The sequence below is a fragment of the Hydractinia symbiolongicarpus genome, chromosome 5, assembly GCF_029227915.1.
Source record: "Hydractinia symbiolongicarpus strain clone_291-10 chromosome 5, HSymV2.1, whole genome shotgun sequence".
Classification (NCBI taxonomy): domain Eukaryota; kingdom Metazoa; phylum Cnidaria; class Hydrozoa; order Anthoathecata; family Hydractiniidae; genus Hydractinia; species Hydractinia symbiolongicarpus.
Genome location: NC_079879.1, coordinates 6,411,637 through 6,483,725, shown reverse-complemented (window position 1 = coordinate 6,483,725; position 72,089 = coordinate 6,411,637). Strand labels below are relative to the sequence as shown.

At 35.1% G+C, this 72,089-nt stretch overlaps 2 protein-coding genes and 1 long non-coding RNA gene across 4 annotated transcripts in view; 1 reads left to right on the top strand and 2 right to left on the bottom strand.

The window, feature by feature from the left end:
* The window catches only part of LOC130644439 (uncharacterized), a 12,264-nt gene extending 9,237 nt beyond the window's left edge, over positions 1–3,027 (bottom strand). For both annotated transcript variants that reach the window (XR_008982604.1, XR_008982605.1), the window contains exon 1: positions 1–3,027. This exon is cut by the window's left edge. This is a non-coding gene — a long non-coding RNA (uncharacterized LOC130644439).
* A 26,817-nt stretch (positions 3,028–29,844) lies between these two features.
* On the top strand, positions 29,845–57,100 carry LOC130644437 (adenylate kinase 9-like). Its single transcript, XM_057450050.1, has 31 exons — positions 29,845–29,943; positions 30,040–30,096; positions 30,254–30,317; positions 30,431–30,483; positions 30,955–31,051; positions 31,153–31,265; positions 35,047–35,247; positions 35,424–35,561; positions 37,703–37,777; positions 37,868–38,112; positions 38,585–38,765; positions 39,156–39,318; positions 40,187–40,287; positions 40,696–40,820; positions 41,146–41,300; positions 42,260–42,442; positions 43,304–43,614; positions 43,810–44,023; positions 44,352–44,520; positions 46,552–46,771; positions 47,482–47,550; positions 48,622–48,849; positions 49,495–49,713; positions 50,116–50,329; positions 50,555–50,756; positions 51,528–51,674; positions 52,194–52,411; positions 53,887–54,247; positions 54,675–54,773; positions 56,243–56,460; positions 56,826–57,100. The coding sequence occupies exons 1-31, from the start codon at positions 29,914–29,916 to the stop codon at positions 57,017–57,019; spliced, it is 5,064 nt and encodes a 1,687-aa protein (XP_057306033.1). The 5' UTR covers positions 29,845–29,913; the 3' UTR covers positions 57,020–57,100.
* A 341-nt stretch (positions 57,101–57,441) lies between these two features.
* On the bottom strand, positions 57,442–65,539 carry LOC130644438 (biotin--protein ligase-like). The gene is made up of 5 exons (XM_057450051.1): positions 65,381–65,539; positions 60,951–61,291; positions 59,473–59,675; positions 58,562–59,379; positions 57,442–57,804 (listed from the first exon to the last, which is right to left on the bottom strand). Exons 2-5 carry the CDS (start codon positions 61,270–61,272, stop codon positions 57,633–57,635), a joined length of 1,515 nt encoding a protein of 504 aa, XP_057306034.1. The 5' UTR covers positions 61,273–61,291; positions 65,381–65,539; the 3' UTR covers positions 57,442–57,632.
* Between the last annotated feature and the right edge of the window lie 6,550 nt (positions 65,540–72,089).

Genomic DNA, 72,089 nt, shown 5'->3' with positions numbered 1-72,089 from the left:
TCTTTTTGTCTATTTGTTAAGCCTGTTATGGCATGTTGAATTATCTCTTCGTAGTTCTCGTCAAAAATATTGCCTCATAGATAATGAATTTTCATTTGGGGAATTGGGGGTGCTGGGCTGTAGAGATGTGCGTGTACCCCTGGAAGAGTATGGTGAATTAAGTACAGGTGCGAGGAGATGAACGACGGTGCACCACGCGAGCAGGACAGATGACTGGGGAAATAACAGCAGAGGGATGCGGCGCTGACAGTCAGAGGTGGTGCACCAAGAGGTTAATAAAAGAGTAGGTTCTTGTGAGGTATGATAGAGGAAATGGAATCACAGGAGAGGAGCTCCGGATGTGATTGAGAGATTAGTTAAGCTAGAAAACACTACTAGGAGAAGAGCTCCGGATGTAGTGGAGAAGAGCGAACACTACTAGGAGAAGAGCTCCGGATGTAGTGGAGAAGAGCGAATTTATTGGGAACACGCACGTGAGCTTGAGACAATATCTTCTCTTCAGCCTAGCATCCTCACCCGATTCCGCCAAATTATCCTCAGTTTATTCTTGCCACAAACAATTGATAGTGCTATTACTGCTATAACTCTAAATTAAAGTACAATTCTTATTCATTGATTTTGTATTATTGACAGCAATTGTAGTTATTATTTGTCAATTTAAAGTTGTGTATTATCAGATTTTGAAAGTTAGATAATAACATGATGGATCGCAAAATAGTCTCCTTTAAAAAATCCAGTTTGGGGTAAATTTGGGATGTCGGGCTTCCTTCGTCAGCCAAATGGGATGAAGATGCGTTTGTTTTCCTAACAAATGAGGTGCGTTTCCACGAGATACGCCATAGCAGGTAGAGGCAATTTCCAAGCGAGTTGCTGAGGTGTAGGCGATTTCCAAGTGAGTCGCGGAGATGTAGGCAATTTCCAAGCGAGTTGCTGAGTTAGCGTTTCCACGAGATACGCAGACGTTTCCACGAGATACGTCTTACTAAGGGTAAGGATGGAAACACACGCATCTGGTTTGGGCCCCCCTGATACCAAACCTGACATCCCCCCCTTTCCCCAAACTCAAGTGTAGTTATGACATGAAACAAGAGAAATATACTTCTAACATTATCTGTCATTGTTGTTGTTTGCTTTCGTGTTGTTGCTTCAGAACCATAGCAATTAATGAATTTTGTTTAATCTGACCTACATACTAACTATGAGTATAGCCTAAATCAACTATGACATCATAACCATTGAAACTTTAAATTGCTTCTAGTCAACATTAGAGTAAAAATAAATAATAAAAACATGTCTGTCATGTCACATCATACCTCATTTTAAGTGAAAAAGGTAAAAAAAATAAAAAAATTGACCTTTGTTTCCCATTACCGCGAACGTTTGTTATTTATAATAATAATGTTTTGAGTAAAAAATTTTGGAATGAATTTCTCTACAAATTGTCATTTTGCTCGATATTCAGCAAATTATGAAGTGTAACCTTTCTAGAGTATGGCATTGAAAAATAGGTGCAACTTACACTCGTTTTTCCGTAGTATATTTCGTGCACATTAACCAATCACAGAAAAACTTAACCACATAAGAATATAAAAACCATTTCCGTTAAGGTGGATTTCCACTAAAAATCAAACAAATCGGAAAAAAGCAATAAAAATACTGAAATTTGATTAAATATCTGCTAATTATTTTGTTTTTAAAATTTTTTGTTCCTGAAAGTTGACTGGCTTTAAACCCTTCTGCTTTCTTAGCATTGAAATAAGCCACTTCGCCGCTATTCCTTTGCAGGCTTAATTTTGTTTTAAAAAGATTTAATCTTTGACGTCAGTTAACTAGAGAATTGATATTAAAACTGGCTGAACTGACTTGAACAACGCTCAATCAATAGTCATGACCAGGGGCGGATCCAGCCTTTTTTTTAGACTTAGTCAAAATATTGCTGCTGCGCAGCAATATTTGGACAAAGTCTTGAATTTAGCAGCTGGGGGTCCTGGGGGCGCTGTAAGCCCCCCCTCCCAGGTGGGGTCAGAATCTTTCACTAATTTAAGCTTTGCGGGTACAAAAATCGCCGAAAATTGTCTACCGATTTATCTAGTTATTAATAAAATTGACGAAAAGAAACGGTAAGCTATAAGAAAATCTCCAAGAACATTTTTTGTAACAATCAACTCTCCGTCCTACACGTCTTATTTAAGATAGATAAAGGCACTAAAATTAACAGGGATTAACTACAATAAAGTGAGACAATTGTGAATATATTTCAATATTTATAAACTCTTGCTGTTTCTGCCAATATCAGGCTTCATCAGCATGACTAGGTGATCACACCAGCCATGGACAGCAAAATAAAACACAATCATAACAAAAACAATAAGAATATGGAAAGATCAGGATAATGAAGATGAAATGTACATACACGTGATATGATACAAACACACCTCAACCCATGTATTTATTCAGATATATTTGTTTACTCATAGGGCTAAACTCAAGTTTCGTTTGAACTTTAAGAAGAATTAAGAATGGCAATTTTCTGCTTTTTTGCATGCTGAAATAGGAAAATGCGACTTTCTCTTAAGAAGGTTGCAACCTGGAACAAGGCTTGAAGTCTACACCAATACCTTCATAACAAAATAAAATTTTTAACTGATCTCCATCAGGTAAAATAGATGGGCGTGGCAATATACACTGTGTAAAGAGAGTTCGAAACCGTAACAAGCCGAACTGTGGGTAAAACGTATTAATTTTTCTCTTTATTACTGTTGACAAGGCAAGTATTGATAGAAAAGGAAGCCACGTCTGGGGGTACAGATGTTGATTGCTTCGGTTTTACCTGCCTCCTCAGGAGAAAGACTCATATCACAAACAATATGGGAAAGGGAAAATCTGAATAAACTTTTTTCAGATATAAAAATATTTGCCTTTTGGTTTTTAAAAGCAATTGAAAACAAGGATGCTTGGAATAAAAAGAAGGATGCAAGAAAAGTTCTATGGATGTCAAGGTTCTCAAAATATCAACAAGAGAATTATCACCTACCAATACCAACGATGCTGAGCTGATAATACATTTTACCATGACCTTTCACTCAACAAACTTTGTTTTTTAATAGCCATTCGAAGAGTTGTTTATTTTCTTCACCAACCTTACTTATCCAGATGTCAAGTTCTTGCATCTAATACCAACACAAATATTAATTGAGAAAGAACTCCTCCACAATGCTGAAAATTCTGTTCAAAGCTCATATTACAAAAACAATTAGCCAGCTGGCTAGCTATAGCTAATTAGCTAAATCTTTTTGTATTTGTTCTGGATAGTCTGTTGTAAAAAGCTCTCCCACAACTACCTTTTCGTAGCGAATATACTGAAAACCCTTAAATACATGCAAGGTGAGTTGGAGAGTAAAAACATACTTCTCACCTTAGGTAATAATTCCTTTATCTTCACACCTCGCCTCAGATGGAATGTAGCTATATATACCTGAATTCCGATGAAGACTTTTACCAACCAAGGGATAAATATCCCCAGACAACAAAAATGTCCGAGAATAAACACTTTCTAAAAGTTCTTTTTGCGAAGCAATTTAGCTTTGCGAGCGAAGCGAAATTGTGGAGCACGTTTGCTACACGCGAGGTATACCAAGAGAATTATTGAGATTCTCAAAATTTCGATAGAAAAAAAATCATATAAAATCAGCGTAAAGAAATAGGACTGATATTTTTGCACATAAAGCTAGGGTATTTTTTTTCTAATAAAACAAATAAGTTTGGACCGAGGGGTTAAAGTATAAGTTTAGTAACACTTGATATTCGTTATTTTCTCCCAATGGTACTGGTTGGCGATATCTCCAATCTGTAGGGTTTGTTCCAAATTTAGATAGCAAATCATGAAGCAATTCATGGGAGGTGACATTCAAAACGACGGGCTGAACAACCACAATAATGTGTGCAAGAAACAAGAATTTTAATATTTCCATGTTTTCAGAACCTAAAAAAGAGAGTTTAAAATGAAGGCAAACAGAAGTTGGAAAAGCTATATACAGGTGATGTGATTTATAAGGGCTAAAAAAAGGGATTGTAACAGCTTTACAAAAGTTTTATAAAAAACTTGTGACCCTTAGATTTGTAACAAAATAAAAAAACAAGAACGGATTCAGGCTGGAATCATTGTTTATAAAATTAATGGTTACATCACGCAAAAATCAAGTTAAATTCTTTGAAAGTTCTCTAGAAATCTTTCATTTTTTTGAAAAATCTTTTATTTTTTTGAAAAATCTTTCTTTTTTGAGATATTTGTCTTAAAAGTTGGGCTGATTATGCGAAATTATGACATGAACTAGTTCTAAAACATGTATTTTTCTATTGAGCATAATTATGGTAACTTAATATTGAAATTTATGTAAAATGTTTAAAATGTCAAAGTGAACAGCCAGAAAACATTTCTAACTACATACAGCCTGTCAAAAATGTTAAATATAACACCCTTGCAGAGCTAGTTCATGACATGCATAATTAGTAAATCTTCTTAGTCCAAATTCTAAAGAACCAATCAAGAAAATTTCTAGACATCTTTTAAGCTCTTTCATATGAAATTAACTTCATTTTCCAAAAGATAACCTTTAAGAAAAACCAAGGACATAAGTTCTCTTGCTCTTCACTGTCAAGTTAATGATTGCTTGCGACTGTTCTTTTTCTCTCGTTCAATTTTTCGTGAACATAATTATAGAGTTCCATTATCAACATTTTTCACATATATATAAACACATTAATTTTGGAGAAACTTGATAGGAAAAAAATCATGAATAAACACGAAACAGGTAAATTCTGAAGACATGTTCTTAATATTAAGAACAAAATAAGAACCAATTTGGCTAAAAAGGCTTTGAAAATAAGAACAGCTTAGTTTACATTTCACCGGTTCTTATATATAAAAAATAGGAACGAGACCCGGGCATAATTTTCTTACTATCAGAAAATCTGAATTGCTAGGGTGGGAAAAATTACACTGCTAATAACAGTGACAGCTTATTTCAACTTTCCATGATTGCAGTGCTTGCCTGTAGTTGGCAGCTAGCTAATGCAAACATGGTCAAATAAAATGACCTAAAAAATGAACATACTGTTTATTTATTTAGGTCATAAAAGAATTTTTATTTAGGTCAAAAAAGAATTTCCTCCTAATAATTTTGTAGAACACAAAATATTAGTGGCTAGCTAGCTAACGCAAACATGGTCAAATAAAATGACCTAAAAAATGAACATCCAGAACCATCAAGGGGAAGCAAAAATTCAAGTATTCGCCCTAAAAAACCTGCATTGACCCAAACAATGCTCGAAAATCATCATCATCATCATTCTCGGCTTAACGTCCGTTTTCCATGCTAGCATGGGTTGTATGGGGTATATTAATGACCCTCTTCCAATCTGATCTAGACTGTGTTAGATCTAAACTCAACTTGCTCTCTATCAAGTCTGTCCTTATAACCTCCTGCCAAGTCTTTCTCGGTCTGCCTCTGGGCTTTGCCCCAGGAACTATGAAGTCTCTACACTTTCTTACCCAATTATCCTCCTCCATTCTTTCCAAGTGCCCCACCCAATTCAATCTTCTTATCTGGATAACATCTTTAATTCTACGGAGACTTAGCCTGCTTCTTAGCTCATTTGAACTCTTTCTGTCTCTCAGACTGGCATTACACATCCATCTAACCATTCTCATATCATTCCTTTCTAAACGGTCAAGATCTTCCTGCTTCACTGCCCATGTCTCACTACTGTACAACATAACACTTCTTACACAGGCCTCATACAACCTACCTTTTACCTCAATTGACAGGACTCTGCTAGTCAATAAAGGAAGTAACTCTCTAAACTTTTTCCAAGCAGAACCTATCCTGCAAGTAACACTTCTTCCAACACCCCCTTCACTGCCCAACATATCACCTAAGTAACAGAAGTTCTTAACTATCTCTAACGAGCCACTGTTGTACCTCATTAAAGCTGGAAATACTTCATTCTCTATAATCTCACCTTTGCAACGCTTGCATACAAACTGTATGCCAGCTCTTAACCTTCCACTAATACTACTGCACTTCTTTTGTACCCAATGCTTGCAAGTCTAACAAAAAATTGAGTTACTACCAACCCTTTTCCTGTAAACTCCACAAGACCACTTTCCAACTACAAGGTCACACTTGGCTGCAATGCTACTTATCATGTCTTTAGACTTTGCTGTGTTTACCTTTGGCCCTTTCTCTTCTAGTCCTTTCTTCCACTTCTCAAACTTTTCAACTAATTCTTCCATCGACTCTGCTATGAGAACCAAATCATCTGCATACAATAACTCCCATGGACAACCTGTTCTGAACTCCATCGACAGCGCTTCTAAGACTAGAATAAACAACAAAGGACTAAGTACAGAACCCTGATGTACACCAACATTTACACTAAATTCATCACTAAGTGAATCGTTAATCCTGACACGACTTCTAGCATTGCTGTACATAGACTGAACCATCGTAACTAGCCACTCATTCACACCTAATTTTCTCATAGCCCACCAAATAACTTTACGTGGCACTCTATCAAAAGCTTTCTCTAAATCTACAAAGGCAAAATAGGGATTCTTTCTCTTTTCTAAATACTTTTCCTGAAGCTGTCTGAGTAAAAATATTGCATCTGTAGTGCCACGCCCTGGAACAAAACCAAATTGCATCTATCTATATCAATTCTTTCTCTAAGTAACTTATCAATCACTCTTTCAATAACTTTCATTACTTGATAAGCCAACTTCAAACCTCTATAGTTCCTCTTTCTAATGCATCACCCTTGCCCTTGAAACAATTTACTATTACACTCGACTGCCACTCACTCGGAATAGCACCAGTCTTTATAATCTGATTAGCAAGACTTGTAATAAGCTCAACTCCAATATATTCAGCTGCTTTTACCATCTCTGCAGCCTTGCCAATCTTTAACTTCCTAATAGCCTCCACTACCCATTTTGTCTTGATCTGCATAGCTGGCCCTTTTACAACATCATCATCAGACAAATTATCATCATCCCAATCAAACTCACTGTTAAGCAACCTCTGATAATAATTCTTCCAAGCTACCCTTTTCTTCTCCTCTGTGCTAGCTAAAACACCTTCATCATTACGTATACACTTCTCACCTACAACATCTTGATTAGTCTTCTTCATTTGCTTTGCTATCTTAAATACCTCATTGCGCTGGTCTTCCCTTCTTAACACATCTGCAAATCTGTTTCTCTCTGTTTCTAATTTTGCCTTATACACTGCTGTACGAGCACAACACTTAGCTTCTAAGTAAATATTTTTACTACCACCTGACTTCCACTCTTTTCAAAGATTCCTTTTTTTCTTTATACACTGGTCAACCTCATTATTCCACCACCAGGTCTGTCTATGTCTAGCTGGTCCTTTTGTCTACCCAAAGGTATCGTCAGAAGCATCTAGAAGACAATTCTTCAAAGTAGTCCAAGTACTTTTAACATTGTCACTATCACATTGACCATTGTGGGCTAACTGCTGAACTTTGCACTTAATTGTTTTGCTACAATCTCTTGCTTCAGCTTCCAGACTTTAAGACTGGGCCTGTACTTTCCCTTCGCTTCTTTAACACTCTTCAAGATAATATCACAAACCAAGCGGCCTATGCTGGGAAACACACTCTTCCCCCGATACAACTTTCACGTCCTTCACCACTTTCTTGTCTGACTTTCTAACCAGGAAGTAATCTATCTGTGTCTTACAACCACCTGACTCATATGTTATCAGCCTACTCTGTCTCTTACTGAATGATGTGTTGCAAACCACCATGTCCGTTGCCATTCCAAACTGAAGCAATCTCTCCCCTTCCTTATTTCTGCTTCCAAATCCATAGCCTCCATGTACACCTCTATAACCTTCAGATGACTTCCCAACATGACCATTAAAGTCACCACCCACCATGACAAGTTCAGTGTCTCCAAACTTTGATGTGACTGCTATTAACTCATCATAAAACTTATCTTTATCTTCCTCACTGAGTCCACACTGTGGAGCATAAACTGACAGAAAAGTGACAATCCTATTAGCTATCAAAAACTTTATCACTATAATACGACTATTAACACGCATAACATCTATTACTTTTTCTACCCACTTCTCTGCATTGAATATGCCAACTCCTCCATATCCATCACTATTACCAATCCAAAAAAGCTTATACCTTGCCCTCCTACCTTCCACAAATCTCATTGAAGCTCCTCTCCACCTAACTTCCTGAACACAACACATATCAACAGATCTACGTTCTAACATTTCAACTACCTCACCTGCTCTACCTCTCAGAGTACCAACATTTACACTAGCAATCCTCAACCTAGTGTTATCTACCTTGTGATGTGATAGCTGGGTAACGGTCTGACGATGCTCATATCTGACATCTGTCCTACCGTGCGCGACACCTTGACTCCTTAGAGTTCCAGCCCCGTTTAAGCAGTTTGTCTGATTAACTATTCTTACGGCCATTAAAACAAACTAAATTATTAAAATTAAAATTATTAAAAATTATTAAAACAAATTAAAACAAAACAAAAAAAAAAAACAGGCACTAAAAGCTACCGGACTCAAAAAATTGTAGTAGGCCGAACTTTTCCTTTTAAAAGAAATTATTTTTCGACAAGTTGCTAGCCAAAGCCCATTTTCAAAAGAGAGATTTTGTTAACTAAGGGGCACTGGAAAAAAATATTTGAAAAAAATGTTATTTTGATAAGACAATACATAAATGTCAAATTAACCTTAATCGGGTCTGTAAACATCTTCAATTTTAAATAAATTTGCAAGGTTGCGCAAAGTCGAGAGGACTAGATAAATGAGCATACGTCACATTGTGCAGAAAGTCTGTGAGCTTAGCAGCACATCTTCCAAAAGTTTGTTTACTTACTGTTTGCATTGTTCGTTGATAAGACGTCTTGTTATAATGACGAAGATTATACCTTAGAAAACTTAGAATTGGATAATTCTCTTTATGAAAAAGACTACTTTACAAAGCTACAGTTATGCGACTTCAAACCTCTTGTGTCTCATAAGTCATGATAAGTTGTTAAGTTAAAACAGGGTATTAATATTGTATAAATAAAAATCATTATGATTATAAATGCGTTGCAGAAGCTACTGATTTATAAAGTGGTTGTTTTGACAAAGCTGTTTTAGAAACTGCATTATCAGCATTACATGCAGCCTTAACAGTAACAAAGATTGAAGAAAATGGGCACATTGCCCCCCCCCCCCCCCCCGAAAATATTCGGCAGGTTCTTCCATTAAAAAAACTTCTTTTTTGAAAAACCATGAATAGAAACTTGAGCGCTATGAGAGATACATGTGTAACTTGACGGTGTTTGTATTGGAAATTGGTAATGTTCTTTTATTTATTATAAAATTGTATAAAACGTTATTTGGTTGTGTTCTGTGGATATAATTACAAATAATGAAATTAGAAAAAATGAGAAACTTTGATCGCGTTCACTAGCTAAAATGGCATTTTTACAAAGTTAGAATATATTTTAATACGGAAGTTTATTCCCTGGAGATCTCTTTTAAAAGAACTATCTGTGAAGTGCAACAAACAAAAATAAAAACTTTGATTGCTTGATAGGTCACCTGCATGACGTATTTTGTCTAAGTTCTTTTTTCTTTTTCACAGAAGGGATTCTGAACAAACTGACTGCTTAACACTTTTCTGATCGATTGGTACATTGAAACGCAGAGCAACTAACCATTTTTTAAAGATTTAAACGTAAATTACATACGAGAAGCGACTTAAATGTACGCTATAACACATGAACATGAAGGTTCTCTGTGCTCGCTTAAACTTTCAGCACGATGTGATGTCATTATTTATAATCGAGTCCAGTCCTAAATGAAATCGCACCTGTCTGTCTTTTTAAGAGAAAAATTGAATATGCAAAGGCTAGTACAACAATTTTAAATAAGGAAAACAAGTGAAGTAAGTTTTTTTTATTTCTTATGCTTTTCTGAGTAGGTAGAAAACAAAAAATAAAAAAGGGATTTTTACTGGAGTTCCCCTTTAACTTAAAAATCCGCATTGATCACATCTGAGAAATGTGAAGGAGAAAAAAGTTGGGAGCAGGAAAGCAAAGTGGCGGGATATTGTAAAAGAGGCAAGAAGCTTATATGTTAAAAAAGAAAATGTAAAAAAAGTACAAGATCAAACTTGCAAAATATGCAGTCAAGTATTCTTCGAAAAAAACAAATCGAAACTACATGTCTGCAGTACACCCTTCACCCACAAAAATAGCCACAAATTTGCTTGAACAATTTGCTATAAGCGATTTGTGGCAAAATACAGAAGATGATAGTTATTAGAAACAACAACAAAATACAGATGAACAAAAGAAAACACTCAAAGATTCACCACAAAAACACTCAAAGATTTACCACAAATAATTCAAAAACACTATAAAATTGAAATAAACTTACTATGCGGTGGCGAAGTTCTTAAAAGAACTGTTTTTGATAAGATTTCTTGATAAATACCTTAAACTTGATTACTTAACTCCTGTCTCTTCAAGCGCCTTCTTCGAACTGTTGTCCGCATGGTATTTCACAAGGAATTGCATTTCGGGTATGCTTCGGGCGAGTGCGGGAAAGTGCGGGCGGTTTCGGATGACAACCGCCAATTTAATCCTGACATCAAGAATGTACGGTGAATGTGGGAAAGATCTTAGGATCGCGATAGCGAATGCAACCAAGAGTCTTTGTACGGAAAGTCTCGGTGACGAATCCCTTAAAGCTTTTATTGCGTACAGACTGGTCCCATTAGACAAGCAACCCGGTGGTCGATCAATCGGAGTCAGTGAAGTACTGCGGAGAATATGTGGTAAAACGGTGATGGTGGTGATCAAGAAAGACATCATTACTTAGAGTGCAGATGTGTTCTGGCCAAAAAGCAGGAGGAGAGGCTGCAGTCCACGCTGTGAGGAGAGTGTTCGAAAGTGAAGAAGCAGAGGCGGTTCTACTGGTAGATGCATCAAATGCGTTCAACAACATCAATCGACAAGCCCTCCTACACAACGCCAAAGTGGTATGCCCAGTCTTCGCAAACTATGTTTTGAATTATTACCGCACACCAGCCAAGTTATTTGTTATTGGGGGCATAGAGCTAAGTTCAAAAGGGGAAACAACACAAGGTGATCCGATCGGCATGGCAGTCTACGCTACGGGAATAACACCTCTCCTGGACGAACTGATGTCGATCATGGTGGAACAGGACCAGATGGCCGCCTATGCTGACGACATAACTGCACCAGGGAAATGCAGATCATTACGAACCTGGTGGGATAACCTTGCGACTGAAGGAACCCATTTTGGTTACTTGCCTCAACAATTTGGCCGAAGCCATGGAAAGCTTCCGGGGAACCAACATCCAAGCAACAACAGAAGGTAAACGACATCTGGGCGCGGTGACTGGAAGTGAAGGTTACAAAGAAAAACACTGTAAAACTCTAGTGGAAATATGGTCAGAGGAATTGTCTCTTCAAACCCGAATCGCCGTGACTTAACCACAAGCGGCATACGCATGCAACGTCAGCGGATACCAACACAAATTTACTTACCTCATCCGAACTATACCTGGCTTTAAGAGATACCCGCAGCCTATCGAGGACGTGATACGGCATCAGTTCATCCCAGCGATCACTAGAGGGAAGGCCATCAACGACAATGAGCACGAGCTGTTGACATTGCCTCCAAGACTTAGTGGTCTTGGACTCAAAAACGTATGTCAGACAACCCAATCGAGCACGACAACTCCAAATCCCTAACAAGAAAACTACAAAACGAAATCCTCAGGATGTCTGAAGAAGAGGAAGAAGTGACAAAAAGTTCCGCCATGATTAAAATTCCAAGACGCCTTACATATCAGGTATAGCTGGTCGCTTCCAAGACTCCCAACGGAATTTGTATGCGGAAGCCGTTTCGACATAGCACACGCGTTATCGTGCAAGAAGGGAAGCTTCGTTACGTTACGACATAACGAAATTCGTGATTTAACGTCAATCATGTTAAACGAAGTCTTCCTTGACGTCAGAAGGGAACCGAGGCTTGTCGAAATGGATGGTGAACACCTGACGCACCGGACAATGAACAGAAGCCAAGAAGCGCGACTCGACATCAGCGCTACGGGTTTCTGGACTCTTGTACATAGAGCATTTTTTGATATCAGGGTCTTTGACCTAAATACTCAGAGGTACAGGGTCTGGAGCTCGAAAAATGCTCCAAAAGGAATGAAGGGGAGAAGAAAAGGCACTACAATAAACGTGTGAACAACATCGAGAATGGTACCTTCACGCCTTTGGTGTTTTCGACGAGTGGTAGCATGGGTCGTAAGTGTAAAACATTTTACACACGTTTGTGCGAGATGATGGCTGAGAAAAAAGGTGAAAAACCCCAAAGAGTAACAGACTTCATACGAACGAAGCTATCGTATAGCCTTTTCCGATCGACATTGCTGTGTTTAAGAGGCTCACGCTCACTAAAGATCGAATACAGCCTGAGTGACATTCATCTGGCCATCTCTCTTTCGAAAGTTGGAGGCAATGAGTATTTACCTTATTCATTTTTTTATTAATTCATTTAATGGTTTTAGTATTGAAGTAAGACAGGATATGTATAATTATGTGAAAAAAACCCAGCGGAACACCGAAAAAAAAAAAGAAAAAAAAAAGAAAAAGTTACCGGCACCGAATCGAAGATTGCGAAAATGCGAAAAATACGTTAATCAAAATGCGAAAAATGTAATCACTGTTTTAAATGTGGCAAAGCTGGACATTTTCGCGTTGAGTGCACATATCAAGAAAAACCAGTAAGTGTTGTTTCGGACGGGAGTAAACCAACTCTTACTAACCATGTATATATGAAACCTGTTAATGATTCCCGTTTGTGTACTGCTATATAACTGCTGATAATTTCCAAACCAACCGATCGCCAGTATCCGTGAATTTATTGGAGAAGGAGCCTCAAAGCTGCCAATAATTCAAATGTTGGGATCCACGGAGTCGCTGTGATGAAAATTGCACTGAAAAATGGACCACCATGTACCGATCCATTCCTGGTAACCGATTCAAGCATCGACCAACCGATAATCGGCTTTAATGTCATCAACACCTAATCAATAGTTCTAATGAACAGCCAGTAGCAGAAACGCTTAACCTTTCTTCAAAAGTCACGAGTTCTTTTCTATCAGTTATGAAGGATATAAGTGACAATCCAAGTACAGTTTCTGTAGTTCAGTTGAATAAGCCTCTTTTTAAAACACCATATAGGAGTGCAGAGTGAAAATTAAAATTTCAAATTGTAAGACTGTGCCAGTGATATTTGAACCTCTCATTGTTGATCAGAATTTGAAGGTCGGAGAAGTAGTGGCAAAGTTGGCACTAGGAAAGTCAGTGACAATCACAGTTCCTTTTCAAAGTTTTACTGGTAGTGAGATTAGATTGAAATCCAGAACACCAGTACTTGAAATCCAGTACTTTGAATCAAATATCAACAGTTTTTTCGTTAGAGTTACAGGGACAATGGACCCATTTAAGTCCCCAACTTTCAACACACACATCGCCTACATCTATGTCCAATTCCTCGGTTTAAGTCGACAACATGTCTAGGTCGGATAATTGGTTACCGCCAGCGAATCTTGAGCATTTAACACCATCTCAGCAAAAGGAAGTTCACGATATCTCATCGCCGAAAAAAAAGCCTTTTCTAGGGATAAAAATGACACCGGTAGAATTTAAAATCTGAAGCGGAAATTAGAGCTCTCAGACAACACCCAGGTATGGCAAAGATATTGCTCGATCCCAAAACCACCATGATGAAGTAAAAACTTACCAAAAGGACTTGCTGACCAACCAGTGGATAAACACGTTGTACTCATCGTATCCTAGTCCTATGGTATGCGTGCGATGGCAATCTTTGTCTTTGTATCGACTATCCTCGGTTGAACAGCAAAATCATACCTGACAAAATGCCTCTACCCCGTGTATTCAAGATATCCTCGATGGTCTTGGAGTGAAATCCTGGTTTGCTTTATCCACAAGGACTCTAGGCATTACACTGCTTTCTCGACACCTTGGGCACTGTATGAGTGGTTACGGATTTCTTTTGGTCCTAATAACGCACCACCCGCATTTCAGCGTTACAGGAATGAGTGCTTAGTAGGATTTCGAGATATTATCTGTATACCTTACTTGGACGATATCCTATGTTACAGCAACAACTTTGAGGAGCATAAATCTAATCTACGAAAAGTCTTGCAACAACTAAAAGAGCATGGGATTAAGCTTAATCCAAAAAATGTTGCCTTTTTAAAAGAGAGGTCAAATATCTTGGGAAAGTAATTGATGACACTAGTTACCGCAATGACTATGTCAACACGGAGGCATTGGACAAATTGTTGGAACAACCAAAAACGGTCAAAGATTAACGTCTAGAGTTAGGTGTTATTGGATACTGTAGGTCATCGATAAAAGATTTCTAAAGAATAACAAAACCATTATATGATTTGTTATCGAAAGGTTTACAGTGCAGTACAACTAGCAAGTAAACGTTCCAATAAACGAACTGCTGGTCACAAATCGTCGTCGGAATCCATCGTGTGGGAACCTAAACATGAAAAGATTATTCTGTATTTATTAGTGAAACAACTCAAATCACCAAAAGTTATGAGCTATCCAGAAGAAAATCTCAAGAAAAAGTAGACTACTGGCAAGATACTGCCAACAGATGTTTATAAACTCTGAAGGAATATTAATTAAAAAAAACACAACTGCAAACCAGATTGTTCATCCCACATGTTATCATAGGATGGTGTTCAAGGAGATATCTGGGATATGATCGCGTGATTGAATTAGCACGGAGGAGATTTTACTGGCCTGGCATGGCTAGTGATGTCAAAATGTTTATTTTCAAGAAATGCAAGTGCATAAAGGATAAAAAGCCAAACATTGAACAAAGAGCACCATTAGAGCCCATATCAACATCAGGAGTCAATGGAAAGGCCTACTGTAGAGTACCTGCATCTTGACAAAGCAAAAAGAGGATATGAGTAAATGTTGGTAATCACTGACCACTTTACCCGCTTTACCCAAGCCTATCCTACCAAGAATAAGTCAGGCAGTGCGGCAGCTGAAAAGATGTTCAATGAATTCATTTTATCGTACGGATTTCCCAAACGCATACACCATGACCAAGGGAAGGAGTTTGACAACAAACTCTGGAAAAGACTGCAGGAATTAAGTGACATGGAATCCTCAAGGACAACTCCATATCACCCAATGGGCAATGGCCAATGTGAAAGGATGAATCACACAATCATAAATATGCTTAAGACTGTGGAAAAATACAAGAAAGAAAAGTGAAAAGACCACATTAAACACCTTGTCTTTTCCTACAATAGCACAGTGCACAAAAAAACTGGACTTACACCGTTTTACCTAACGTTTGGACGCCATAACAGATTGCCAATTGACTTGACGTTCGCTCTAAAAGAAGAAATTGAGGACCACCATACTTCTACAGAAAAATAGAAAAGATTTATTTAACAAGCCTGTCTTGCTTCATCCAAGTCTGCTAAATCAGGACAAAAGAATTATTACAAAAAGATTTATGATGCTATACTTGCAGTTGGAGACAGGGTTCTACTTGTAACCTTAAAGAACGAGGTTAGACCGGAAAACTAAAATCCTATTGAGAAAAAGATGTTTACGCAATAATCGCACAGAAACTCAATTTACCTGTGTACAAAATAAGATCTGGATCTGGCAAGACCAATGTGGTACACCGAAACCTTTTACTTCAATGCAATCAGCTACCAGAGGTAAACACGCCTTCTCCTCTTCATCATGTAGAGGGTAGTCAGGATCTAATGGACACAAGCTCTCCTGAGGTGGGACAGAGAAATCATCAACACGACTCCTCAACTAAAAGAAATGATACCGCCAAGCTCTCCTGAGTCGGGAGAGGAGGAGATTCATCAGTGACCCTAACGAACAAGAAAACGAAGACATGCGACAAAGAAGGAAATCCAACATACGAAGAACTGTAAATATTGAGTTAAGAAACATTGAGGTTAAAAAAAGAAAAAAAGAAAGTTATGTACATAATGTGTTAACTACTTCCGTCTTTTTACTATCTTCTGGCGTTTTGTATATGGCAGGATAATGCTTTTTAAGTTAGAGATTAATCTAATAACCAGGCAAACAATTTTTCTTCACTTATATATAACCAGAAATAGAAGTAATGTCAAATGGACGAATGATTCAAAATTGAAATGGAACTAAATGATCAATTGTCATCGACACTCAACAGAATGATAGGGTAAAAGTCTAAGGGTAAAAAAAATCATAACAAAAATACACAAAATTTAGGAAAAACGGAACTTAAATAAAAATACAAACTGCGTAATCACGTAGTAAATTGATTGTCAAATTTGTACCTCTCTCTAGAGGTGCCTTGTTACAGTAGTGATGTAGCTAGCCAAACTTATTTCTAAAGATTAAGGCATGGATGCCTGAATTATTTTATCCCCCCTCTTGTTTATGGTGCACAAGTATCTGGCAACGACAGAGAGGGTAGAGAATAATTCAGGTATAGATGCCAGAATTAAAATGTCCTCCCTGCCAATATGGTCGCATAAATAGCTGGCAACGCAATAGAGGGTACAGAACAATTCAGGTATGGATGATTGAATTACATTGTACCCCTTTCCTTTCTGTGCCTATAAATATCTGGCAACGCCATAAGGGGTACAGAATAATTCAGGTATGTGTGTTTTAATTTTAATGTACCCCCTCCCGTTCTTGCCGCATAGATATCTGGCAACACCAGAGAGGGTACAGAATAATGCATGTATGAATGCCTAAATTGTAATGTACCCCCTTCCATTCTGGGCGCATAAATGTTTGGCAACGCCATAAAGGCTACAGAATAATTCCGGCATCCATACCCAAGTTACTTTTTGTATCCCAAAAAAGACAGGTCAACTGCAAGTTACTGGGTGCAGATACAGGAATATTTGGATATAGGGATATACAAATGCAAAGCTGCTGTCAGTAAAACACATTAAAGTTCTATTTTTCTGCCTGAGAGAATGTGTTTATTACAAGCTCGTGAGCTTGTATTAAAACGCAAATGTGTCCTACGGGAATGGAAATTTTTGCCTCTCTGAGCACCGACACGGGAGTTGTCGTGTGTTCGAATCTCAACTTGGTAACTATTTTTCCTTTTTTTTTTCCTTTTTCTTTTTTAAAAAGATAAGAAAAGGGTTCAAAAGCCTTATTTAACTAACTGGTAAAGTAAAGGTGTTTGCACCAAACTTTTCAAAAGTGAATGTAGGCAGAATTAACTGAATTACTGAATTTAGCAAATTTTAGGTGGGGTTTGTGGTCTTTCTTCTTCCTGGGTTCACCAAAGACGGACCCATCGAAAATTAAAATATCGAGGAATTTTCCGTTCAAAAAGATCTCACAAATCAATTTTGAAATATAACTGCGTAGTATTATTGCGTATCTGAATAGTAAAATATGTCGTGCCTAACTTCGTAACAAAAGTCACAATTTGATAGACAGCTTTTTGTAAACTTTATTCGCGAGGTTGTTTGCGTATATCATACGTCTTGTTTTCCTTTAATATTGCCGTAAAATGTATGTCTAATATGTTAGGTTTTCTGTCGTTACGGCGCGACGTCAATAACACTACTTTAACTTCAATATATATCCTATAATAAATTTGTTAATCCACTACAGCGCACCTACAGCTTTGAGGTAAATATACTTGGAAACAAGGTGCTGACGTCAATGATTTTTCACCGTGTGGGTAACTAGGGACCACCTAGGACAAATTTGGGTAAGTTTCCGCAACCTGATTCCCCAAATCCGTTTTGGAGTGGAGAGGTTGATGACGTCATCAAAATTTTTTCAACCCCATAGGGTTTCAAGATCTATACGATGAAGGCGACGGGTATGCAAATTTATGCTATTTTGAGATGTTACGAGTTAACAAAATTTTAAGAACATTTTTTAAGTATATGAACAGGACAGTGCTGACGTCATCAAAAGTTAAATGCAACTTTTTATTATTTTTCTCTGTCTAAGTGGATTTTGGACCGACCATATCGACTAGTTACGGTATATTACTAAGTATTACAGTGTACTACCAAATACCTAAACAGTACTGCAAAGTATTACAGTATATTACTAAGTACTACAGTGTATTAATAAATACTACAAGGTATTACAGTATACTACCGAATACTACAAGGTATTACAGTGAATTACTGAATGCTACAAAGTATTACAGTGTATTACCGAATACTACAAAATATTACAGTATATTACTAAGTATTACAGTGCATTACTAAATACTACAAGGTATTACAGTGTATTATTGAATACTACAAGGTATTACAGTATATTACCCAATACTACAAGGTATTACAGAATATTACCGAATACTACAAAGTATTACAGTGTATTACTAAATACTACAAGGTATTACAGTATACTACCGAAAATTACAAGGTATTACAGTGTACTACAAGGTATTACAGTGTATTACCGAATACTACAAGGTATTACAGTGTATTACTGAATACTACAAGGTATTACAGTATACTACCGAATATTACAAGGTATTACAGTGTATTACAAGGTATTACAGTATACTACCGAATATTACAAGGTATTACAGTGTACTACAAGGTATTACAGTGTATTACTGAATACTACAAAATATTACAGTATATTACTAAGTACTACAGTGTATTACTGAATACTACAAGGTATTACAGTGTATTACCGAATACTACAAGGTATTACAGTGTATTACTGAATACTACAAGGTATTACAGTATACTACCGAATATTACAAGGTATTACAGTGTACTACAAGGTATTACAGTGTATTACTGAATATTACAAAATATTACAGTGTATTACTGAATACTACAAGGCATTACAGTGTATTACTGAATACTACAAGGTATTACAGTGTATTACTGAATACTACAAGGTATTACAGTGTATTACTGAATACTACAAGGCATTACAGTGTATTACTGAATACTACAAGGTATTACAGTGTATTACTGAATACTACAAGGTATTACAGTGTATTACTGAATACTACAAGGCATTACAGTGTATTACTGAATACTACAAGGTATTACAGTGTATTACTGAATACTACAAGGTATTACAGTGTATTACTGAATACTACAAGGTATTACAGTATACTACCGAATATTACAAGGTATTACAGTGTACTACAAGGTATTACAGTATACTACCGAATATTACAAGGTATTACAGTGTACTACAAGGTATTACAGTGTATTACTGAATACTACAAAATATTACAGTATATTACCGAATACTACAAGGTATTACAGTGTATTACTGAATACTACAAGGTATTACAGTGTATTACCGAATACTACAAGGTATTGCAGTGTATTACTGAATACTACAAGGTATTACAGTGTATTACTGAATACTACAAGGTATTACAGTGTATTACTGAATACTACAAAGTATTACAGTGTATTACTGAATACTACAAGGTATTACAGTGTATTACTAAATACTACAAGGTATTACAGTATACTACCGAATATTACAAGGTATTACAGTGTACTACAAGGTATTACAGTGTATTACCGAATACTACAAGGTATTACAGTGTATTACTGAATACTACAAGGTATTACAGTGTATTACCGAATACTACAAAGTATTACAGTGTATTACTAAATACTACAAGGTATTACATTATACTACCGAATATTACAAGGTATTACAGTGTACTACAAGGTATTACAGTGTATTACTGAATACTACAAGGTATTACAGTATACTACCGAATATTACAAGGTATTACAGTGTACTACAAGGTATTACAGTATACTACCGAATATTACAAGGTATTACAGTGTACTACAAGGTATTACAGTGTATTACTGAATACTACAAAATATTACAGTATATTACCAGGTACTACAGTGTATTACTGAATACTACAAGGTATTACAGTGTATTACTGAATACTACAAGGTATTACAGTATACTACCGAATATTACAAGGTATTACAGTGTACTACAAGGTATTACAGTATACTACCGAATATTACAAGGTATTACAGTGTACTACAAGGTATTACAGTGTATTACTGAATACTACAAAATATTACAGTGTATTACTGAATACTACAAGGCATTACAGTGTATTACTGAATACTACAAGGTATTACAGTGTATTACTGAATACTACAAAGTATTACAGTGTATTACTGAATACTACAAGGCATTACAGTATATTACCGAATACTACAAGGTATTACAGTGTATTACTGAATACTACAAAGTATTACAGTGTATTACTGAATACTACAAGGTATTACAGTGTATTACTAAATACTACAAGGTATTACAGTATACTACCGAATATTACAAGGTATTACAGTGTACTACAAGGTATTACAGTGTATTACCGAATACTACAAGGTATTACAGTGTATTACAGTGTACTACAAGGTATTACAGTGTATTACCGAATACTACAAGGTATTACAGTGTATTACTGAATACTACAAGGTATTACAGTATACTACCGAATATTACAAGGTATTACAGTGTACTACAAGGTATTACAGTATACTACTGAATATTACAAGGTATTACAGTGTACTACAAGGTATTACAGTGTATTACTGAATACTACAAAATATTACAGTATATTACTAAGTACTACAGTGTATTACTGAATACTACAAGGTATTACAGTGTATTACCGAATATTACAAGGCATTACAGTATATTACCGAATACTACAAGGTATTACAGTGTATTACTGAATACTACAAAGTATTACAGTGTATTACTGAATACTACAAGGTATTACAGTATACTACCGAATATTACAAGGTATTACAGTGTACTACAAGGTATTACAGTGTATTACCGAATACTACAAGGTATTACAGTGTATTACTGAATACTACAAGGTATTACAGTGTATTACAGTGTACTACAAGGTATTACAGTGTATTACCGAATACTACAAGGTATTACAGTGTATTACTGAATACTACAAGGTATTACAGTATACTACCGAATATTACAAGGTATTACAGTGTACTACAAGGTATTACAGTATACTACTGAATATTACAAGGTATTACAGTGTACTACAAGGTATTACAGTGTATTACTGAATACTACAAAATATTACAGTATATTACTAAGTACTACAGTGTATTACTGAATACTACAAGGTATTACAGTGTATTACCGAATATTACAAGGCATTACAGTATATTACCGAATACTACAAGGTATTACAGTGTATTACTGAATACTACAAAGTATTACAGTGTATTACTGAATACTACAAGGTATTACAGTATACTACCGAATATTACAAGGTATTACAGTGTACTACAAGGTATTACAGTGTATTACCGAATACTACAAGGTATTACAGTGTATTACTGAATACTACAAGGTATTACAGTGTATTACCGAATACTACAAAGTATTACAGTGTATTACTAAATACTACAAGGTATTACAGTATACTACCGAATATTACAAGGTATTACAGTGTACTACAAGGTATTACAGTGTATTACCGAATACTACAAGGTATTACAGTGTATTACTGAATACTACAAGGTATTACAGTATACTACCGAATATTACAAGGTATTACAGTGTACTACAAGGTATTACAGTATACTACCGAATATTACAAGGTATTACAGTGTACTACAAGGTATTACAGTGTATTACTGAATACTACAAGGTATTACAGTGTATTACTGAATACTACAAGGTATTACAGTATACTACCGAATATTACAAGGTATTACAGTGTACTACAAGGTATTACAGTATACTACCGAATATTACAAGGTATTACAGTGTACTACAAGGTATTACAGTGTATTACTGAATACTACAAAATATTACAGTGTATTACTGAATACTACAAGGCATTACAGTGTATTACTGAATACTACAAGGTATTACAGTGTGTTACTGAATACTACAAGGTAATACAGTGTATTACTGAATACTACAAGGCATTACAGTATATTACCGAATACTACAAGGTATTACAGTGTATTACTGAATACTACAAAGTATTACAGTGTATTACTGTATACTACAAGGTATTACAGTGTATTACTAAATACTACAAGGTATTACAGTATACTACCGAATATTACAAGGTATTACAGTGTACTACAAGGTATTACAGTGTATTACCGAATACTACAAGGTATTACAGTGTATTACAGTGTACTACAAGGTATTACAGTGTATTACCGAATACTACAAGGTATTACAGTGTATTACTGAATACTACAAGGTATTACAGTATACTACCGAATATTACAAGGTATTACAGTGTACTACAAGGTATTACAGTATACTACCGAATATTACAAGGTATTACAGTGTACTACAAGGTATTACAGTGTATTACTGAATACTACAAAATATTACAGTATATTACTAAGTACTACAGTGTATTACTGAATACTACAAGGTATTACAGTGTATTACTGAATATTACAAGGCATTACAGTATATTACCGAATACTACAAGGTATTACAGTGTATTACTGAATACTACAAGGTATTACAGTGTATTACTGAATGCTACAAGGTATTACAGTGTATTACTGAATACTACAAGGCATTACAGTATATTACCGAATACTACAAGGTATTACAGTATATTACCGAATACTACAAAGTAATACAGTGTAAAATACGGGATATTACTATGTACTACACTGTATTACTGTATATTACAAAGATATTATGCTAGGCAGTAGTATGTATAGTAGGCAGTATTATGTGTTAACAACATTACGGCGTTGATAAATTGCTTAACGTCGTGTGTCGGATGTCGTTGGAAGAATACGACAATGTCGGATACGACATATTCACAGACTAAATGGATCCTTCCATGAAGTGCTTCCCGATTCGCGAAATGCGTTGAGATTTTCGTGCGTATTCGATTGACGTGGTGCAAACATTTCTCGAAAATTCGTAACAACTGAAAACAAACATGCCGTGCGAGTTGCGTACACAAAGTTAAAAAAGAACAGCAACTCTCTACCCGACTGACATAGCCATTTTTAAGAAGTTAGGTAGTTTTATTTTGTTTTTTGGTGGGAGCCGCAGTCATACTAAAGTTGCCTTGAGGGTGGGTGTTTTTTAACCCAGCTCTAGCTATGATAACTCTACTCACCACATAACTTCATGGTGCATAAAAGACAATCAAAAACGTCCTATTTCTGTGATTTGCGTCTCAATTCTATGATGTGTTTTTTCCAATGTGAGATCCACCGGAATTATTTCTAAAGTCTAATTTATGATTAAAATGGTTGTAATACTTGGTGTCTTGTCTCAGTTGGAGCTAGTAGCTGCTTGAAACGGCATGTACCTTTTTTCTGATGCTTGAAAACTGACGTGACATTAGGAAAACTTGGTGACGCGACATTAGGAAATCTTGGTGACGGAATTACTAAAGGGGATCTGTGAAGGAGATCACATGTAGTGATAAATATTTTTCTTAAAAACATTCTACAGCCTGTCTAGTTTCATATAATATAGATTTGTTTGTTATTTAAGGAATAATTGTTCTGTAAAGTGCACAGTCCATTGTTATCAGTTAAAAGAGAAAGTTACTGAGAAAGGTGAAATCACGAAATTAAGACGTTGACGAAAATTGGTCGGTATACACTAGCTACAATATTAGGGGGGTCACTTACATATCAATTTTAGATTTTTTAACGTCATTTGTATGATAATGGGTGGGTGGGTAAATTGAATAAAAAAGCATCTATTTTAACATTAATGATCAACTTATTTCTCTAGAATATATATATATATATATATCCTTGACATTTCATGAATACTTTAATCTTATGAAGCATTTCCATTGCTACTTTTCGTCCTTAAACTTTTAAAATGCGATCTAAAAAAGCTTTTCTATTGCCGTTCTTTATTCTTAAATTCTTAAAATGCAATCTAAAAAAGCATCTATATCACTGCTTCTTGTTCTTAAACTTTTAAAACACAATCCAATGAAGCTTTTTCATCGCGCATTTTCATTCTTAAATTTTTAAAATGCGATCTAAAAAGCTTTTCTATCACCGTTCTTTGTTCTTAAATTTTTAAAATGCAATCTAACGAAGCTTTTCTATCCCGTTTTTAAAATTTATAAACAAATGTTTCAACATTGCCATTCATGAGTAAAAACAATAGATACTTGAATCTTGGTTAAATATTCTTTTCTTTCGTTGATCTCTTGACGACTATAGCAATTACATATAACAATGGGACACACGCAGTTCACATGAGCTAATTAAATTTTGCGAACAAGACATGCGAACAAGTTTTCAGCATGCAAAAATAGCTCATGTATTTAACAATAGGTTAACAATAACAACGAAAGTTCGGACGCTACTGAAAGCTCACACGAGGGTTATAACTATCACGTATTTGTAAAGTTACATTCTGGCGGCACTGTAGTTGCCTGAATATTGTTTGTTCCACAAGCAATTTCTAAGTTAATTATTACGAATGTTTGATATCTAGGTTAAAATTCCTGGCAGTACTGTAAATTGTACTATGCTTGTTCACCATGTCAAAACAGCAACACCTGTGCGGTGTACAGGGGCAAAGGAATTTTGTTCCTTCATGTTTTCAACTATTTTTTAGTATTTTTTATATTTTGGATTATTAAATCGGGTGCACACTTAATCTCGCAGTGCTTTTTTCTTATTGATGTTAACATCAATGTATTTACTGAGATAGGTAAAAACCCCAGTCATACAACACAATTATAAACTAATCTAAAATATAACAATAGTAAACATAGTAAACATCTTAAAAATTCTCCCATCTTTTAAAAGAGATGGCATTCTGCAATAACTGTCTTCTGAACAAAGTAAAATGTTTAAATATAAAAGAATGTAGTTTTGTTTTGTTTTCTTTTTTGATTCGTTCAAGAATTATTGTCCCTGACATATGATGATATGTCAGGGACAATAATTCTTGTTGTTCCAAAGGGCTACAACAACTTGCTCACAACGTAATCAATCAAATGTAATCTTCCCATTCGTTAAAACATTTATCAACCACTGCAAGGATGCTCCTCGCTTGGTCATTCCATCTGACAATTGTTGAATAGCTGCTATATCTATTCTAATACGTTTTTCTGACACCAGAGTAGTAGCATAATTATTTTCATACAAAGATTTATTATCAATATAAGCTGTTATGGGAATACAATTCTCATTCGTTCTCTGTGAAAACAAGATCTGTGACAATAAACAGCCTATGCTGTATGCATAATCAATACCATTAACTAAGGATAAGGCTTCAGCAGCAACGGTACTCTTAACAACCCTCTTGATCTTCTTTGAACACCAAGAAATTGGAAAACATTTCCCATCCTCTGCAACCACAATCACTATACTACCGCCAGCACTGGAGACGCCATCAGGTAAGTTTGCATATGACGCATCTGAAAAGACTACCAACTTCCACAATTCATACGTTGGCATATTTGGAATGGTTAAGCACATATTGTTAGTGGCTTTCATTTTCCTTATAACCTTGTTAGCCACCAAAAGATGCTCTACTCTTACGTTTTTAATGGAAACACTTAATTCCAGCACATTGAAAGCCAAATCTGGGCAAGTTTGAGTAGCTATCCAGTTCAATTGTCCTATTGCAGATCTAAGTACATGTCATCACGCTTTCTAGTGGATCGTTTGTTTGAAATCTGTATTTCCTGAATGCATTCAACATACTGCTTTTGGTCCATAGTTATATTTCCACTATCTTAAGAAATGTTTATCCCAATGTATTTAAAGTTGATCTCTTCTATCTTGCCAACCTTATAGGTCTTAATCAACCGTGACATAACAGATGCTTCAAAATTTTTATTTCCTGCAAGCACAAAATCATCTACATGCATTATAAAGATGCCACAAAGATTTTTATCTGTATCTTTCCAGTATATATGGACTGCTCTGCCGTCAGCTTTAATAAGGTCTGACGTACACTGAAATATCAATTTCTTGGAGCATCGTTTAAGCCATAAACGACTTTAACAAGCTTCCATGTGAATCCATCTGGAACATTTGTTTCTTTGGGTGGTGTAAAATAAACATCACGATCAATAGTGTGACCCTGCAGAAATGCAGAATTTACATTTAATGCCACACAATTCCAATTCTTGCAGGCTGCTATTCCAAAAAACATAGGAAGAGTGTCTTTAGCTGCATTTGGTGAGTCACGTTGCAGTTTGTGCTCTTCCTCAAATCCTCTAACAACAAGACGTGCCCTAACAACTTTAGAGGAATCCACTTCTTTTTCAGTTATATTCCATCTTGTTGATATCTTACTTTGTTTATCATCCAGAACCTGTCGAACAACATCAAACAATTTCCAGTTGTCTAATTCCTACTGTTTTGCTTTAACTGCCTCGAAAGTATCATGTACGTGTTCTGGAAGAATAACTACATTGACACTTTCAACTTTTTTCCGATCTTCAACATCCTTAAAATATAGGCACATTTCATCATTTGTACCTTCTTTCCTTATGTTGTACCAACTACTGTACTTCCCTGTAACTTTTCCACCTCTACTTATCACTTTTGCTGTGAACCATTCTGGTACATCTTTCATCTTCACTTCAACATGGTCGTTAACTTTAGGAAAATCATGCTCTTTTCGAACAGACACCTGTTGTTCTCCTTCCAAATTCATTTCTGCTGGTACATCTAAAACATTTTCCTCGTGTTCACTTCTGTTACGTTGTTCTTGTTGCACAGGTGTAGCATTTCTCTTCTTCTCATCTCTTCAGCCTCTAAATCAATCACTACTTCTGATTGATGATCACCTACATCTTTGTTTTCTTTAAGATCTGTATTGTCAAGTTTGTTCTGATTAGAGCCAGAAAATTCTTGATCCACTTTAACTAATCGACAAGATGGGACTCTGACATACACACTGTCTTGCCGAACAAAAACAACCTTGGCGTCTTGACCAATAACTTTAGCAGGACCCCTCCACTTTGGTGAATCATCATGTTTATGGTAGACTTTCTCTCCATTGTAATACTGTGTGTTAGTACTTCGAGTCTGATGATGCAAAGCTCTTCTATAACTCTTTCTGAAGCTTCAGCTTCAACAAATGCTTTACGTTCATTATGAAGGTCATTAATATGCTTTGCAAACACATGTGATACGGTTACACCTTCTAAAGCTGGTGAATTTGCATTTAACACTGATGGCAAATTCGGATTTCGTCCGAAAACTAATTGATAGGAACTATAACCAGAATTCATATGCAAGGAATTCTTGGCATTAAGTGCCCAGACCAAACCAACTTCCAACAATAATTTTGGGTTTTCATCAAGAATCTTTCTCAAACAACATCTAAAATTGCATGGTTCCGTTCACACAATACATTATGCCATGGACTACAAGCTGCTGTGTTTAAAACTTCAATATTTAGGTTATCACACATATCCCGGTACTCTTCATTAGCAAATTATCCTCCATTGTCTGCTAATAAGCGTCCAGAAACACCAAATCCATTACCAATCCACAACTGCATGGTTTTGTCAATAATAACAGAAGGTAATTTGCTTCGAATTACTGTAGCTAAAGTGGATCGAGTAGCTGCATCAATGAGGTAAAACAAACATATTTTGTTTTTACCCATTCTTTAAAATCCATTACAACACACTAATTGAAATCAATAGCTAATGGCAGTGAGACCACTGGTCTAGGTGGTCTCCGTTTAAACGTCTTGCATGTTTCGCAGTCCTGTTCAATTTGATTAAGGATTCTCTTACAGTCTTCATCATATAGTTTTGCATCAACCAACAAACTTGCTAACCTTTTGGAGTGGGATGTCCAAATTGCTTGTGCAATTTTACAATTTCCTTTTATTTCTCTTTAAACGACTCATTTGTCAATATTGAGTTGGATAAACAGACTTCGTCCTCTTTTAAGGTACGCAATAATGGCCTGATGTTGTATTCTGCAAATCAACTATTGTACCAAATATTTCAGCAGTGTCGTTTACCAGATCTAATTTCATGTCCCCTTTTTTCATAGCTGTTTTACTAAGAAGAAGAGGTATATCACCTTCAACTATGTCTGTCACAATTTCACATTCCTTCCCAGCCATATTACATGGTATTTTAACTTTGCCATTGGATTTTAATCTTTCCCTACCACCGAATTGAAAAACAGTGTCACTGGGAGATTGTTGTATTTTGCACTTTCGTTCTGTTGTTAGTGAATCCAAATAACACTAAAGCCAATCTTCTCCGCTAACAGTAGCTGAGCAAGCACTATCTAGTACAGCACAGTTAAGAGCTTCTGACAATAAAACACTTTTATCTTCAATTACTGCACCCGTAAAAAGAACTGTTTTTTCCACCATATCATTTTCATTGCTTGCTTGGAACACTGGCTTGTCAAAGGTTTTATTCCCATGAGGACAAAACCGAGCAAAGTGCATAACTGACTGACAAGTGTGACATCTAAGTGGTTTACCCTTTTCATCAAGTGGATTATTTCTTTTACGTAATGGTCGTTGATTGTTTCATTCATAATTATTTCTGTTACCATATCTGAAACGTTCATTTCGAGGTCTAACTGAATTTCCATGAGTTCCAGTAATAAATACAGGTTCAGTTTTACTAATAGATGGTTCAACTTTTATGCTTTCATTGCTATTAGCAGGTAATGATTGTTCTCCGATTTGTTTAAACATAGTATTTACTTCTTCATAGTTTACACCAGTAAGTACAAGTTGTCTGTCCGAATGTTTTAAATAAGCTCCATCAAGTAATTTAAATGCTAAAACACTTTCTGGTAATGCCATATCAAATTTCTCTGTTTTATTGTACAACTTTTCAAATTCGATTATATACGACTCCATAGTTTCATCACTGTTTCTTTAATAACGATCAAAGTTTGTGTAATGTTCATACATATCACTTAATTCATGTTTCTTAAACAAGTTGTCCATAAATGCTATCAAAGTGTCTATTCCATCTTCTTTATTCAAATCAGCAATACTAATCTCACTGAACACTTTATCTCGTACTTGTGTTGAATCTTCTTCTGGTAAATGTAAGGCCACTGCGATCTCTTGCTTCTGCTTCTCTAAATCTCTTAATAATGTCCATACTTTCAATTCATCAACATAACGATTATATGGCTTTTTGTCATTAAAGACTGGGGATATCTTGTAATTGTGACTCATCCTCTGCTACCACTGTTAACATCAATATATTTACTGAGATAGGTAAAACCCCCAGTCATACAACACAGTTATAAACTAATCTAAAATATAACAATAGTAAACATAGTAAACAATTGATTCCTATAAACCATTAATCAATACATGGCAAGGGATAGAGGGTGGGTTGAACTGGAGGTACAAATAGTGCATTTTGAAGTACTGGATTTTAATTTGCAGTATTTAATAATCAAGACCTTAGTAGGGTTTAAGTCCTTTGCAGGCAGGTGAGACTAGAGTCCTTTTCAGCTTGTAAGGTCATGGCTATAGCAGAAACCACCCCAACCTCACTAGATTTTTACTGGACATAGTTATAACCAAAGTAATCCTAACATATACTAACCACATGCTGAAGTGCTACAATTAACATGAGAAAAACTTCTAGTTTAGCTCCATAAAATGAAGTAACACATTTTTAAAAGTATTCTAAATTAAAATTTTGTTTTTTAGATATATGTATGTTTAATATAAGAATGTAGGGACATCTAACTTAAACTATGGACATTGACCCCTTCAATGAAGACGAGGTAAATTTTTTACAACAAATTTTAGTTTAACCTTTTATCCTTTCTTCACATTACTGTAATAGTTCTTTTTTTAGCGTATACATTGTTTTTTTTTAGGCAGACAGACTATTCTTACTGTCAAAACCAACATGTTTTGTTGTGTTTGGAAAGCCTGTAAGTTTGCTAGTGTATTTATCATTGACCCAAGTAATTGATGCAGACATTTTAATGAAAAAAATATTAAATTAGCACAAAGGAATTATAATTGTATGTTCTTAAAAGATTATCAAAAGTAAGTTATTTTACGTGTAAAACACTGGATATATTTTAGGGGTCTGGAAAAAGTACATTAGCACGAAAATTTGCAAGAGTGTGGAAATGTGTTTTGGTAACCAGTAAGATTATTTTAGTTTTCTTTGTGAATTAAATGTAAACTTGTTTATCGATGTGTTTACAAGTTAAGTACAAATGTAAGGAAATTTCAATTTATTTTTTTGTTATTGTGAAGTTCCAGACGCAATACAAAGTGCCATAGAGTGTGAAACAGAAAATGGGAAAAAGGTATAGTTGTTTGTTAATAAAATAACGCTACATAAAGTCAGTTTTGATTTTATATAATGAAGTTTGCACCTTAGATAGCAAATCTGTAAATGTTGTAAAGCTTTGAGGTTATCTATAGTAGTCTTAAAAACAGTCAATTTTTTCCAAGGCATATTATACCACTCTCTTAACTTTATCATAATACTGGTGAACATTTTTACTAGAGAATAATCATGCAATGAGTCTGATAGGTTTTCCTCATTATTTATGCTTCTGCCAGTTCTGGCAACTGCACAGATTGAGTCCTGATTAGATCTAGGCACAATGTAAAAATACTTGCAGTAGCACTGTTTCAATTTCATCATGTAGTGTAAAAGTTTTACGCAGAATATAACAAAATTAATATCATAGTAGTACATAATATGCTATGCATCAAATGTTTGAATTGGTTTAAAGTCTAAAATTATATTTCTCATCTTTGTTCTTCTTTAGGCACAAGAATATTTGTTTAAAGGGGAAGCAGTCCCTGAATCGCTAATTTTGGAGATCTTAATTGAAAAATTAAATTCTCCAGAGGTGATGCATCGAGGTAAAATTTGCAGTATTTACTTCTCTCAAATTTCTCTTTTTAGTGATGAGTTCAATAGTTTAATTTTTACAATATAAATTATAATCCTATGTTCATCATAGGTTACATATTAAAAGGATTTCCAATGCTTTCAACTAACGGTACATCCATTGAAGAACAATTGAATATGTTAAAGACTCTACCAATGCCTCCAGATTATATCATTAATTTAAAGGTATTACTTAAGGTGCTAGATGCCTTTACCGTAATGCTTCGAACAAACGCCCGGGGGTTTTATTAAATTTTTTGACATCTTGGAGGGGCTTCTATTCAAAGGGAGGGGGGGGCGTTTAAAAGAGGGAGGGCGTTTATTAAATTTGTTACACTTTGTCTCTTTTACAGTTTTTAAGGATACCTATAATATATATCTTCACAACAGAAAATAAAAGATATTCACATGTTTTTCAATCTTAAACCTAAGATTTAGGAAAAAAGTAAGTAAGTAAGTACACTTTTACTATTGCCTCACATAAACTCCTCTTATGAAGGAGGGGCGTATATTCGAGGGGGGTGTTTATTTAAAAAATGACTGAAAAGGAGGGCCGTCTATTCGAGGGGGGCGTTTAATAGAAGGGGGGCGTTTATTCGAAGCATTACGGTATTAGAAATATACCTGCAGTGCAGTCCGAGTGTAAAGCTTCCGCGTTGGCACAACTTTCATAAATAAATAACTTTCATGATAGACCATTATTGCTTAGAGAAAATAATTACATCACATTTATTGCGGTTCATTGCGACTTTTGTACAAATAACAATAACCTGTGTGTGAAAATGTTGAGTATACTTTCAGTGCAAATTCTATGGAATTTGTAAACAACAGTAATTTAAGATGTAAAATATAACTCTACTGCTATATTAAAAACAAGCCTGAAGTGACCCTGAGGTACATTTACAAGTTGGACTCACCTGAAAGATTTGCATAATCCACTTTTTGTTAAAACTTCATGTAATTCCAGATAGCTGTTAAATAATTATTTTTCTTCTCGCTTGACCGCTATCTTCAACCTTCTTCTTTGTTAAAAACTTTTTAACTAGCTAGTCGTTTTTTTGGCCCATTACTCTATTGTGCAGGATTTATTGCCCACTTTAATTTTTACTGACTGTTATGTCCAGAACAGATGCCTTCTTGCCACAACGTGAAATGAAAGTTCTGTACAAATGGTTAGTTTTTTTAAAAAAAATATACTGCATAAAGTTCTTTACAAACTGTTATTTTTTTAAAAAAAAAATAAAAAATTTATAATTCTGCATATGTTCTCACATAGCTAAACATTCAAACTAAAAATTAAACGTGCATGATTTTTATTTTAAAGGTCTTTTAGTTCAGATGCATGTTGTAAAATTTACTGATTAACATGCAACACTATTGTATATGATTTTTATTTTTAAAGGATTTATTTTGGAAGACAAAGAAAAGTTTGCTAAAGTATCAAGGTGTAACTAACTATAAGCCCATGAATAGTTATGAAAAAAAAGTTGAAGAGTGGTGGGAGAGGGGACTGATTCTACCCTCCAGCATGAATTGCGATAAGGGCAGTTATAGCCTTTGTAATTCCAGATGACACTCGATATTTGCCAACGTAATGACAAATATGTTTGCAAACATATATCTTTCCGTCAGAAGTTATTTGTTGTGTTATAAACAAATATTTAAAAAACAAACAAGAACTGGATATGTCATTGGGATTGATTTGTCATTAATTTTTATCTTGAACGATATTTTTTTCTGAAATACAATTATCTAAAATTTTCAGAACACAATATAAATATATTGTTTATTACATACATTGCTCTAAAACAATCTCTATTTCTGTATAACTGTAACTTGCATAAGTAATCATGATGCTAATCCAAAAAGACTCACATGAGGAATTTGAAAATTAAGATAGACATTTGCTGCAGTACAAACTTTTTTGTTGTGCTAGAAATAAACTTTTGCTGCACTACAACGCTGTAATAGTCCGTCTTAAAACTACCAAATCAAGATCAATAATGCCAGTTTTTTTTACTTTTTTTTACAACATTTACTCTCATTCCTCAGCTCTTTTGGGACCTGAAGAATAAGAGTAAATCAAAAGATAAAAAGGATCAAACTTAACATCAATTGTATGGTGAAGGACGGAACCTAGCACTTTTGAACTTTGAGGTTCAGAATAAAGATCATATTTCCTTCAATAATTTGTTTGATTTTCAAGGTTTTAGCCATATTAATAGTCACTTTGCAATGTATTTTCAACCTGCCTTGTACTAAAGGCGATCCTTTGTATGTAGTTGATGACAAAGTAGCAAATAATATTGCACCACGTAATAAAAACTTTGTTGAATGAGACATCTATATTGTTAAATGACCAATAGTTCTTCCACTTGACCCCACAAATGTTTTAACAACAAATAAATCAAATGAATTATCTCCCTCGTGAGTAGTTGTTCATTTATATTATATTTAGGTTGCCAATACTTTTGGTAATAATGGTAACCTCTAACAACAAAATTAAACTCGAAAATTTAAGAAACCATATTTGCGTGCCCATACTTGTTTTCGTCGATATCTTGTTTTATTCATCAGTCTATCTTCCCTTTTTCTCCTTGGAACATTTTCGTTGTCATGAAAATTCAATTGCATTCCCAAATTACTTCACCACAGAGACTAATTTTAAAAAAGTAAAACTGCTGTTTTTAAGTCATTATCAAATTGCAGTGCTACCAGAAGGGAAAACCCAAAAGAAAATTCTCCAGGTATATACATAAAAGTATCATAAATTTTAGACAAACATATTCCAACCACTTGACCTTACTGTAAATGGTTCTTTCAAGGCACTGATGACGCAAAAGTTTACGGAATAGTACAGTAAAAATCACTAATAAAATAGAAAAGGAACACCCTTGAATAACATATAAGTCAAGTTAAAATTATCAGTCCTCAAGCAGTTGCATATAGGTTGTTTGATGAATGCCTACCACCCTGACACCTGTAGAAAGGTCAGCAGTAGTAACCAATGGAATATCAAAAGAAGTTGCCGACACACAACCCTCTGTCAAATATTCTGATTAAAGTAATGCTGGTCACACATCAGTTATGGATGAAGAGGAGATTAATTTTTTTATTTATGAAAAAAAAATATCCGCCCTGTGACAAATGGGATGGAAGTTACAGGCAGGGAATTTGAAATGCGTTCAATTTATTCGAGGAGGATAAAAATAATGATTATTACTTAAATTATAATCTCTGTAAAATATTTTAAATATATCAAGAAATAAATACTTTAGAAACCTTCTGTAAAATGTATATTTTCAATAAACTTAAAAATTAAGTCCATGACATTTACCAAATAGTAGCCAAACGCGAAAATTAGTTTTTGGAAATCTACTAGATCTTTTGGACTCCTTAGAAAATAAATCCCATGAAAATGTCTGTCTGTGAACATTTTTGCCCTTAAGATATTTAACTTATTTTCATAATGGCAGCAGAGAAAAAACAAGGAAAACCATTGCAAAATTGGTACAATTTTATTTTTTCTAAACAATTACAGTCACGAAAAGAACAGCATACCACAAGCCAGTCTTTTTCAAATGTTTCCTTTGAAACATGTTTTTGCTTTTTACCTTTTTTTTTTTTTGGAATATATATGTAAAATTAAATAATCAAAATGGAATATAAATAGTAAAAATTTGTTTTCATACTATTCAAGCTTAGCTTTTTTATTCAACATTTTGTGTAAATAGCGTCATATGTATCACTTAAACATAAGTCCTATGTGACAAGATTTAGATGCAATTCATACCCAACAGACACACAATCCTAAACACATAGTGTAAACTAAGCTTTACTTACTGGTGTTATAACTGCATTCTATATATTTTTTATTTAAATGTGTTCTCTTTTTACTGTCATAAATAATCCGCAAGGATTTAATTTACAGTTCCCAGCTTATGTTTCTTATGTTTTCTTTGATTAGATTGCAGATAACGACCTGATGAAACGTATTGTGGGAGTTAAAGTTGATCCTGTAACAAACAATTTGTACACAAAGGAATTTTATGAGAAAGAATTTATAGAAACTGCTGCACAAGAAACTAAAGAAGATGGAGATGAGAATGAGGAGGGTGATGAAGAGGAAGGAAGTGATGTGGATGATGAAGAATCTTCTGAAGAAGAGGTTCTTAAGAAACTTTTTATAACTGATTAAAATTACTTTAGACTTGCATCATTTGTCCAGTAATTTCATCCAACTGATTTTTCTTCAAGCAATTTTTTCGAACATTAATAAGTTTTTTAAGCTGCCAGTGACTGCTATTGCCATGTCTACAAGGTTTTAATAATTTTGTTTTGTAGGAACTGCTTGAAGATCTTGATAGAGAAGAACAAACAAAAGAACTTTTCGAGAGATTAGTTGTCCGAAAAGATGAACTTTCAGAAAATTTGTCAAAAAATTTAAAAAATTACAGAAAGCTCATGCTGAAAAAATTTGAGGTATTTAATAAGGCAATTTTTGGTCCAATTAGTGAAATTATGTGTCTCTAATCTTATAACCATTTTAAGATACCATTTTAGAATCTCTCTTGAAAAATGAAACATGATAGCAGCTTTCTGCATAAGGGGAGTGTTGCCAAGAAGAATCCAACTAGTTTAATGTAGAAGCATTTTTTTTTCTTCGCCTAACAATAAACTATTCTCTACTTGCATTCTAAAGACGAAAGTTTAAGTAAAATGAATTTGAGTAAAATAGATTTGCCATTTGCCATTCTTAAGCACATTAAATGAGTGTTTGGAGCCAGCTAGGTTTGCAAAAGAAGTCTTTTATGAAGGCAGGAAATGTAAGAAAAAGTCCCTGTATTTTTTAAAATATTTTTATATAAAGAAATAAACTTTGCAAAAATTGTGATTAAAAAAAGGTCATTCTGAAAAGGCCTACCATATCGTTATGATATATCTACAACATAACCGGGCCTAGGTTGTAAAGCCCTGATTACAGCAAAGTCAGTTTTAATAAGTGGTTATTGAAGATATTATTTCGGTTAGTCTGTTCAGTATTCATATTACTGTGGAAAGTTTATCATTTCTTGAACATGATAGTTTAGTAGGCGACACAGTAAGAGCTAAAGTAAGTAAGAAATTCGACGTGTAAGAAATTCATTAATCGCAAATGGATACAGTCATAAAGTCATCACGCAAGTAGAAAATAAAATGAAGAGAAGATGCAACGGAGACAACAAGGAAACATCAGAGGAATTTATCGTATCAGCATTCCTACCCTTTGTACCAGGTACCAGCGAGATCCTTTGTCGAGTTTTAAGGCAACACAAGATCAAATGCATTCTTACCTCTAAAGACACCATAAGAAGCACTTTGTCTAAACCAAAAGACAAAATAAACCTGGAAGAACAAAGCAATGTTGTTTACGAAATCCTGTGTAAAGATTGTGATGCAGTGTATATAGGCGAAACGAAAAGAAAGTTTAAGCAACGAGTACAAGAACATATGCGCGCAGTGAGAAACGGAGATGTAAAGAAAAACGAAATTGCGGACCACAGCTGGAGCAGAAGTCATCAGTTTAATTGGGATGAGAAGAAAATCATTGACAGAGTATCAACTTCCTGAGATTTGGTTACCAGCCCTACAGAAAAAGTAGTTACCTACATCCAGGTCCGAAAATGTTAATTACCGTAATTAGCTGTAATTATCAGCTCGTTTCTGATTGGTTAATTTTTATGAATTTCGATCCTCTGCAATTATATAAATACATGCGCAACATCATTTTACTTTGCCCAATGATGGGAGAAGGATCTCCCGAAACGTCGCCTACTAAACTATCATGTTCAAGAAATGATAACTTTCCACAGTAATTATAATAAGTGGTGTTTGACCTGGGTTTATTTTGGTATAAAGGGACTAAAATATACGGTATATAAAATCATTTTTAAAAGTTATTTTTATACATTAACCTAATTTAGGGATCACCAAAAAATAATTATTTTCAAGGGTACCTATCATAATTAGGAAAAAAACATTTATCAGAGCAAAATGTGCACTAAATTAGAACCAACCAATATTATTTCTACAAAAAGATGTGTACTTGTAATTAGGATCCTGTAATCACAAAATGAAAGTTTATGTCAAAACTTAAAGTGTCAAGAAGGGCTAGATTAAAAATTAATAATTTCAACGTCAACGAAAGAGACACTAATGCTTCTGGTGGAACAATAATAGTAATAGTGTAATACACATTTTACACTTTTTGTTTGTTTGTTTTTTTGTTGACCTAAAGAAATATAAAATTCTAGGTAGTGCAATTTGAATACTCTTTCTTTATTTATGTTCCTGCGAAACAGAAAGTTCGCATTAACTTGGGTGACATGAAAATTATTTTTAGAAATCTTTTAAGAGGGTGTGCTCGTAATAATTAAGATCTTTTTTTCCTTTGTTGTACTTCATTTTCCTGCCTGCATTAGCACGCCTATATTAGAAAAGCAACTTAACTGTTTTGTTTATAGAAAACAATTGAATGTCTAAAAAAATACCTACCACTGTTTTTGTGCCAAATCTGATTAGCATTTAAACATAAATATTACACTCATCTGTTACCAAAATCCTTTATTGGTTTTTCTTCTTAGGACTATATTGCCGAAAATGACCAACAAAAAGTTATAGAACTGGATGCTAACCTTCCTGCAAAAATTTTGTACAAGGTATGTAATATCTGAAAAATTCAAATTTATGCTCTTGAGATATTTCTGCTGGTAATAAATATTGATGCTGATTTTGATTTTATCTGCTAGAACCTGATAGAAAAATTAGATGTTTCTGTGCTGGCTCGTGCTGTGGTGCCACAACGTCTTCAGGGTGGGGAAGACCAAGAAGAGATTCCAGAAGACATGGACACAGAAGATATACTTCGAAGTTTAGCGGTATCGGAGATGATAGCACCTGGCTTTCGTTGGCGTAGAAGCAGATGGAATCGACTCTGTCCTGTTGCATTATATGAAGGAGAATGTATTTCGGGAAGTCCAGAATTTGCTGTCAGGTATCTAATTTTGTTAATCTTGTAATCTTGTCTAATGTGAATTACTAATAAATGTTTTGGGGACTTTAACATTGTATTATGTATGGTGTGGTTATTAAGTTTTTGTGGATTTCATACCATGCTTAAATGCAAGGGCATCTACATCATAAAAGACAAGAAAAGTGCTTTTAAGATAAAATAAAATTATAGCCTTCAAAGTTTTTTTTAATCTTTGGAATTTCTTTGTCTTGAGAATACAATGTTACGAATATGCATCATTACAAATCACTTTGCTGCAGGAAATGGTATAGTACGTTTGCATGGTCATATGCACACAAAATGATGTGTTTCCATAGCAAAATGTAAAATGACAAACTTAATGAGAAAGTCACCAATTCTGCACACCAAAAGCCACTTCTGAAAAGGAGTGATATATATTACCAAGTTTTAAGTTTAACAGAGAGGCAGCATAATTTTCAATCTTCATATTTAGTTTTTTAGATAAGATGTACCTGCTGTCTTCTGTTGAAGCCTTGAATAAGTTCATGAAAAATCCCAGACCATATGTTCTTCCACCACAGCCTACACCTCCCTGTAAACTGATGGTTCTTGGTGCTCCGTTATCTGGAGTAACAACTTTGTGCAAAAAACTTGCAGATAAATTTGGTGGCAAGGTAAAATGTAATCTTTTATTTATTAATTCTTTTTTAAAAAAAAACCCGAGAACCCTTGTAGTCACATCAAAAATGCACTAGCTTCACTTTTAACAATTATGCACAATGGATTTGAAGAGTCCAGATACTCGGAAAAAGGGGCAACTGATGTCAGTAAAAATTAGTTCTATTTAAGTTTTTGGATCTGGCTTTATTTAAAAATGGGTAAAAACCAGTATCAGATAGAGCTTCTTTTTGTAATTTCATGCACTTGAGTTTATAGATTTAAAATGTGTGAGGACAAATCTACAATAAAATATTTACTCAACTTTTCCTTGTACTTGAGCATCTTCTAGGTTTTTTACAAAGCTAGTGGTTCACTATGTGGCAAGAATAATTTTTGAAATTTAGGTTTTCAACATGGAAGAGTTAATAGCACCACGCAGGAAAGAAGTTGAAGAACAGCTAATAAAAGACAAACATTCACAACTGCTTGCTGATTGCATTGCTAAAGTAAAAGCAGACAGAGAAGCTGAAACGCTTGCTCGTAAAGTATCAGTCAGTGATAATGAAGGTAAGATAATGATTGGTTAACAGATGACTTTTTCAGTGTGTATGACATTAAGTTTGCAATATGTAAAATTAGTTTTTTGTTGTATGTTTTGTGAGTTTTTTATTCCACAAAACACAATTTAATAAATTGACCACCTTACACATTCTTTGCATACACTAAGAGTCCTCAAACATAAATTTTCACATTTTTTTCAGTACTAATTCTCCACATAGGAAGGCTAAATATAGCTACACATAGCTATACATAGCTAGTAAAAGCACATCACTATTTTATTAAGTTGCCTCTCATCAGCTTTTTTTGAAAAGGGTTGAAAATCTTGATGTAATCAGACTCTTCAAAAATCCTTTTAAAATTTCAAGATTAGGAATGTCCTACAAATCCTAGCTTTTTTCTCGACGTCAAAGTTTAAAATCTTTTATGAATTTATTTTTAAAAGTCCTGAACAAGTTATGTTCCCTTCTGCTTTTTATACTCAAAATTTTGAAAAAATGGGGGAAAAGTCCTCAAAAATTTCTTTATTTTAAAGGACAAAATTGTGTGGTCACCCTGTCAAAGGCATTCTGGAAGTATTCAAGCAGAAAAAACCCGAAATATGAAATCTCCTAAATTCTTTTTTACAAGTGGCAACCATAAAAGCATAGTAATATGTGCTAACATTAAAAACTTCATAATTGATACGAAATATATTGTTTGTTTAAATCCAGTCAGTCCTCTTAAAAATTCCAACTTTTAATATGGCATGATTTGTTAACTATGTGTTGCAAGTTTCATTGCTCCTTTCATAAAAAATCATATTATACCACTACAAACATCATTAATTGCATAATTTTTCTTGACCACAAAATTTAAAAGTGTATTTACAATTTAGAGGATTTTGAAAATAATGGTGAAGAAACTGAAAGTAAGAAAGAGGAAGAAGAAGAAACCGGTGAAATTATCGAGCAGGATATTGATGAAAATCATCCTATGGTACAAACTGATTATTTACTCTACTAGTGTATTTTTTAGCATTGCTATGCTTATAAAATTGTCAGTCTCAAGATAATGTGACTAATGTTTGCCATTAATCTAATTTCCAAACGCTTTTAAAAAGATTTTTAAAGATATAAAATTTATTTTAGTTAATAAATTAAAATGTTCCAGAATGTATTTTAAGTAATTAATTAGCATTTATGCACTTCAAATTAATTGTTTGTCATTAATGCTGTGTTATTGTACAAATCCCATCAACAAATTGATGTTTTTCATTTTAAAGGCCCTTATTAATTGAGGGTTTAATTGCACTTAAGCCTGAAATCTAAGCACCTAAAGTTTAGACTGGATATATACATTCATTTACGAAGCAGTTGTTGTTGATATGTTGGTGTGTCTTCACAGGTATTGGATTTGATGGCTAAAAGTACAACTAATATAGAAGAACCCAACATTTCTGCTGGTGACTATGTGGATTGTTTAGAACAAGCTCTTCTAAAAATGTACGAGGGGACGGAAAAAGGACCAAGGTATTGGTTTTTATTGTGTTTTTTTAAAGTGGACTGAACTACTTACTGGGGTTTGTCATGGAGCAAACTACTGTTTTTATAAACATTTGCTTTTTTAAATTTTAGAGATTTGCTCTTTGGTAAACTGTATTTCTGTTGTTGTTGTTGTTGTTTTTCTTCTTCTTGTTGTTGTTGTTACTGTTGTTGTGTTGTTGTTTTTGTTGTTATTGTGTTGTTGTTGTTGTTGTTGTTGTTGTTGTTGTTGTTGTTGTTGTTGTGTTATTGGTGTTGCAGTTGTTGTTGCTGTTTGCATTCGTACTGATGTTCTATGATTAATTTCTTTTAGTGCTGGTGGCTGGATTTTGGATAACTTTCCAAACACAAGGGAACAGTTTAACATGATGGTTGATAGGGGCATTGTTCCTGATGATGTTTTTGTCTTCAGAGATGCGAGCAATAATGAAATCCTTATTAATCGATGGATTGAAAAAAACAATGCTGGTAACTACTATTAGCCTTGTATTGGTTGTATTTAGTTCTCGTCAATTTCTGTATTAATACCTGTTGTTTGTCCCTACATGATTTCGTAGCTATGCTACCGGCTCACGAAAGAGCAAATGCCACTACCGACTAGTATTGTGTAATTCATTTAGACTGTGTCGTCAATTTTAAAACTTCTACACAACTTCTACTCTGTGCGTTTTAGTACTCTCTATCGACATTGTCAATTTATTTACCTTTGGACTAGTTAAGCTCATTTTCAGTCTGTGTAATTTAATTTATTTACGTCAGTAAAAAAATGCTGAAGTGCAAATTGGCAAACCTGTGTTTCATGTCGGTAAATAATATCTCCCCCCCTTTCTCTTAGTATTTTCTGTAGTTGTAAGTTTTTCGACATGACCTTGCCACAAATGTTGCACAATGTTGTGATGCTAACTTTTTTGCCGTTGACGTTAACGAATTTGCTAATGTGGGAAGAATCATTTAAAATTTGTATAATATTTGTATAATTGCTTGATATGAAGCCATACTAATACAACAAACAAAAAAATAATATATTTATATATAAAAAGGTCGCTTAAAACTTCCTTTCAAGGAATTTCTTTGAAAAAGTATTTCTGAACGATTTCACTCAACTCAAATACTTTTGGCGAATTTTTCCAGAAATTTTTTTTTCGGTAGGAAAAGTAACAAAATATCAAGGTGTAACTATAAACAATAAACTATAAAAGTTATGAAGGAAAGTTGGAAATCTTTCCAGCACGAATAGGATTAAAAAGAGGCTGCATTCCACACAATTTTTTTCTCTGTAGCATTCAGTGTACTTTGAGAATCTCATATTTAACCACGAACAACTGAGTAAGTCTAAATGTAGCTTAACTTGTGTGAATGCCAGCACAATGGCTTCATATCAAAGTGAATCATTTGCTTTTAATTCCTCTTTTCTTTGGATACATTAGATACATCAACAAAAGAGGGTACTGAATTGTTGCAAAAGTACCAAGATTCTTTGACCAACTTTGATCGTAACTGGACAAGCTTGCAGTCGACAATGCTAAATGCAAACAGCATTGAACCATTAATTATACAATGCAAGCGCAATGAAGAAGAAGCATTTACTGTTGCTGCCAATAAAATGGAAGGTACCTGAAAATATAATAAAAAGTGTGTCTACTCTGTTGAGACTGTCAAGAATTTTTTTAAATTATTAATAAAATGTCAGAAACAAGTAAGGAATATTAGCAACTTCTTTGATATGACAGAGAAATGTCAGGACTCTTAGATTATTTGGTCACTCAGAATTATTTTCATTTTTTAATTGGCATATCGACAAAGATTAAATTTTTCAGTAGTTTCAGTATGTCTGGAATTTACTCAAGAAATGTCAAGAAAATAAAAGTTAAAATAGAGTGGACCTTGTCTTTCTAGTATAGTTTGAAATATAAGTTATTTCCATGTTGCATTCAAGGAAAATACCTGCCGAAAAATTCATTTATCAAGTAAATATTGTAGACCGCTTTCCATTTGGGCGTTCTTGGCCGCAACTACCAGAGTTTTGTATCTGGCATGCGCATTAGAATTTATTTCTGAACGTGAGGCCCGTGTTTTAACAGCTTTAGAATTTAAGACATGTTAACTTCCGAAATAGACAAATCTTTAACAACAACAAAAAAAAAATGCAGGAAACGCTGCCCTCTTTAATTTAATGGAAATTCGCCAGCGTTTAATCTTTTGTAAGTCACATCAGATGGTGATAGACAATCTCAGTGTGAGTCACATCAGGCGGTGATAGACAATCTCAGTATAAGTCACATCAGATGGTGATAGAGAATCTTAGTGTAAGTGACATCAGATGGTGATAGAGAATCTTAGTGTAACACACCCTATTTCATGCATGTGTTCAATACCTTAAGTATTGTGTATAGTCTACTTTATTCTTTGAAAGTTAAGCTGCCGGATTGCTTTTTACATATTTTTTGCATGAGATCGAACATATCGTTTAGGTGTATTCCAGTATCATGGTTGGGAATATACTGGTATGGATCAAGATGAAGAAGAGGAAGACCTTGCTGCTCTTGAAGGAGAAGAAGATGAAGATGAAGACGAAGACGAAGATCCAAACAAGAAGAAACCCTTTGGTGAAACACGCCATTTTTGTCCCGTTATGTTAAAGGAGCAAAATGTGTTATGGCCTGGGTCTTCTGACTGTGCTGTCAAATACAGGGAAAAGATTTACTTTTTATCAAACGCTGAAGCCAGGGAAACTTTTCTGCAAGATCCGGAAACGTTTCTTCCTCAGTCAAAACCGTTGAAGGTATTAATTTAATTGTCCGCTGGCAGGCATCTAGATATTTATTAAAGTCGTTTTTGTTTGTTTGTTTGTGTGTGTGTTGAATTGTTGATTTGTTTGTTTGTTGTTTTATTATTGTTGTTGCTGTTATATTTTTTGTTGGTTTAATAGACTTTCCTTTTTTATTTCGAGTGTAATTTTATGTTGTTGTTTTTATAGCCACCCCCTGTTAGATTATTACTTTTGGGTCCAAAAGGTTCTGGAAAAACTCTTCATGGCAAACTTCTTGCGAAGAAGTTCGGAGTTTTCCACATATCGTTTAAAGATCGCTTACAAGAACTAATCATTCACAAAACTATGAAAAAAATAGGTCCAGAATTCGAAAATAAAGTAACATTGACCGATTCAAATGCTGAAGAAGATGAATCAGATGGTAAATTATTTGTTCTGATTGAATTTTTGTCCTTTAATATACAATGTGAATGGAAAATAAAAAGGTACAAGGTCAAACATGGTTACTAGAATATATTCTTATTGCATTTTGAGTGCTGAAGGAATCTGGGCCCAAACTTGTGCTGCCATAGTCACCCTTACATCACTCTAAAATTTGAAGAAATCCATCTTCAATTTTACTATGCGATCTGGCATAACCGCAACTCTTTCGCCCTGACGCCAATTTTATCTTACATAGGACGATATTTTTTCTTATAGCAAAATATATTTTAAGATTCAATATAACTTGTAGTGTCCAATGTTTCTAGCTTCGAATCCAGCTGAAGACGATACAGGAGAAGAAGAAGAGGAGGCAATTGAAGATACACTCACAGAGTTTGAAGAGAACATTAGAAATAATATACTGGAGAATGAGCCCCTTAGCAATGAAACGCTGGATGAAATCTTGATGCCATGGTGGAAGGAAGAACCATACAGGTATCTAATCTGTTAATTGTAGTATTTCTTTTGTCAGTACTAATTCTATGTATTATTTTTTTCTAGCGTGTTTACCAAATTAAGTATTAATTACCACCTTATGAAGTTTATTTCACTTTTACGTTAACATTGTTTTTAATGTTTTGTTTTGCTTGTATCATTGCTTTGACCCGTTTTTATCCCAATTGGTTAAATGATATGATCTTTATTTATTTAAAGACAATACAGTTTCTAAAAATATGTAAGATCTAAAAAAGACTGGATAGGGGAATGTGGTCGGCATATTATTATTATATATTATATATATTAATAATGTGTCTTATATGTTAATGCTTATTATAAATCCGACTAAGTTATACATACACAAAATAATAGAAATAAAAAAAACTTTTTAAATTAACTAAGGATTTATAAAAAAAAAGATGCACAAACATTTGCAGTTAAGGCGTTTCAACTGTCGCACCTTGTTGCAAAACATTTTAACCGAGGAAGCAGGCTTCACAGACGCAGGTAAGGATTCCCACAACTGAGCACCGATATGAAGTAGCGCGTGGCCTTGTGGTTATCGAGTTCGCTTCGTAATCACAAGGTCCGTTATCACAAGGTCCGTGGTTCGGTCCACAGCGCGGGCATGTTTAGCAAGTGTCTTTACTACAGCTACTGGTCAACCCATGCTATGTGAGAGAAATTGGGTAGGTAATGCCGGTGTATACTTAATGTATAAATGTATACATCCCGAACACAGGACCCACATTGATAACAGTGTTTCAAACACTGAAGTGGCTATATCCTGTATAAGTATTCGGAATAATAATAAAAGACAGATTTTAAACCCAATTTCGTCGAGTTAATTTTCTTTCTCGTGAGTGATAGGTCCATCACTCACGAGAAAGATCTCAAGTTATATCTAGAATTCAAATACTTACGCATGTAGGAGGGGTTTAAACCGAATTTCGTTATGAATATTGTCATCCGTACTAACACTATTTACAATCGATGCAAAAATCAAGTTATTAGCAGATGCAAGGGTGCTAGACCTTACATTGTGCTTCAGCGAATAATTATTAAAAAAAGGACTAAATTATAAGCTAATAAATTATTTTAAATGCCACGAGTCTGCAATGATTTTGCGGTTTTTTGTGGCAAAAATCAAGCAATTCTGCGTAATGCTAAAATCAAGGCTTACTCTCCTGCATAGGATATTGACGTCGTTACGAAATGTTAAACCATAATCAATATTTATCCCTAATAGTTCAATTTTCTTACACTCCACTAGATGCTGACCATTTACAGGTACAGATGATGGTCGTTCTCTAGGCTTTCCAAAGACAAAAGGTTGCACTTTTTTATATTTACCTGAAGTCCATTTTGGCAAAACTACGTAAAAATAAATACAAGCGAATTTTTTTATTTTTTGCTGCAGTTCAGCGACGTTTTCTTTATAAAAAGTAATAATTACAAATGCTGACGTCAATCACTGAAGTAAAAAGTCAAAACATTCAAATATATATTAAAAAACAGGGGTCCGAGAACAGAGCCTTGTGGTACACCGATCAATACATTCAACCACGTGCTATATCGCCCTTCTACCCCAAATCTTCTATTTACAATTACTAAGATCCAAAAACGCTTAAAGATAATTCAAACAAAAGCCTAATTTAGAAAAAATGTTTATAGACCTCATTTTTGTGAAATGTTAAACAAAAACAATGGGCTGGCCGTAGATCGGTTTTGTCTGTTGCGGGGGCTTGTGCATTCTAAGCAAAGCCAGGTCATTTAGAAAACAAGACTTGTATTGTTATAGTACTGAGCATCCAGTTTGAATATAAAATTTATTTTACAGGTTCTCTAGCAGTTGCAGTTGTAGCAAACTAGAACCGTTATTGGCCGTCATAGAAATACGAATTGTCACGTTTGTCTTGAAAAATCAATCAATCAATGAAATAATTAGTTATTCGGTCTTACGTTAATAAATAAATTCAAAAATTAGTTTACCTATAATATGTATTCTAACAACCTTATTTTGTTTAGGACTTATGGTTTTATATTGGAAGGTTTTCCACGTACCGCCGAAGAAGCGAGATATCTGGCGGGTACTGGTTTGTTTCCTGATGTTACAATTTCGCTGAATGTGTCAAGTGAGGATGTGTGTAATCGGTTGATGCCACCTTTGCTTGACAAGTGGATAATTGAACGCGATAAAAGTCGTGTGGAGAAAGAAAAGAAGAAGGAGGAAAAACTAAAGAAAAGGGTAGAGAATTTTTTGGCTTTGCGTTGGCTCCTTTTATCCAAATTTTAAATTAAAATCGAATTGTTTAAAACTAGGTCATCCCTAATACCTGAAGTGAAAAATTAATCATTGCGAAAAAATTAAACTCCCTGTGAAATTTTTAAGAAATGCAGTTTCGCAAAAGTTGAAAGTTTGTTTTCTGTTGCCTAAATAGCCTTTTTTTAATTCTTTTTCCATTACAACTTTGGTCGCCTAGTAAAATATAATTACTATAAAACCTTTTTATCTGCGAAGTTACAATTTTTAACTTATTCTGCTTGTTAAAAAACGCGCGTGTGTAACAATCCATGGGAATATAAGCTTAAAACGTGATATTTAGGTGATCCTTCCGCCAGACAAACTGTAAGTTAGAAATGTATCGAGGGGAAGAATATTAACAACGGAATCTTAAAAATCTCTTGATAAAATGAATAAATACAATAAGCGTCTTTGGCAAGCTTTTTATGAGAGAGCATGAAAAATGCCATACTTGGTGAGAGTCAAATTTAGGGCAAGGGAGATTTGTCACGATTATGAAACGCCTTTTTAAAATAGAGTACTGTTGACTTTTACTTTCTTTCAGAAGTAAATGTTCTAGTAGTGGTCGTGCCAACACGGAAGTCTTTACACGATGTCAAAAATGATTACTTTGATACCATTGTTGTATATTATAATTCTTTTTTTTCACAAAGGAAGAAGAAAGAAGAAGAAGAAAAGAGGAGAAAATACTCGAAAAAGAAGAAAGATTAGCGGAAAAAGCTGTAAGTTTATTGCAGTGTATTTATAGGGGCTACAAAACGATTCAATAAGCTTAATCCCTTGCAATTTTTGAAGAACGGCGTGTAATAAACGAACCACTCAAAAAATCAAGGTGCAAGAAACTATACACACTTTAGAATCACATAGACTTCTAGACAACCTGTTTATGAATAATTACTTTTTTATTTTTATTTTTTTAAAAATGAAAAAATTTTCTTGCAATATTCTTTTGGCGGTAAAAATAGGTACGGTCTGTAAAATATACTAAATATCAGTAAATCGAAAGCTTGTTTTGACGAGAAAACAGAGACAACACGAGAAGCTGTATTTGTTAAAAAAATGCTATGTTACTATCTTTAAAAAGGTAATTAATACTTTTAAGAAGTTTTTAAAGTCATTGTTGTTGATTAGGCTGGCTTTATGTACAATAAACTATGCAAAATTTCTACATATATTAAGCTAGTTAGCTAGTTCAAAAGGTTTGAAGTTTATTTTATTAGAAAGTTTGAGTTAACAGCAAGAGTGATACTTATATCGAACAAATCATGGATACATGTAGGGAACTTTTCTGTCATTTTCTGTTATATTTGGATACCCAATATTATATTTAAAATAATTTAAGATATTGTTTTTGTCCTCAGTGATAATAAACTTTTCCGCAGTCATTAGCTTCACTTCCGTGTAAATCACTAAAGTCGAAAACTAACAACCGTTTCGTAGCATCTTTAAATGTTATGGTTTTTTACGTCCGCGCTTACTAGCATTCCGTGTAAACCTGAAATGATGTTAAATGAGTATACAATGGATAAATAAGTAAAGATGAAGCTATTAGAGACAAGAACGAGATTTTAAAACGGTTATGTCAAATGTTGTTTTTGTATTTGTAAGATAAGCTGGAAGTGCCCTTTTTTTACGCATAAAATTGCAAATGCGATATATTTCTGTTTGGGACAATAAACAATAAAAGAGAAAGATTAAATTTGCTTAAACTTAGACGTTCATTTGCCAGTTGAATAACATATACTGATTTTCAAAAAACACGTATTTAGTAAGCTACTTCTCTTCTCGCACAGGCAGCTGTTCGAGCGTCAGGAGAGGACGAAGAAGAAGAAGGTGCAGAAGAAGAGGAAGAAGGAGAAGTTGACATTGATGAAATGATTGAGTTGGAGATGTACGAGGAGTTTGGTGATATCGAAGAAGATGAGGAAGAAGAAGAAACACAAGAGGAAGCGGTGGAAAGAATAAATATGGACCTCGCGGAAAAATGTGACGAGCAAATGTTGGAAATTGAAAATGTTTTGGTAGGTTTTTTAAAATTTTGTTCCAAGATAATTTACTACGCAACAACTTATATACCTTACAACTAACCTTTGCGCCTAATAACAAGAGTGAACATAGCATTGGTAACTATGATAGATGACAGCGTAGATGTATTAAAACTTGTGTAAGAAACAAACTAAACTGTTTAATTAATCATTTATGCTTTATCTTTGTCTATTTTTCTGACTATTTCCTCTCCCTTTGAGATTATGTTATCATTTATTTGTTCGTTTATTTGTTCGTTCATTCATTCATTCATTCATTCATTCATTCATTCATTCATTCATTCATTTATTCATTCATTCATTTATTCATTCATTCATTTATTCATTTATTTATTTATTCATTCATTCATTTGTTAATTCATTCATTCATTCGTTCGTTTATTCATCCATTCATTTATTCATCAATTAATAATACATTCATTCCTTTACTCCTTTATCTATATACTTCTTTAATCATTAACGCATTCATTAATTCATTATTCATTTATATATTTGTTCAGTCATTTATTCATCCATTTATATATTCATTTATATATTTGTTCATTCATTTATACATTCATTCATTTGTTGTTTCTTGTATCTGTTCATTAATCCATCTTTTTGTTTTCTATTTTACATTAGGAGACTATAGATGATTTTACCATTCCGAGGGTAGATGTAGAAGCTGGAAGGAAACCACACATCACGCAGTATATTCTTATGAAGACATTGAAACAACAAGTTCAGTTTAGATCGAGCTTGTTTGACAAATGTCAAAGTATTACTTTAAGTTTGGCTAAAAAATTGCTTAACAGTGGATACAAGTTACCTAGCAGATTTGGACGTTGGTGCCCTGTGAGGGTACGTAGTTGGTTTTTAACAAAAAATCAAGTCGCTGCCCCTCTCCCCCCCCCCCTCTTCTCCTTGCTACTCTAATAATTTTCTTGTGACAATTACATAAATCACATAAATTTCTAACTGGAAAAATACTCACACAGAATTTTTTTACCGTTTCACTTCTTCCTGAAATATATGTGAAAAATGCTCAATGTAATTATTTAGAAGTAGCAACAAAGAGAAAACGACTGATTTTACTAACCATCTCTTTAAGCCACAATGGAGTTTTATTGAACTTGAAAGATTCGGTTCATCGCAAACGACTTTATTTGTGTATGCTTCTATAATGTATGCTGAAGTGATTTTGAGTGACAGTTTAATTTTACAGATTATCTAATAGAAGTCTCATTTATTTTTTTCGTTTAGTTATATGAAGGTGATGTCATCGCTCCGTATGTGTCAAAAGAAAAGCTTAGCTACCCTGTCGTGTATCGCAAACATATTTACTATTTATCGAACGAAGAGAATAAAGAAAGGTTCATGCAGTCACCTCAACTTTTCCTGCAGCAAGCGTCACCGAAACCGCTGGTTCCAATTAAATTGGCTATCATAGGACCTCCGAAATCAGGAAAGACATCGTGTAAGTTATTGCTTTTTTTACCTTTCTCACGTCTGTCATTATTTCTTAGCAAAGAAAGGTGTGGAAAACAGGTCGTTATTGTCCTTTATAAAACCACAGAAATTTTTGGTGCATTGGTAGCATAGTAGTGTTTTGCTTTGCTGGGGGTGCTAAATTCTTGCTGCCCGCTTAATTACTATTTCGAATTTGCCTAAATTTTTGTCAAAAAAATTTTTTAATTTTCAGTGGCCAACCGGTTTGTTCAAGAACATGGTGTAGCCCGATTGTCAATTGGTGAAGCTATTCGAAAGATACTCCAATCACATCCTAATTCTGAGCTTGTTGAAGAAATTAAAGAGCATCTATTCAAAGGCATGGTAGTTCCAGATGAATTAGCAATTGAAGCATTAGAACTTTGTTTGCTGGATACGCAATGTGTTACGAGAGGGTAAGATAATTACTTCTTTGTTTACTTTTGTTTACCAATGCACATGAAAGCACACAACAAATACTTGGCGTCTGTTTTATTCAATCCTAGAGATTTTTTTTTTGAGAAGACTGTCTTTTAGGAAAAACAGTGGAGCAAAATGAGAGAATCCTGTATCGTTAAGGGTCTTAGCAAACCCTTGGACCTGCTCTAAAATTTTTAATTCAATTTTTTTTATTTACCGTAGCAAGGACAGTAAAAGACATATTCGTGAGTAGGTGTGAGGTTTTTTAAAAATGACGAAACTTTTTTCTCATATGTGGTACATCCTTCAATTTAAACTTTCTTAAGCATCCATCCTCTTGCAAAGAAGTCTTTATGTATTTCACAACTGTTTTGGATCGTTATTGTTACCCTCTCCTGACGAATTTCTTTTACTTGAACTTAATTTGCCACGTTGTCAACTTTTGTTCATTTATTGATATTCTTATGTCTATTTTCTTTCACCTGTAGTAGACTTTCGCTTTCTATTTCGATTACTATTCTGAATTCTTTTATTTACTCTACAGGGATATACTAAAAAAATCAACTATCCGTTGATATTATGGGGAAAAATATTCATCAGAGAAAAATATTCATCAGGCTGCAAATCTGTTAACGACAGTTTTACCTGACAGCCTTTTCTCGTATGATGCGAATCCTTCAATTTAGAATTCATATATCGTTTAAAAGAAAAATGTTATGACTACTTGAGTCCAAATTCGCCACAATGTCAACTGATTTTTTCTTCAGATTTGTGTTAGATGGTTATCCAGTCACCTCAAAACAAATGGAGTTGTTAAGAGAACACAGCATCATACCTCACAAAGTAATTGAACTCAGCATACCTGACCACGTGATCATGCAGCGTGGTGCAGCAGATAGAAAGTCACCATCCAGGTAGGGAGAATATTTCGTAATGGTATCAAAAAAACATTGTTGAGATCTGGTTTTATTCTCATTACATTTTGGAGAAATTTTACTTTTTGTGTGCTTCGCAGTTCTTGTTTACTCTTGAGTTAGTTAGAAACTTTAGTTATATAAATACTAGGTTCGTGAAAAAATTTTCATTAAATGAATTATATAAGAAGACATATATATGTTTAAGTATGGTAAAGGCGTCGTGAAATTTCGTTTACTCTCATTTGATATAGTTTTAAATTTGAATCTGAGTAAGCTATTTCAAATTAAAGGTTTTAGTGGTATCGTGTAACCTGTTTATTGCTAAATAAAAATCGTTGTAAATATGTTATACTAATGGTTAGAGCTTAAAAACGATATTTAGAATTTTTACTAGTCCAACAAATGGTTAAGAATATTCAAGTTCAACAGATTACATTACATGCGAGCTATGATGTAATTTCCTAAAGCGATTTCCTCCCAGGAAATTAGCGTACTAATGACCTTCTAATGTTTTAGGGTCTATCCTCTTCATGACAGTTTAACCATTCTAGCCATACGTGTTGCATGCCATCGAAAAGCGAGCAAAAAAATACGCGAGTTTTATGACAATCAGTACAAGAATTTAGTTACTGTGGATGGTTTGAAATCAAAATGGTGGATATACTCGCATTCTTTGGAAAAGGTTCAGCTCACAGTATCTCATATTCAGTCCTACATCGAGAATACAGCCCAAGGTGAGATTGTTGCTGCAGTTCTAATTGGTACAGTAGATAGTCTGCTAGTAAGTGACTGGTAAAGTAGCTGGCAGTAGACCAATTTTGAAGTTGGAAATTTCATGATTTTCAGTCGAACTATGTTTTAAGAACACGACCCGAATATCGCTCGAAAATGAATTTCGAACGAATGAACGAATTTCTCTCAAAAATGCAAAAAAAATTCAGGAATAGGTATGGCTCTTGTATAAGTTTTAAAAATAAGAAAAATAGGCCGGAATTAAATTAATTAAAAAAACTATTAATTTCAATGTTTAAGTAGACTCCTGGAAGCAAAATATGTCATCAAGCGATTTTAACTACTGCTTTTTTTAAAAACTTAAGGCCTTAAAACTTTGCATATGAAAAGATAATATATTAATTCGGGCATATGACTTCACAATAAAAATAAGTACGAGAAGTTTGATTGATGATGACATCTTTTTTATTTTATTTCATTTTAACGGATATTTCGTCTTGTTACTACAAGACATTATCAACGTAAATTGTTACAATTATACAAGTTTTTTAAATATAATTTTCAACAACTACATAATACACAGAGGACGTATAAAACAATACTTAACAAAACATATAACACATAACGGCAAACCCAAGAGTATTTAAATTATATACCGTTGGTAAGGGTAACGTAAGATAATTGTAACAATTTACGTTGATAATGTCTTGTATGTAGTAACAAGACGAAATATTCGTTAAAATAAAATAAAATAAAAAAGATGTCATCATCAATCAAACTTCTCGTACTTATTTTTATTGGAAAGATAATAATTATGAATCAATATTTGCACCGGCCATTACGACGAATCACGTGATAAAAGTCAAGTCCAAAAATTATCTTAAAATATTTATTTTTTTAAACGTATAGCTTGGGAAATGTCTATTTATAGCAAGCACGCACTGAAAAATCAAGTATACTTTTGATAAGGTAATTGCTAGATTAGTTTGATAGATAACCTTTACCCAAAAACCCATGCAGCGAAAATCGCATTAGTGATCAGGAAATACTTAAATAAAGTTCATTGGTAAACATAATTGAAATGATTAACTCTTGATTTTTGCGCTCGGAACGTGACTACTCGATTTTACGTCGAGAAAAAAAATTGCCAAAAATTAAAAACACATTAAGAACGTACTCAATCATTCATATGGTTTGAGAAAAAAATAATGTGAGTCTAGAATTATTAAAAATCATTTATTTCTCCCAACCGTATAAATTCTTTATTCCAATCCTAAAATCAAGCTATATATTACCAAATTTTCTTGTTAATAAATCTTATTCCGCAACGTCTTTAGAAAAGCACATATAAAGACCTTTTGAAGATAAAAAAGTGCAAAAAAAAATAGCACATCCAACCTCCCTTGAAATATATAAAAAACGTGTTACTATTTTTCAACAAACGATATGAAGCTAGATTTATTTTTTCTTTACTCAGGAAAGGCTGCATCCATAAGCTGCATGTGCGTGACGCCAAAAGAATTTAATGCTCGTCTTGATAAAACAGGAGAATACTGTCCCGTCAGCCTTGCTCGAGACGGTCAGCTGGTCGACTGTAGCAAAGACAAGTCGAACAATTTAGTGGCTGAATTCGAAGGAAAGTACTATAAATTCTCCTCTCAAAAAAACCTGAATGAGTTTTTAAATTGTCCATCGAAGTATGTGCCACCATTGGCTCCACATACGCTGCCAGAGAACCTACCTACAAGAAGATCAGCTGTCTACGTGAAAAACATGTTTCCAGTGCAAATCGAAATGAAAGGTTATTGTCCTGTGACATACTTGAATGGGAAGTTGAGGTAAGTTGAATTTCTGTCAACCTAACTTTTCTAGGTTGCAGGCAGTTCACCTAGAAGATCGATTAAAAAATCAGGTCTACTATAAGCTAGGTGCACTTAAAAAAACAAAATTTTGAAGTAAAAGAATTGTAAAGCTACTTTGTGCATCACTGACATGCTGCCTGGTATTCAGCGGGATTCGATCCGTGGTCCCCAGAATTGGGAGCCGCGGACGAAACCATTGCATCACTACGTGCGGCGATATGTTAGTAATGAACTCAGAAGCTTATACCGCCGGCTTTACACGCTTTTTATCTAAGAAAATCTTTTGCAAGAAAGTGACTATGTATATCTCAGCCTTATAATAAAAGTGTTACCTAATGTCTTCAAATCCCAATTTGGGAACTATAATTTTTTTACTATTTTTTTTTGTTTTGTTTTCTTTCAGATATGAAGCATTAATACCAGGTGAGGCGGACTTGATTGTTGAGTACAAGCAGAAGTTTTATTCCTTGTGTTCTGAAGAGTGTTTGGAACAAATGATGAGGTAAAAAGTGTGACATGAAAACTTTTTTCTCCTTCTGTCGGACAAAAATGACGAGATTTTTTTCAGGTTACGACAATTTTGTTCGACAAGGAAATTGTAATACCCAAATTCTTTGTATTAGTGTTCTTTGTTTTCGATGAAAAAAAACGTTTTTACAGTAAAATTTCTGCATAGCAGATACAATCTAAACCTTTAAAATGTGTCTGCTATAGAGAGGTGTCCGCTACATGAAGGTTTCTCCCATTGACTTCAATTGCTGCAAAATCTGCTTACGAGAGTTGGGGTAAAGTGAAATAGTCTGCAAAATGTTTTCTGTGTTTATCAGAAAAGTGCCGTGTAATAAGCACACAAAATAGTGTGTAATTTAAAAACGGACGATCTCGTGGAGTTTTCCTGTATTATAATACCCGTATACGCCGGTCTGTAACGCATAATTTGTACTGCAAGTAGCGAGACGCACGCCATGCGTTTTAAAAAGGACGGGGAATCCGTCTAGTATATTGCAAATATGCTTTATTTTATTCGAAACAGTAAAATAAAGGCGAGACTTTACAAAACAATTTTCTTTGCTGCAAAATCTGCTCTTAGGCGTCAGGGTTAGTTGAAATCAACTGTAAAGTGTTTTAAAAGAATATATTCCAAAAATGCTATCTTTTATTAAAAAGCAGCAAAATAAAGGCAAGACTTTACAAAAAATTTTTTGTCTTAGCAAAGAAATTAAATAGTTTGACATTGTCTTAAGTAAAATATAGAGAAATTGCTTACAAGACTTGTTTTGTATCACCAATTGTTGACCTTGTCCGTTACAGAAGGATCAGTTTTTTGGTGGCTTTCTTCATTGACGTCCGCTATGTAGAGGTTTTGTTATGACTGTCATTTTATTTGTTCCTGACAAAAGTGTCTGTTGTAGAAAGGTGTGCACTATAAAGCATGTCCGCCATAAAGAATTTTCACAAACATGAAATTTATAAGTAGCATAGGTTGAAGTTTGGAAAGATAATGCTATTAGTAATCACATCAAACTGTTTTGAAATGAGTTTCCTGTTTGCAAAACACTTTTACTAAAACACAGGGTCATTTTATCTTATAATTATTTAGTTCTGTGGCTAGTAGTTACCTTTTATACTTTGCTTTCCGATTAATAATCCTGTGAGTTAGGGTTAGTGGATATCAACGGCAAGACATCTCCTTGCCTATCAATTCTTTGTCCTGCATGTTTTGACTGATAAATTATTCTATCGCACGACGACGTCAAATAAGTTCTAGTTCCATTGACGTCGATTTTTATTAGCAGAAAAATTGTTGAGCGACATTTGTACAACAGTCGCACGACAGTCGCCGTCATGAAGTTCAGTGGAAACACAATGTTGCGCAACAAATGTTGTAAAAATAAATGTTTCCCTGTTCAGTTTTTTTCTCCTGCTGTTCAGCGATAAATTTAATACAGTCCTTCCTTTTTCTTTACTTAGATACCCTGAAAAGTACGCTTCGCTAACGCTACCAGTAAAGCTACCACCAAAGAGGGAACCATTGCTTGTTTCTGCGTTACCAATGCTTGGATATATGGAGCAAACTGTCTCAACTGGGATCATAAAAGCTCTCACTGCAGTGGGCTGTTTAAAGCCAAAATATCCTTTTCTTTCCGCGAAACGGTCAGCGCTGTTATACATGGCTTATCATTTGAAAGGTACGCTTCTAAGGACTTGTCATCTTTCTGATGTTTTTCGCATTTTGTGCAGGTCCCGCAGGAGAAGAGTTTAGGCTTATCATTTACTGAAGTATCTTGTGGTTGTTTTCCTCCTTTTGGGCTGCAATAATTTAGATTTCGTGTTATGTTCAGGTGGCATTTTTTTCAAAAAAAATAGACCATAGTTAGGCCTCTATAAAGCTAAACGTGCTTATGCCTTTAAAACCTGCAAAAAATACACTTAATCTCGCACGTTTTTTATTTCTTTTCGCTTATTTTCTCAGCATAAAATTAGGCAAATTAAAGTATTATATTCCTATAGAAACCCTGGCAAGCCATTTATTTATACCTTTTTTTCTTGTTAGCTTTCAACCCTAACGCAAACGAGTATGTCCGAAAGAAATACAAGAAAAAGTTGCAAGTGTTCGAAGACGATTGTAATCTCATCAGCTATCTTAGCAAGAATATGAGACGCAAATATATCGAGCCTGAAGATAGACCGATTGATTTTGATCACAAGCTTTTATCATTTAAAACCATGAAGAGTGTCCAAGCGTAAAAGTTGTAAATATGGCACAAAACTATTTTTTCATGAAATTTCAGTATATTGAATTTTAAAAACGTTAATATATTTGTTAAAAAAAAAGATCGGAATGTTTTTTTTTCGCGCTGCGTTTGTTTTGTTTTTTCAGTTTGCACTAATTTTCGCGCAGGTGGTTTTAATTAATTCGCAATGCTGCCACCTTTATTTTCGTGGATATTAACACATGAAGTGCCAAAAGTTGGGAGCTATGACTAACAAAGCTTCAATGCGTTAAGAATAACACAAAATTATCCTAGAAGATTGTCTTACAAAAAACAAAGGGAAAAAACAGATTCATACAAGTCAATTTACCAAACTACTTCGGTACATTCTTTATGCTCAGAGTGATTCATTCCTTTTTGAACTTTTTTAGGTGGAATCTCTATAAAGCAGACATCTCCACAAAGTACACACTTTATTTGCTTCATTAGGTAAAATACCAAGATAAGTTATTTCTAACTACGTACACGTACAATGCAGAATAAAAAATCGCGTCATTCGATAAAATACCAAGATAAGTTATTTCTAACTACGTACACGTACAATGAAGAATAAGAAATCGCGTCATTCGGTAAAATACCAAGATAAGTTATTTATTTTTTGATACAATCATATTTCTCATCATATCGAAACTGTTACCGTCAGGTTGGAGAGATAACTCTGTTTCGTCGTCTAGCTTCACAAGCAGGTAACCGAACTCATCCAATCCCATCACAGTAGCGCGTTCGTTGTTACGACTTTCAAGAGTAACTTCGGCGTTGCTAAAAAAAAACAAGTGCATGCGTTAAAATAAAAAAATACGCGCATTTTTCAAAAATCTTGAAATTCTTATACAAAGTTAGTTTTTCGTGTTGACAGTTAAAACCAAAGGTCTCCAACGCAGGTATTTCAAGAAAGAACGAAAGTTTTAAGCTGCAGTTAATGATTCTTAATAAGCCCGACAGCGGAAAATCATCTTTATTATGCGAAAACAATTATTACCAGTTAATTGCGAAAAAAGATCCAAAAAATTAAAAAACTAACTTTACCATTGGGACCTACATCGAACCTTTCTAAAAGTACTTGCAAAACTTTAAACAACGTTTTCTCCAGCAAGTAAATGCTAAACCTCACATGTGCATTATCAGGATGCTTATTACAACGGTGGTTAGTCGTAATACTGATATGGGGGCATTTTCCGAAAGCATCGATTCGTAAAACCTTATCAACGCAAAAAAACTTTTTTTTAAATCAAGGAAGCTAATTTTCGCGCAAAATAAAATCAAAAATTTTTTTTCGTTTTTTCCATGCAACAAATTTGACTCACCTGGTTCAAAAATAAAAAAATTAAAGGTTCTGAAGTTAACGTTTGGTGATGTTTTAACATTATCCATTCACAAAAGGGTACCCAAAATGAAAAAATGTCGAAAGTTTCTCTACTTAAACTAATTAGGTCTGGAAGGGTGGTGCCTGTGTAGTATAAATGTAAATAAACTTAGAATTACAACTTGTCTTTGCTCAAAATTTGAGAACATTTACCTGTGTAACCAGTATTGATAATACTCTTTCTTAAACGCATTCATTCCCTCCTCCTGAAACAAATTTATTAATCTTTCCATCGCATTTAAAGTTCCAGCTAGTGCATCTTCAACGCATAATTCGCTTAATGCCTTCCCGTTCGCGGTGTTGTGTTCGTTTATCAAACTATTCAGACATTCTGTTGGCACAGCATTACTGACATTCGCACCTAAACCTATGACAACATGAAACTGACCGTTGAACAATGAAGAATTGACAATAACACCTCCTATTTTAACGTTTTTCTTGATATAAATATCATTAGGCCATTTAATGTTCAAATCGAGTTCTGCGTATCCCAGTCGTTCTTTGATTGACTTTACAAACGCAACAACAGCGATGTGTTGCACATATGGCAATTTTTGACCTAAATTAGTTTTAAGCGGAATATCAACCTGAACTGAAAACATCATACAGCCAGCCGGCGACAACCACTGGTTTCCAGACCTCCCTTTTCCATTAGTTTGCTGTCTAGCGTATACGACTAAGCCAGGAGTTTTTATTTTGGTAACGTTAAGATTTGTAAACAAATTTTGGGTGGAGTCAATAACATCAGCATAAATCAGATTCTGGCCAATCGTTTTTGTGCGCAATGTATTTTGATACAGTCTCCAGTTAAAACTGCAATTTGATTTGTTTTTTGTCACTACATATAGTTCACTCTCTTTAATATTTTCAGTAGCTATCCCATTCGAGTTTTCCACGAAGTGCAACTGTATCTTCTTCTCTGATAATGTAAGACAATTTTTCTGAGCTGTAACCTGAAATAGTTCTTCCACCTGGAAGAAAATTTAAACCGAGATGACAAAGGAACACCCCTGCAAATACAAAATACAAATAGTATTTTTAGCATTTTAAGCACCTCTACGTACCCTCGAGCGTGGATTTGACGTGAATAAATAAGCGACACATCGAGCAACGCCGTTTTCGTCGGTGACTTGACTGGTGTGTATATTGAGTTCGTTCAACAAAGATGAAAGTTGAACTTTTGGAATAGCTGTTAATTTTTCGTGTGCGACAGCTGCAACAATTTCGGAGTTTTTGGTTATGAATCGCGTAATGTTTAATGCGGGATCTGAAAAATGAGATTTAATTAAAAATATTTGTAAAACACAAATATAACACTTCAACAGTAAAAAATTACAATGTGTTTATATCCATATTTTTGTTGGCTGACAATATAACAATATAGTATAATCATTTCAAACTATTCATTGCATCAATGCAAGTATTGGAGAGAAAGATTTTGTCAAGTGCGGTTAAAAGGACATACATTTTGTACAATTGTATATGGATTTAAACAAGATATTCTTTTTTTGTATACAACAGGTTTTTTAGTAGAAAACTGATATGTCTTTTGACTACTATCTCTGGTTGTTATTGATTTTCAACTTAAAGTGAATTTTTGTTATTCTCGCCCTAAAAATACACACCTACAAAAAATATCAGAATGGAAAATAAATGCCAGTCGAAAAATTAATGTGAAATTTACCCGTTGCAGCGAAGTTGTTAAAAATATATCACAAGTATTATTTCCAGCTTGAAGATTTTGTTAGCACGATCTACTTTTGGTCAACATGCAAAATCCTGCTATTATTCTAGAGATTAGGTGCCCTAAAACATGTTAGCAAAGGTCACAATTTGTACCCCTGGCTCTAAAGTTTGACCCCTTAGTTGCTGGACTAAGGGTGTAGTGTACCAAACCGAAAAAAATGTACTATAGTTTTTAAATATAGAGTGGAAAGTGTCCATATTTTTTTGTGTACCCATGTCATGAAATAAGAAATTTATCTGTATTTACATACATGCTTTTCTATCAAGAATCATTTTGTGTTCAGAATTTTTTTCGAAAATTTATAAAGCCTGACCCCTTTTTAGTCTCTTTTGCCTGACAAATTCATCCAATATTTCTTTCTATCATTAGCAGTAAAAGTTCTTTAAAACAAACAAATTTATTTGACCAATACCCTTGGAAAAAATGAAAAACTAAAATACAGAAGAAAATCATTGTTGATTTGTCAATAAAAATAATAAATGCATTATCTCAAAGGGTGTAGCAAATTTCTCGATTTTCTTTTCTAAATAGTTACTACCAGACTCGTTACATTAAATTTCAACAGGACACACACAAAGAAAAATTATGTCAGTTCAGGTATAAAATATGTATATCATGACTTGTATGATTATTAGTTTCTGGTTTAGATACAAAATAGTCCGTAAATGCACATTAAAAGAAATATATAATTAATGTAATTCTTCTAAATGCATGGGCCTTTCAACTTTTAAAAATTAATGCAAAAATTCATAAACAAGATGCACATGTGATGGTCATCTACTGAGAATTACATACCAGGATTAGCCTTGGTGAGTTCCAATTCGTCAAAAAATGAAATCAACCGTCTTGCATCATCTTCCACAACATTATGGAATAAAATTCTACTATCAGAAGTATTTACATACTTTTGCAAAACTAACCGTTGTGCTGATGTCATTCTGCAGTCAGCAGAAAGCAATAGTGAGCAAGTGTCCATCCAAGGTTGCCTGCACAAATTTTCTTTTGAGATTTGATAGATGGTGTAGGTATTTGGCTGAAGGACCGCCTTTAATGTTTTCTGTATTGATATAAAATCTTTCTCACAATTTGTCTGCACAAGAATGTTTGGTGGCTTCATTGCACTGGTTGCCAAATATCTAGCAGTAGAAATAGTAGATTTAAAATTTTTACAGAGCTGCTGTAACAATACCTCAAAAATATATTAACACCACTCGTTGACCTACATAACAGGAATAAATAGTAATCTTCGCTAGCGAGTCATCTTTTTTGCCTAGAAATAAACGCTGCAGAATCTCCAAAAAGGGCTAGCTTAGTGCAGTTATATTCACATTTCCATGTAATAGGTGTTTAAACCATTCACAGGCCACACTATTATGAAACAAGGTAAGCATGCTTTTCTTGTGGTTAAACCTGCATAACCTAAGACTCAATTATTTAAGGATGTCTGTAATTTGGGCTAACTGAAAACATGAGGTGTTTGAGTAGCTATTTAGATACTTGATGCATACATATTGTGAAGATACATTACAGATTCAATTTAACTGCAATGCAACAGCTCTTATAGGTCGTTTAACATACTGAATTTTGTGCAGCACCACCAAATTTAATTTCACATACTAATTAAGGGACAAAATGATCCATGCCACTTTGCTGTTTTTAACACCACTGATCAGGTGTGGGAAGTTGGTCACTTTATAAATATATGGGCAATAGTGTAGGGTGTGATTCCTATAAAATGGTTTTAAAATGCATAATATAACTAATTTTTTTCAGCTATAAAGGTTTGACTGTACATGACGTGCTGTACTACTTATTCAGTGAAATTCCTATGACAGCTATAGTCTTATTTTCATGTTAATTGGCTATTGTAAAGTCAATTTTATAAGGAGAATATATAATAAGAACGTTGCATGACGAAAGCCTTGTTTTCAGTTTATTTACATTTGAAAGTTATCACTAATAAAAAAAGGCCCAATGTAAATCTGAGAGTACAGCTTTCACCTACACAATAAGCAAATGGTGTAATTTGAGGTATCATCAAGCTAACATTATTTTTTAAAAAAAATGGAAGTCAATGGCAAAGAAGATCTGGTCTGTAGAAAAAAACTACTGCCCAAAGTCTACCCAAGGTTTTTAATTAACTTTTTCTTTTCTACCTTCAAATCTTTGTTCATATACATATACATCAGTAAAACTTTCCAATAAGCTACATTTTAAAGTGTATTTGTTTTTAAGTTTCTTTAAGATTTCTACTGTGGAGGTGGGAATAAACGGTTCATGGTGAGTACAGAAAACATGTGACAAGTCAACGAGATAAGTTTCTTAGACTTGGAGCAAGTTTTAAGCCCAAGGCATATGCTAACTGGTACAAAATTAACAATTTTTGATATAAATAAGTCGTGCTTCCAATACTAGTGTTGCCACACATAACTTCGATGACAATGTGGTACGAAGTCATAATAAATATTAAAGGGGCATATTTGTTTATTTTTTTGTGCTCAGTTAAAATAATAATAAAAAACTGTGGCCATAACATTAACATTTTACTCCTTATATTGGATGACTTGGGAAGTCATCTGAAGGTTATAGATGTGTGTATGGAGGCTATGGATTTGGGAGCAGAAATAAGAAAGGGGAGAGATTGCTTGAGTTTGGAATGGCAACAGACATGGTGGTTTGCAACACATCATTCAGTAAGAGACAGAATAGGCTGATAACATATGAGTCAGGTGGTTGTAAGACACAGATAGATTACTTCCTGGTTAGAAAGTCAGACAAGAAAGTGGTGAAGGACGTGAAAGTTATATCGGGGGAAGAGTGTGTTTCCCAGCATAGGTTGCTGGTTTGTGATATTATCTTGAAGAGTGTTAAAGAAGCCAAGGGAAAGTAGAGGCCCTATCAAAAAGTCTGGAAGCTGAAGGAAGAGATTGAAGCAAGACAATTTAGTGCAAAAGTTCACCAGTTAGCCCACAATGGTCAATGCGATAGCGACAATGTTGAAAGTACTTGGACGTGGACGAAAGGACCAGCTACACATAGACAGACCTGGTGGTGAAATAATGAGGTTGACCAGTGTATAAAGGAAAAGAGGAAACTTTGGAAAGAATGGAAGTCAGGTGGTAGTAAAAATATTTACTTAGAAGCTAAGCGTCGCGCTCGTACAGCAGTGTATAAGGCAAAATCAGAAGCAGAGAGAAACAGGTTTGCAGATGTGTTAAGAAGGGAAGACCAGCTCAATGAGGTATTCAAGATAGCAAAGCAAATGAAGAAGACTAATCAAGGTGTTGTAGGTGAGAAGTGTATACGTAATGATGAAGGTGTTTTGGCTAGCACAGAAGAGGAGAAAAGGGTAGCTTGGAAGAATCATTATCAGAGGTTGCTTAACACTGAGTTTGATTGGGACGAGGATAATTTGTCGAATGATGATATTGTAGAAGGGCCAGCTATGCAGATCAAGACAGAATGGGTAGTGGAGGCTATTAGGAAATTGAAGATTGGCAAGGCTGCAGGAGTATCAGGTATTGTTGCAGAGATGGTAAAAGCATCTGGATATATTGGAGTTGAGCTTATTACAAGTCTTGCTAATCAGATTATAAAGGATGGTGCTATTCCGAGGTGAGGAGAGAGCAAAGGTGAGATTATAGAGAATGAAGTATTTCCAGCTTTAATGATGTACAACAAAGGCTCGTTAGAGATAGTTGAGACCTTCTGTTACTTAGGTGATATGTTGGGCAGTGAAGGGCGTGTTGGAAGAAGTGCTACTTGCAGGATAGGTTCTGCTTGGAAAAGGTTCAGAGAGTGACTTCCTTTGTTGACTAGCAGAGTGCTGTCAATTGAGGCAAAAGGTAAGTTGTATGAGGCCTGTGTAAGAAGTGTTATGTTGTACGGTAGTGAGACATGGGCAGTGAAGCAGGAAGATCTTGACCGTTTAGAAAGGAATGACATGAGAATGGTTAGGTGGATGTGTAACGCCAGTCTGAGAGACAGAAAGAGTTCAGATGAGCTAAGAAGCAGGCTAAGTCTCCGTAGAATTAAAGATGTTATCCAGATAAGAAGATTGAATTGGCTGGTGCACTTGGAAAGAATGGAGGAGGATAATTGGGTAAGAAAGTGTAGAGACTTGATAGTTCCTGGGGCAAAGCCCAAAGGCAGACCGAGAAAGACTTGGCAGGAGGTTATAAGGACAGACTTTATACAGAGGAAGTTGAGTTTAGATCTAACACAGTCTAGATGAGATTGGAAGAGGGTCATTAATATACGCCGTCCAACCCATGCTAGCGAGAGGGTGCTGATAAGCCGCATACGCCGTAAAAAGTGCGGGCGTTTTCAGGCGATTTCGGTGTTTTGAAAAAAATATAAGGATTTGCCCGAAAAAACCCGCATAGGCCCGAACAATGCCCGAAAAAGAAAAAAAAACAGACTCTAATGTGATTCAAAAAAACTATAAAAATTAAAAAGAACTGTTTTTGATGGTTTTTGATGAAGTTTACTTTATAAATAACTTACTATATTAACCCCTTTCTCTTCAAGCGCCTTCTTCCTAAATATCGTCCGCATGGTTTGTTACAAGGAATTGCATTTCTGGAATGTTCCGGGCGATTTCAGGAAAGTGCGGGCGATTTCGGGGGGCAAACGCCAATTTTATTCGAAAAGTCGCCCGAACTCGCCCGTATATATGCGGGCGTTTGCGGCTTATCGGCACCCTCTTATGCTAGCATGGAAAACGGACGTTAAGCCGAGAATGATGATGATATTATATATAAAGTAGGCCGCAGGAGTCAGTCAGTATTTTATCATATTTAATAAATATGGAAGTAAACTAGTAAAGAACAAGAAATGTCCGGTAACTGCAATGACACTTACTATTGATGATTGACTACACAAAAAACATCAATTTGACGATTCTACCATGAAAGAAACGTGAACTTGAAAACCCTCCCATCAACAACAAACATCAACAAAGTGATGTTTCTCGTGTGGCAACTAGCTACATACAGAAGTAGGCTTGGCATGTCAAGGAAAAATCATTGTTAATTTTATGTTAGCCTAATTTATGGGTTAGCAAAGCTAGCGAAGTTAAGCCAGCAATCCCCCTCTTAATTTGTTAAATAGCCTAAATAGCCTAAGGAAGGGTAACCTAATTTGCGGTTTTCCTTTGACGCCTGACTGGGTAGCTATTCTTTTCACAGATAAATACGAAAATTTACGGATATTTAGCTAGATACCTGTGAATAACAGGCTTTCGAAATGTTTGGTATACTGCCGTCTCCAGCTTTCAACTCTTCCAGAAGTGAAAGTAATGTCACGTGCACACCAGGTATGTTTTTAGATCGTGTAATAAAATCACGAATGTATAGGACGCCGTTTGATTGCTGTACGAGTCTATTACCCAGTCTACTAGTATATTTTGGACGCGTTAACTTTTTGTATACTTCTTGCTTCCTTTGTACCGTTTTTCTTATACGCAGGTTTATATTTATCGTTTTAGCCTTGAGTACAGATATATCGAACATTTTCTTCGTACGCCTAACGCGAAATATTTACATGTCGGCGGATATCAGAGAGATTGAAAAAATTGAGTTTTTTTAACCAATAAATCTTATTGAATAATGTTTAGGATTATAAGTATGGATGTGTTTAAAACACTAGGAAATTCAAATTATATCAAACTACCACATGTACAGCACAGGCAACAAAAGCCGTGATAAACATTAAAAACAACGGCGTCGTCCAAATAAAAAGCCTGACAAGCCCTAGGAACGAGGTTGTTGGAAGTATACGACTCACATCTTTTCCTAAAATAACTAGCAGAACAGAAGAAGACTGTAATATCACCGACACTTTCTAACCAGATTTAGATGCATTCATAACATTCAACAGGTACAAAGTATATGATGGAAAGTTCAAACAGAAAAAAATTATAATTGAACATAAAGCAACCACGTCCCCAGGGTCTTGTGGCCCCTGAACTGTTATTACTTTATTATCAACTTCATCACAAGACAAAATGCCTTGGGAACGAGTTTGAACATAAAGCTGACAAATATATAAGAAAAGCTAAACATATACAAAAGTGAAATAAATATAAATTTCTGGTACCTTTATATTTATGCTTGCCAAATATATTGGTTAGATGATGATATTGCTGTTGAATAAATTTTGACATAGATTTTTAAACAATCTAACAATTTAACATCATAGTAAACGGACGGGCAGAACTGGTTTGAAGTTTAATGGTTCTGGTGTTATTGTAATTTTGTTGATTTTAAGACCTAATATACCAATCATCAATTTTAGATTACCTTGGAAAGGGGATATTCTTGGGTGCCTATTTACTTTTCTGATCATCTCTTGTAGAACCTGAATATCTTAAAAGGTAAAAGCAACGTGGATGTTGCACAAATTTGCGATATGTAAACAATGAATAACTTGATTTTAAAGAAAGATGAAAATGGATCCTGCTGATCATTGCCGGAAAAATATTTCGTCAAAGATACACCACTTCAGTGAATCTATTTAAAGTGTTGCGCGTAGGGCAGCTCAAATCAGGGGCGAAGTATAGCCAAAGTTTGCTTTTCATTTTCATCTAGATTTGTTATAAACTACCGGTAACTAGAACCTTTAAAGGACCGAAGAAAATAGTTCGAGTTGACGAATGATTGAGGTAAATGAAGCTCCCGTTAAGTCGAATTTATTCAAAATGAGATTGTAGTTCGAGTTAAAGCGATTGATATAAAGCAACAGTGTTGAAAACAATCTTAAACGTCCTCCACCATTTTTTTGTTTGTGCTGGATGTTGGAACCATAACGTCCTGTTTAATTGCCTTGTTAATATCTGCTATGTGTTTTTTATATATTTTTCCCGAAAAGTTAATTGTTATGCAGTTGTAGAAGCGAGGTTTTATCTTCTAGCGTTGAAGATGCATGTCAGTCGAAAGGTTCGTTGTAGCGGATAAAATATTCTTTTGACTTTTATAGGTTAAGACTTAATGCATTGATCCAACAGTATCACTGTTACCCGTAAGCTTAGGGGGGAGAAAAGACCACTTGTGGATATCCTCTTTTCTGTTAATTTTAAAGCGCTTTTAAAGCACTAATAGCTAATCAGCAGCCTTTCTCTTGCCATATGAAGTTTTCTGTGGTGTCGATCACTGTTTCCGTCCTTTTGGCTTTTTACAAGCTCGTGAGCTTGTATTAAAACGCAAATGTGTCCCACAAGAATGGAAATTTTTGCCTCTCTGAGCACCGAAACGGGAGTAGTCGTGTGTTCGAATCTCATCTTGGTAATTATTTTTAATTTTTTTTTTGCTGTTATATAAGATAAGTGTTCAAAATCATTTTTTAACTAACTGGTAAAGTAAAAGTGTCTCCATCAAAGTTTACAAAGGTGAATGTAAGCAGACTTAAGGTCTCACAAATGCCTGGAAAGTAGTCTGCAAAATTTCCACAACATTACGTAAGAGAGAAACGAAGACAACCATCAACTTTCTGCATTCCTCTTCTGGGCTTCAAATTCGAGGAGTTTTCCGTTCAAAAAGATATCACAAATCAATTTTGAAAAAATAACTGCATAGTGCGTAACAACTATTATAGCCTATCTGAATAGCATAATATGTCGTTTCTAACTTCGTAACAGAAATCACAATCTGATTGACAGCTTTTTGTAAACTTTATTCGCGAGGTTGTTTACGTATATCATACGTCTTGTTTTTGACTACATAAGAAGTCATTTCCATAATGAAAGTTTTTATAATAAAAGATAATAAAAATGTGCGATGATACTGTTTTTTTAAAAAAACTTATCTCCATGTTTAACTGTTAACTTTTTAAGGAAGATTTAAAAAGCACTAAATAATAATATTTAGAAATTGTTGTGTACTGGGGTTATAGATATTCCTAATAAAACACCATTGGGAAACAAGTAGTAGGAAGGGATGAATTTAAGTACATTTTCGCTGCTTTGACACCTTTACCCCCTCAAACCCCCGCTTCCACCACCTCCACCCGCACCCCAGCCCCTACCCTCCCAAAATCGGTAAATCCGACAGCATTCGAAAATAAATCCGAAAACAAATCCGATTCCGATAAAATACTACGCGTGCGCAATAGCGACTAACGGGAATAATGCTGACATCAACAAAATCTCGAGCTCGCGCAATCGAGTAGGGGAAACTCCATAGAGTTGTGACTGCTAATTGAGCTCGGGACATAATAATAAACATGAGTCGATATCATGAGAATCCCTTCAAGACTCAAGAAATGTGTACTCGGATGGTTGAAGAGGCACTCATGTTATTGCAGTGCGTTCCAGACCATTGTCCCGGACGATTTCAAGACACAGGAAATGTGTACCCGGGCGGTTGAAGAAAATCCCAGAGCGCTTAAGGATGTTCCAGACCATTTCAAGACCCAAGAAATGTGTACCAGGGCGCTTCCAGAGTACCCATGGCTTCTCAAGTATATTCCGGATCATTTCAAGACGTCGGAAATGTGCACTGATGCTGTTGAACTGATGCCCTCGCTGCTCAAGCATGTTCCTAACCATTTCAAGACCAAGGAAATTTGTACCGAGGCGTTTCAGAGGGATCCCACGGTGCTCAAGCATGTCCCGGAGCATTTCAGATCCGAGGATATGGCCCACCTGGGAGCCCTCGTGGGGATTTAGTATAAGGTATGGAGAACACTGACTATCTTACAACCCCGTGTTGTAAGATAAATGGAACAATGCGATGAGTGTGAACGCGTGCTCGATGGGTACGACAGATGCTCCTGTGGACGGAGGTTCTTCATAAAAGGTAAGATGCTATGCTGGTACTGTTACCAAGAGCACATTACGTATAATGGCGGAAGCTGTCCCTGTACCAAACCCTAGTTGAACTCCCTTATCACAAAATAAAAGGATGTTCAAATTCGGTTAGAAGAATGTTAACTCAAGAGACTTTTACGCCAAAGCGACTCCGCTAAATATCGAAGATGTAAACGTTGAAAATATCGTGCTAAGCGATCCTATTTCAGCAAACAAGGAGAAAGATGGACGCTTCATCATTGGCTATAATAATGACAACAAGCTATCCCCTCTATTGATCAAGACACCTACAAAGCGCTATTCCAATGGTGCCTCGCGTTACGATGAGGGCTGCTCTCTTACCATGTCATTCGACATCTATAACCACCCCGAGTGGTTAGAGAAGTATGAGAGTATCCTGACCAAGGTAGAGTCCTTGGAGGGTCATTGCTTCACCACCCCACCTGTGAAAAAAGGGAAATACATCACCACCAAGGTGAAGGAGTGGGATGGCAAAATCAAAACCGACTTCCATTCCAAAAAAGTACCACTGAAACAAAGCTGCGAGTGCAAGGCCATCATCAAGCTATACGGCATCTACAGGCAAGGTTCAAATTACTACATGCAAACCTACTTGGAGGAGTGTAAGTATAAGGTTCTCGAGTTTTATGGCTCCCGCTACCTTAGCGATTTCGACGACGATGACGAATCCTTCGTCGTACTAGACTAGATGTGAGAGGTTTTGGTATGTTGCTGATCCAGCATACCAAAACAAACATGAACGTTAATGAACTGAAAACGGAAGCGAAAGCACTAAAGGTTCGTAACTACTCAACTATGAATAAGGCCGACCTACTCAAAGCGATCTGCTAATACCAAGTATAAGGACGCTTCGACACAGACAGACGGCCCTTATTGCGAACCTTGTTGTGCTATCGCTTGGCAGAAAAATCTCGAGCAATACTCGAGAAGGCTCTCCAAAAAGCAGCGACGTGTTGCATATGATGGTGACCACATCATCGACTATGATACTGGAGAAGTACTCTAAATCGTCTAGTATGTAATCAACACACTAGACCTTATGAATACGCTGGTGGCTCCTCTAAGTATCGCTGACATACTGCGCAGATCTCTATTAAAGCACATCCTTCGCCTCCTGTCTGCCCTGTGCTACCAGCTGCATACGTTCCTGCTCATTAATACTGTCCACGATCTTCTTGACACGCTGTCTGATCTGCCCCTTCAGCACCATATACTTTTGTTTTTCCTGCATAATTAAGCTGAACTCGTGGTCGCTAATCACACCATTCTCTACAGCTTTCGATATCAAGTCAACGATAGAGCTCAACTTGGTCTCTGCTAGTAGTCTGATACTTTCATGCTACTTACTCTTATCTCCCAGTCTCTTTCCGGCGTTCCGCAGACCCGCCTGGCCTAACCCTACGGCGATAGTGATCCCACCCATAGCCACAACTAGTGGTACGCCGATTCCCGAGAGTATACTACCAATACCAACGCCTGAAGTTATCACACTTACCGCTAGTAACCCTTGGACGCAGAACCTAACCCAGGTACCATGCATCTTAAACTTCTTAGCGAGCTTGTCACGCTCTTTAATCTCGGCTCGCAAGTATTGTTCGACTTCTTCAATTTTCCCTAGTCTGTAGACTCGTGAACTATCCTTCTCCATACCCTCCGGGGGTGCACTCGGTAAGCTCGGATAAAGCTTAGCAATGTCAGTCATTTATTATTCTATAAGGAAGTGCATGGTTATGCCCACGAACGAAACGTTCTTATCGTAGTGATGCTCATCCGTCAACATGAACTCGAGACGATCGGTGGAGCCTTTCAAGGGAAGGTATACAGGAGTGTCAAAACTCCACGTAAGCATGTCTCCCCATACGTTTAGCTTTTTGGTAGGAAACATGGCCAGTATCTTGGATTTTTTTCCGTTAAGCAGGCAATCATCTTCATCCAGCTGGGAGCAAACAAGTCTCAGCCGCTGGTAGACGTTAGTCTTGTAGAAGCTATCATAATTGCCCTTAGTATAATATTTTTTACTGGGATCGAAGGGCAAGCCCAAGAGTTCATGCAAATGTCGACCAAACATCACCGTGTACCCGTCGCTGACGCAGAGCCTGCGGAGTCCGTTACTCAACACGAAGATCTCGATCTTGCCCTCTGCCTGCTTGTTGACGATGGTTGCTAAATCCTCTATCTTGTACAAACCGTTCATGATCTCGATTCGAGTAACCCTCTGATCAGGTCCTACCCTGCGGATAGCAAAACCACCGTTTGCGTATAGGTTCAGCCACGTAGGTCGAATGCTAATGGATTTCAGAGCTATCATCGTGTCCTGGCCTAGGTGGTCCTTAAATATCGTAGGGTTATCGATATCTGTTATATACAGCTGCTTCATGTTTTTTAAAAGAAACGATGAGCATTTACTCGTATAACCCCAAAGCAAAGTATGCCCCTACTCATAGGCGCTATCTCGAGAGACTCAAGGGTGATGATCTCGCAACGCAGAACATCGTGATTGATGCGAAGGGGTCCTAATTCATGGTGAAATTCCTCAACAATTTTGTCGACTACGAGTTCCACTCTGGTGCGGTGTTGAATACCTGGCAAAGCCACCCTTTCAGCCTCTGGTCAACTCAACTCAATTTCTCTACCTACTGCGCAACTTCAGCTTGTGGTATCTCTATGCAGCATCTAACCACATCCTCGCATCTTGTTCGCTCCGTTTACCGTTTTCACGTGTACTTCCAGATTCGTAAAATTCTTCAAGATCTCGAAATTTCTCTATCAGGATCCGAATGGTTCCGACGTCTCAACAACCCTTTCAACATGCAAAAATTCCAGCAATTAGCACGTGATTGTGGGGTAAGCGACAGCGAGAGCAAGTGGAGGAACGAGACTCTCTTCAGTAGCTGGCAAGCTATTCGTAAAGACAGCGGGTCTAGTTATTTCGATGAAGATTCATGGAGTCGATGGATTCTCGAAGCCTCTCAAGGTCTCACTCGTATTGGTATAGAGAAACTTTTCCAAAGCGTAAGATTTTACGCTTACCTCATACTTCAGAGCCAAGCCAATGCGAGGTCCAACATCATCGGTAATCAAGGCAGTTCGATCGATGCGCAGCGCCT

What these genes read in the sequence shown, in the direction of transcription:
- LOC130644437 (XM_057450050.1), top strand. Translation starts at nt 29,914, where the DNA reads ATGGACATTGACCCCTTCAATGAAGACGAG. An exon ending in TCATGCTGAAAAAATTTGAG is followed by an intron (nt 35,562 to 37,702) that starts GTATTTAATAAG and finishes TTTTCTTCTTAG; the next exon opens with GACTATATTGCCGAAAATGA. An exon ending in GATTGAAAAAAACAATGCTG is followed by an intron (nt 41,301 to 42,259) that starts GTAACTACTATT and finishes TGGATACATTAG; the next exon opens with ATACATCAACAAAAGAGGGT.
- LOC130644438 (XM_057450051.1), bottom strand. Translation starts at nt 61,272, where the DNA reads ATGAAGCCACCAAACATTCTTGTGCAGACAAATTGTGAGAAAGATTTT. An exon ending in ACTCACCAAGGCTAATCCTG is followed by an intron (nt 59,676 to 60,950) that starts GTATGTAATTCT and finishes CTCATTTTTCAG; the next exon opens with ATCCCGCATTAAACATTACG. An exon ending in CGTCAAATCCACGCTCGAGG is followed by an intron (nt 59,380 to 59,472) that starts GTACGTAGAGGT and finishes ATTTTCTTCCAG; the next exon opens with GTGGAAGAACTATTTCAGGT.